Genomic DNA, 72,089 nt, shown 5'->3' with positions numbered 1-72,089 from the left:
AAAAAGTCAATAATCAATACCTAAAACTTGAATTGTACTAATTCTTACTGGGTATTACATCAACTTAGAAGCTTCATCTGTGTTCTACTATGGTGCTTTTAGTGTCTCAGCATACCGCAGCACGTGACATAGCTTTGCAGACGATAAGTACAACCGTTTCAGAGAGAAGAGCGGCCAATGTGACGATCTGGCTTTAAGTTGATTCGATAACAAATGACGAAAACGGACGGATTTCTCAGGTTTTTACTACATATGAACACTTTTCACATTCTCCCGTGAAACTCGGCTGCTAGTCCTCCTTTCATGTAGAATCTTAAGGTCCTAGCTCATGTCCAAGGCACCAAAGCCAGCTAATATGTCAATAATCGATACCTAAAACTTGAATTGTACTACTTCTTACTGGATATTACATCAACTTAGAAGCTTCATCTGTGTTCTACTATGGTGCTTTTCCTGTTTCCGCCTACGGCAACACGCGACATAGCTTTGCAGACGATAAGTACAACCGTTTCAGAGAGAAGATCGGCCAATGTGACGATCTGGCTTTAAGTCGATTCGGTAACAAATGACGAAAACGGACGGATTTCTCAGGTTTTTACTACATATGAACACTTTTCACATTCTCCCGTGCAACTCGGCTGCTAGTCCTCCTTTCATGCAGAATCTTAAGGTCCTAGCTCATGTCCAAGGCACCAAAGCCAGCTAAAAAGTCAATAACCGATACCTAAAACTTGAATTGTACTACTTCTTACTGGCTAATACATCAACTTAGAAGCTTCATCTGTGTTCTACTACGGTGCTTTTAGTTTCTCCGTATACCGCAGCACGCGACATAGTTTTGTAGACGATAAGTACAACCGTTTCAGAGAGAAGAGCGGCCAATGTGACGATGTGGCTTTAAGTCGATTCGATAACAAATGACGAAAACGGACGGATGTCTCAGGTTTTTACTACATATGAACACTTTTCACATTCTCCCGTGCTACTCGGCTGCTAGTCCTCCTTTCATGCAGAATCTTAAGGTCCTAGCTCATGTCCAAGGCACCAAAGCCAGCTAAAAAGTCAATAATCAATACCTAAAACTTGAATTGTACTACTTCTTACTGGCTATTACATCAACTTAGAAGCTTCATGTGTGTTCTCCTACGATGGTTTTAGTTTCTCCGCATACCGCAGCACGCGACATAGTTTTGCAGACGATAAGTACAAGCGTTTCAGAGAGAAGAGCGGCCAATGTGACGATCTGGCTTTAAGTCGATTCCATAACAAATGACGAAAACGGACGGATTTCTCAGGTTTTTACTACATGTGAACACTTTTCACATTCTGACGTGCAACTCGGCTGCTAGTCCTCCTTTCATGCAGAATCTTAAGGTCCTAGCTCATGGTCAAGGCACCAAAGCCAGCTAAAAAGTCAATAACCGATACCTAAAACTTGAATTGGACTACTTCTTACTGGCTATTACATCAACTTAGAAGCTTCATCTGTGTTCTACTATGGTGCTTTTCCTGTTTCCGCCTACGGCAACACGCGACATAGCTTTGCAGACGATAAGTACAACCGTTTCAGAGAGAAGAGCGGCCAATGTGACGATCTGGCTTTAAGTTGATTCGATAACAAATGACGAAAACGGACGGATTTCTCAGGTTTTTACTACATATGAACACTTTTCACATTCTCCCGTGAAACTCGGCTGCTAGTCCTCCTTTCATGCAGAATCTTAAGGTCCTAGCTCATGTCCAAGGCACCAAAGCCAGCTAATATGTCAATAATCGATACCTAAAACTTGAATTGTACTACTTCTTACTGGATATTACATCAACTTAGAAGCTTCATCTGTGTTCTACTGTGGTGCTTTTAGTGTCTCCGAATACCGCAGTACGCGACATAGCTTTGCAGACGATAAGTACAACCATTTCAGAGAGCAGAGCGGCTAATGTGACGATCTGGCTTTACGTCGTTTCGATAACAAATGACGAAAACGGACGGATTTCTCAGGTTTTTACTACATGTGAACACTTTTCACATTCTGCCGTGCAACTCGGCTGCTAGTCCTCCTTTCATGCAGAATCTTAAGGTCCTAGCTCATGGTCAAGGCACCAAAGCCAGCTAAAAAGTCAATAACCGATACCTAAAACTTGAATTGGACTACTTCTTACTGGCTATTACATCAACTTAGAAGCTTCATCTGTGTTCTACTATGGTGCTTTTCCTGTTTCCGCCTACGGCAACACGCGACATAGCTTTGCAGACGATAAGTACAACCGTTTCAGAGAGAAGATCGGCCAATGTGACGATCTGGCTTTAAGTCGAATCGGTAACAAATGACGAAAACGGACGGATTTCTCAGGTTTTTACTACATGTGAACACTTTTCACATTCTCCCGTGCAACTCGGCTGCTAGTCCTCCTTTCATGCAGAATCTTAAGGTCCTAGCTCATGTCCAAGGCACCAAAGCCAGCTAAAAAGTCAATAACCGATACCTAAAACTTGAATTGTACTACTTCTTACTGGCTAATACATCAACTTAGAAGCTTCATCTGTGTTCTACTACGGTGCTTTTAGTTGCTCCGTATACCGCAGCACGCGACATAGTTTTGTAGACGATAAGTACAACCGTTTCAGAGAGAAGAGCGGCCAATGTGACGATGTGGCTTTAAGTCGATTCGATAACAAATGACGAAAACGGACGGATGTCTCAGGTTTTCACTGCATATGAACACTTTTCACATTCTCCCGTGCAACTCGGCTGCTAGTCCTCCTTTCATGCAGAATCTTAAGGTCCTAGCTCATGTCCAAGGCACCAAAGCCAGCTAAAAAGTCAATAACCGATACCTAAAACTTGAATTGTACTACTTCTTACTGGCTAATACATCAACTTAGAAGCTTCATCTGTGTTCTACTACGGTGCTTTTAGTTTCTCCGTATACCGCAGCACGCGACATAGTTTTGCAGACGATAAGTACAACCGTTTCAGAGAGAAGAGCGGCCAATGTGACGATCTGGCTTTAAGTCGATTCGATAACAAATGACGAAAACGGACGGATGTCTCAGGTTTTCACTGCATATGAACACTTTTCACATTCTCCCGTGCAACTCGGCTGCTAGTCCTCCTTTCATGCAGAATCTTAAGGTCCTAGCTCATGTCCAAGGCACCAAAGCCAGCTAAAAAGTCAATAATCAATACCTAAAACTTGAATTGTACTAATTCTTACTGGGTATTACATCAACTTAGAAGCTTCATCTGTGTTCTACTATGGTGCTTGTAGTGTCTCAGCATACCGCAGCACGCGACATAGCTTTGCAGACGATAAGTACAACCGTTTCAGAGAGAAGAGCGGCCAATGTGACGATCTGGCTTTAAGTTGATTCGATAACAAATGACGAAAACGGACGGATTTCTCAGGTTTTTACTACATATGAACACTTTTCACATTCTCCCGTGAAACTCGGCTGCTAGTCCTCCTTTCATGCAGAATCTTAAGGTCCTAGCTCATGTCCAAGGCACCAAAGCCAGCTAATATGTCAATAATCGATACGTAAAACTTGAATTGTACTACTTCTTACTGGATATTACATCAACTTAGAAGCTTCATCTGTGTTCTACTGTGGTGCTTTTAGTGTCTCCGAATACCGCAGTACGCGACATAGCTTTGCAGACGATAAGTACAACCATTTCAGAGAGCAGAGCGGCCAATGTGACGATCTGGCTTTACGTCGTTTCGATAACAAATGACGAAAACGGACGGATTTCTCAGGTTTTTACTACATGTGAACACTTTTCACATTCTGCCGTGCAACTCGGCTGCTAGTCCTCCTTTCATGCAGAATCTTAAGGTCCTAGCTCATGGTCAAGGCACCAAAGCCAGCTAAAAAGTCAATAACCGATACCTAAAACTTGAATTGGACTACTTCTTACTGTCTATTACATCAACTTAGAAGCTTCATCTGTGTTCTACTATGGTGCTTTTCCTGTTTGCGCCTACGGCAACACGCGACATAGCTTTGCAGACGATAAGTACAACCGTTTCAGAGAGAAGATCGGCCAATGTGACGATCTGGCTTTAAGTCGATTCGGTAACAAATGACGAAAACGGACGGATTTCTCAGGTTTTTACTACATATGAACACTTTTCACATTCTCCCGTGCAACTCGGCTGCTAGTCCTCCTTTCATGCAGAATCTTAAGGTCCTAGCTCATGTCCAAGGCACCAAAGCCAGCTAAAAAGTCAATAACCGATACCTAAAACTTAAATTGTACTACTTCTTACTGGCTAATACATCAACTTAGAAGCTTCATCTGTGTTCTACTACGGTGCTTTTAGTTTCTCCGTATACCGCAGCACGCGACATAGTTTTGTAGACGATAAGTACAACCGTTTCAGAGAGAAGAGCGGCCAATGTGACGATGTGGCTTTAAGTCGATTCGATAACAAATGACGAAAACGGACGGATGTCTCAGGTTTTAACTGCATATGAACACTTTTCACATTCTCCCGTGCAACTCGGCTGCTAGTCCTCCTTTCATGCAGAATCTTAAGGTCCTAGCTCATGTCCAAGGCACCAAAGCCAGCTAAAAAGTCAATAATCAATACCTAAAACTTGAATTGTACTAATTCTTACTGGGTATTACATCAACTTAGAAGCTTCATCTGTGTTCTACTATGGTGCTTTTAGTGTCTCAGCATACCGCAGCACGCGACATAGCTTTGCAGACGATAAGTACAACCGTTTCAGAGAGAAGAGCGGCCAATGTGACGATCTGGCTTTAAGTTGATTCGATAACAAATGACGAAAACGGACGGATTTCTCAGGTTTTTACTACATATGAACACTTTTCACATTCTCCCGTGAAACTCGGCTGCTAGTCCTCCTTTCATGCAGAATCTTAAGGTCCTAGCTCATGTCCAAGGCACCAAAGCCAGCTAATATGTCAATAATCGATACCTAAAACTTGAATTGTACTACTTCTTACTGGATATTACATCAACTTAGAAGCTTCATCTGTGTTCTACTGTGGTGCTTTTAGTGTCTCCGAATACCGCAGTACGCGACATAGCTTTGCAGACGATAAGTACAACCATTTCAGAGAGCAGAGCGGCCAATGTGACGATCTGGCTTTACGTCGTTTCGATAACAAATGACGAAAACGGACGGATGTCTCAGGTTTTTATTACATATGAACACTTTTCACATTCTCCCGTGCAACTCGGCTGCTAGTCCTCCTTTCATGCAGAATCTTAAGGTCCTATCTCATGTCCAAGGCAGCAAAGCCAGCTAAAAGGTCAATATTCAATACCTAAAACTTGAATTGTACTACCTCTTACTGGCTATTACCTCAACTTGGAAACTTCATCTGTGTTCTACTATAGTGCTTGTAGTGTCTCAGCATACCGCAGCACGCGACAAAGCTTTGCAGACGATAAGTACAACCGTTTCAGAGAGAAGAGCGGCCAATGTGTCGATCTGGCTTTAAGTCGATTCGATAACAAATGACGAAAACGGACGGATTTCTCAGGTTTTTACTACATATGAACACTTTTCACATTCTCCCGTGCAACTCGGCTGCTAGTCCTCCTTTCATGCAGAATCTTAAGGTCCTAGCTCATGTCCAAGGCACCAAAGCCAGCTAAAAAGTCAATAATCAATACCAAAAACTTGAATTGTACTACTTCTTACTGGCTATTACATCAACTTAGAAGCTTCATGTGTGTTCTCCTACGATGGTTTTAGTTTCTCCGCATACCGCAGCACGCGACATAGTTTTGCAGACGATAAGTACAAGCGTTTCAGAGAGAAGAGCGGCCAATGTGACGATCTGGCTTTAAGACGATTCCATAACAAATGACGAAAACGGACGGATTTCTCAGGTTTTTACTACATGTGAACACTTTTCACATTCTGCCGTGCAACTCGGCTGCTAGTCCACCTTTCATGCAGAATCTTAAGGTCCTAGCTCATGGTCAAGGCACCAAAGCCAGCTAAAAAGTCAATAACCGATACCTAAAACTTGAATTGGACTACTTCTTACTGGCTATTACATCAACTTAGAAGCTTCATCTGTGTTCTACTATGGTGCTTTTCCTGTTTCCGCCTACGGCAACACGCGACATAGCTTTGCAGACGATAAGTACAACCGTTTCAGAGAGAAGATCGGCCAATGTGACGATCTGGCTTTAAGTCGATTCGGTAACAAATGACGAAAACGGAGGGATTTCTCAGGATTTTACTACATATGAACACTTTTCACATTCTCCCGTGCAACTCGGCTGCTAGTCCTCCTTTCATGCAGAATCTTAAGGTCCTAGCTAATGTCCAAGGCACCAAAGCCAGCTAAAAAGTCAATAACCGATACCTAAAACTTGAATTGTACTACTTCTTACTGGCTAATACATCAACTTAGAAACTTCATCTGTGTTCTACTACGGTGCTTTTAGTTTCTCCGTATACCGCAGCACGCGACATAGTTTTGCAGACGATAAGTACAACCGTTTCAGAGAGAAGAGCGGCCAATGTGACGATCTGGCTTTAAGTCGATTCGATAACAAATGACGAAAACGGACGGATGTCTCAGGTTTTCACTGCATATGAACACTTTTCACATTCTCCCGTGCAACTCGGCTGCTAGTCCTCCTTTCATGCAGAATCTTAAGGTCCTAGCTCATGTCCAAGGCACCAAAGCCAGCTAAAAAGTCAATAATCAATACCTAAAACTTGAATTGTACTAATTCTTACTGGGTATTACATCAACTTAGAAGCTTCATCTGTGTTCTACTATGGTGCTTTTAGTGTCTCAGCATACCGCAGCACGCGACATAGCTTTGCAGACGATAAGTACAACCGTTTCAGAGAGAAGAGCGGCCAATGTGACGATCTGGCTTTAAGTTTATTCGATAACAAATGACGAAAACGGACGGATTTCTCAGGTTTTTACTACATATGAACACTTTTCACATTCTCCCGTGAAACTCGGCTGCTAGTCCTCCTTTCATGCAGAATCTTAAGGTCCTAGCTCATGTCCAAGGCACCAAAGCCAGCTAATATGTCAATAATCGATACCTAATACTTGAATTGTACTACTTCTTACTGGATATTACATCAACTTAGAAGCTTCATCTGTGTTCTACTATGGTGCTTTTAGTGTCTCCGAATACCGCAGTACGCGACATAGCTTTGCAGACGATAAGTACAACCATTTCAGAGAGCAGAGCGGCCAATGTGACGATCTGGCTTTACGTCGTTTCGATAACAAATGACGAAAACGGACGGATTTCTCAGGTTTTTACTACATATGAACACTTTTCACATTCTCCCGTGCAACTCGGCTGCTAGTCCTCCTTTCATGCAGAATCTTAAGGTCCTATCTCATGTCCAAGGCACCAAAGCCAGCTAAAAGGTCAATATTCAATACCTAAAACTTGAATTGTACTACCTCTTACTGGCTATTACCTCAACTTAGAAGCTTCATCTGTGTTCTACTATAGTGCTTGTAGTGTCTCAGCATACCGCAGCACGCGACAAAGCTTTGCAGACGATAAGTACAACCGTTTCAGAGAGAAGAGCGGCCAATGTGTCGATCTGGCTTTAAGTCGATTCGATAACAAATGACGAAAACGGACGGATTTCTCAGGTTTTTACTACATATGAACACTTTTCACATTCTCCCGTGCAACTCGGCTGCTAGTCCTCCTTTCATGCAGAATCTTAAGGTCCTAGCTCATGTCCAAGGCACCAAAGCCAGCTAAAAAGTCAATAATCAATACCTAAAACTTGAATTGTACTACTTCTTACTGGCTATTACATCAACTTAGAAGCTTCATGTGTGTTCTCCTACGATGGTTTTAGTTTCTCCGCATACCGCAGCACGCGACATAGTTTTGCAGACGATAAGTACAACCGTTTCAGAGAGAAGATCGGCCAATGTGACGATCTGGCTTTAAGTCGATTCGGTAACAAATGACGAAAACGGACGGATTTCTCAGGTTTTTACTACATATGAACACTTTTCACATTCTCCCGTGCAACTCGGCTGCTAGTCCTCCTTTCATGCAGAATCTTAAGGTCCTAGCTCATGTCCAAGGCACCAAAGCCAGCTAAAAAGTCAATAACCGATACCTAAAACTTGAATTGTACTACTTCTTACTGGCTAATACATCAACTTAGAAGCTTCATCTGTGTTCTACTACGGTGCTTTTAGTTTCTCCGTATACCGCAGCACGCGACATAGTTTTGTAGACGATAAGTACAACCGTTTCAGAGAGAAGAGCGGCCAATGTGACGATGTGGCTTTAAGTCGATTCGATAACAAATGACGAAAACGGACGGATGTCTCAGGTTTTTACTACATATGAACACTTTTCACATTCTCCCGTGCTACTCGGCTGCTAGTCCTCCTTTCATGCAGAATCTTAAGGTCCTAGCTCATGTCCAAGGCACCAAAGCCAGCTAAAAAGTCAATAATCAATACCTAAAACTTGAAATGTACTGCTTCTTACTGGCTATTACATCAACTTAGAAGCTTCATCTGTGTTCTACTACGTTGCTTTTAGTTTCTCCGCATACCGCAGCACGCGACATAGTTTTGCAGACGATAAGTACAACCGTTTCAGAGAGAAGAGCGGCCAATGTGACGATCTGGCTTTAAGTCGATTCGATAACGAATGACCAAAACGGACGGATGTCTCAGGTTTTTACTACATATGAACACTTTTCACATTCTCCCGTGCTACTCGGCTGCTAGTCCTCCTTTCATGCAGAATCTTAAGTTCCTAGCTCATGTCCAAGGCACCAAAGCCAGCTAAAAGGTCAATATTCAATACCTAAAACTTGAATTGTACTACTTCTTACTGGCTATTACATCAACTTAGAAGCTTGATCTGTGTTCTACTATGGTGCTTTTAGTGTCTCAGCATACCACAGCACGCGACATAGCTTTGCAGACGATAAGTACATCCGTTTCAGAGAGACGATCGGCCAATGTGACGATCTGGCTTTAAGTCGATTCGATAACAAATGACGAAAACGGACGGATTTCTCAGGTTTTTACTACATATGAACACTTTTCACATTCTCCCGTGCAACTCGGCTGCTAGTCCTCCTTTCATGCAGAATCTTAAGGTCCTAGCTCATGTCCAAGGCACCAAAACCAGCTAAAAAGTCAATAATCGATACCTAAAACTTGAATTCCACTATTTCTTACTGGCTATTACATCAACTTAGAAGCTTCATCTGTGTTCTACTATGGTGCTTTTAGTGTCTCCACATACCGCAGCACGCGACATAGCTTTGCAGACGATAAGTACAAGCGTTTCAGAGAGAAGAGCGGCCAATGTGACGATCTGGCTTTAAGTCGATTCGATAACAAATGACGAAAACGGACGGATTTCTCAGGTTTTTACTACATATGAACACTTTTCACATTCTCCCCTGCAACTCGGCTGCTAGTCCTCCTTTCATGCAGAATCTTAAGGTCCTAGCTCATGTCCAAGGCACCAATGCCAGCTAAAAGGTCAATATTCAATACCTAAAACTTGAATTGTACTACTTCTTACTGGCTATTACATCAACTTAGAAGCTTGATCTGTGTTCTACTATGGTGCTTTTAGTGTCTCCGCATACCGCAGCACGTGACATAGCTTTGCAGACGATAAGTACATCCGTTTCAGAGAGAAGATCGGCCAATGTGACGATCTGGCTTTAAGTCGATTCGATAACAAATGAAGAAAACGGACGGATTTCTCAGGTTTTTACTACATATGAACACTTTTCACATTCTCCCGTGCTACTCGGCTGCTAGTCCTCCTTTCATGCAGAATCTTAAGGTCCTAGCTCATGTCCAAGGCACCAAAGCCAGCTAAAAAGTCAATAATCGATACCCAAAACTTGAATTCCACTACTTCTTACTGGCTATTACATCAACTTAGAAGCTTGATCTGTGTTCTACTGTGGTGCTTTTAGTGTCTCCACATACAGCAGCACGCGACATAGCTTTGCAGACGATAAGTACAAGCGTTTCAGAGAGAAGAGCGGCCAATGTGACGATCTGGCTTTAAGTCGATTCGATAACAAATGACGAAAACGGACGGATTTCTCAGGTTTTTACTACATATGAACACTTTTCACATTCTCCCCTGCAACTCAGCTGCTAGTCCTCCCTTCATGCAGAATCTTAAGGTCCTAGCTCATGTCCAAAGCACCAAAGCCAGCTAAAAGGTCAATATTCAATACCTAAAACTTGAATTGTACTACTTCTTACTGGCTATTACATCAACTTAGAAGCTTGATCTGTGTTCTACTATGGTGCTTTTAGTGTCTCAGCATACCGCAGCACGCGACATAGCTTTGCAGACGATAAGTACATCCGTTTCAGAGAGAAGATCGGCCAATGTGACGATCTGGCTTTAAGTCGATTCGATAACAAATGACGAAAACGGACGGATTTCTCAGGTTTTTACTACATATGAACACTTTTCACATTCTCCCGTGCAACTCGGCTGCTAGTCCTCCTTTCATGCAGAATCTTAAGGTCCTAGCTCATGTCCAAGGCACCAAAGCCAGCTAAAAAGTCAATAACCGATACCTAAAACTTGAATTGTACTACTTCCTACTGGCTATTACATCATTTTAGAAGCTTCATCTGTGTTCTACTATGGTGCTTTTAGTGTCTCCGAATACCGCAGTACGCGACATAGCTTTGCAGACGATAAGTACAACCGTTTCAGAGAGCAGAGCGGTCAATGTGACGATCTGGCTTTAAGTCGATTCGATAACAAATGACGAAAACGGACGGATTTCTCAGGTTTTTACTACAGATGAACACTTTTCACATTCTCCCGTGCAACTCGGCTGCTAGTCCTCCTTTCATGCAGAATATTAAGGTCCTAGCTCATGTCCAAGGCACCAAAGCCAGCTAAAAATTCAATATTCAATACCTAAAACTTGAATTGTACTACTTCTTACTGGATATTACATCAACTTAGAAGCTTCATCTGTGTTCTACTATGGTGCTTGTAGTGTCTCAGCATACCGCAGCACGCGACATAGCTTTGCAGACGATAAGTACAACCGTTTCAGAGAGAAGAGCGGCCAATGTGACGATCTGGCTTTAAGTCGATTCGATAACAAATGACGAAAACGGACGGATGTCTCAGGTTTTTACTGCATATGAACACTTTTCACATTCTCCCGTGCAACTCGGCTGCTAGTCCTCCTTTCATGCAGAATCTTAAGGTCCTAGCTCATGTCCAAGGCACCAAAGCCAGCTAAAAAGTCAATAATCGATACCTAAAACTTGAATTGTACTACTTCTTACTGGCTATTACATCAACTTAGAAGCTTCATCTGTGTTCTACTATGGTGCTTTTAGTGTCTCCGCATAACGCAGCACGCGACATAGCTTTGTAGACGATAAGTACAACCGTTTCAGAGAGAAGAGCGGCCAATGTGTCGATCTGGCTCTAAGTCGATTCGATAACAAATGACGAAAACGGACGGATTTCTCAGGTTTTTACTACATATGAAAACTTTTTACATTCTCCCGTGCAACTCGGCTGCTAGTCCTCCTTTCATGCAGAATCTTAAGGTCCTAGCTCATGTCCAAGGCACCAAAGCCAGCTAAAAAGTCAATAATCAATACCTAAAACTTGAATTGTACTACTTCTTACTGGATATTACATCAACTTAGAAGCTTCATCTGTGTTCTACTATGGTGCTAGTAGTGTCTCAGCATACCGCAGCACGCGACATAGCTTTGCAGACGATAAGTACAACCGTTTCAGGGAGAAGAGCGGCCAATGTGACGATCTGGCTTTAAGTCGATTCGATAACAAATGACGAAAACGGACGGATTTCTCAGGTTTTTACTACATATGAACACTTTTCACATTCTCCCGTGCAACTCGGCTGCTAGTCCTCCTTTCATGCAGAATCTTAAGGTCCTAGCTCATGTCCAAGGCACCAAAGCCAGCTAAAAAGTCAATAATCAATACCTAAAACTTGAATTGTACTACTTCTTACTGGCTATTACATCAACTTAGAAGCTTCATGTGTGTTCTCCTACGATGGTTTTAGTTTCTCCGCATACCGCAGCACGCGACATAGTTTTGCAGACGATAAGTACAACCGTTTCAGAGAGAAGATCGGCCAATGTGACGATCTGGCTTTAAGTCGATTCGGTAACAAATGACGAAAACGGACGGATTTCTCAGGTTTTTACTACATATGAACACTTTTCACATTCTCCCGTGCAACTCGGCTGCTAGTCCTCCTTTCATGCAGAATCTTAAGGTCCTAGCTCATGTCCAAGGCACCAAAGCCAGCTAAAAAGTCAATAACCGATACCTAAAACTTGAATTGTACTACTTCTTACTGGCTAATACATCAACTTAGAAGCTTCATCTGTGTTCTACTACGGTGCTTTTAGTTTCTCCGTATACCGCAGCACGCGACATAGTTTTGTAGACGATAAGTACAACCGTTTCAGAGAGAAGAGCGGCCAATGTGACGATGTGGCTTTAAGTCGATTCGATAACAAATGACGAAAACGGACGGATGTCTCAGGTTTTTACTACATATGAACACTTTTCACATTCTCCCGTGCTACTCGGCTGCTAGTCCTCCTTTCATGCAGAATCTTAAGGTCCTAGCTCATGTCCAAGGCACCAAAGCCAGCTAAAAAGTCAATAATCAATACCTAAAACTTGAAATGTACTGCTTCTTACTGGCTATTACATCAACTTAGAAGCTTCATCTGTGTTCTACTACGTTGCTTTTAGTTTCTCCGCATACCGCAGCACGCGACATAGTTTTGCAGACGATAAGTACAACCGTTTCAGAGAGAAGAGCGGCCAATGTGACGATCTGGCTTTAAGTCGATTCGATAACGAATGACCAAAACGGACGGATGTCTCAGGTTTTTACTACATATGAACACTTTTCACATTCTCCCGTGCTACTCGGCTGCTAGTCCTCCTTTCATGCAGAATCTTAAGTTCCTAGCTCATGTCCAAGGCACCAAAGCCAGCTAAAAGGTCAATATTCAATACCTAAAACTTGAATTGTACTACTTCTTACTGGCTATTACATCAACTTAGAAGCTTGATCTGTGTTCTACTATGGTGCTTTTAGTGTCTCAGCATACCACAGCACGCGACATAGCTTTGCAGACGATAAGTACATCCGTTTCAGAGAGACGATCGGCCAATGTGACGATCTGGCTTTAAGTCGATTCGATAACAAATGACGAAAACGGACGGATTTCTCAGGTTTTTACTACATATGAACACTTTTCACATTCTCCCGTGCAACTCGGCTGCTAGTCCTCCTTTCATGCAGAATCTTAAGGTCCTAGCTCATGTCCAAGGCACCAAAGCCAGCTAAAAAGTCAATAATCGATACCTAAAACTTGAATTCCACTATTTCTTACTGGCTATTACATCAACTTAGAAGCTTCATCTGTGTTCTACTATGGTGCTTTTAGTGTCTCCACATACCGCAGCACGCGACATAGCTTTGCAGACGATAAGTACAAGCGTTTCAGAGAGAAGAGCGGCCAATGTGACGATCTGGCTTTAAGTCGATTCGATAACAAATGACGAAAACGGACGGATTTCTCAGGTTTTTACTACATATGAACACTTTTCACATTCTCCCCTGCAACTCGGCTGCTAGTCCTCCTTTCATGCAGAATCTTAAGGTCCTAGCTCATGTCCAAGGCACCAATGCCAGCTAAAAGGTCAATATTCAATACCTAAAACTTGAATTGTACTACTTCTTACTGGCTATTACATCAACTTAGAAGCTTGATCTGTGTTCTACTATGGTGCTTTTAGTGTCTCCGCATACCGCAGCACGTGACATAGCTTTGCAGACGATAAGTACATCCGTTTCAGAGAGAAGATCGGCCAATGTGACGATCTGGCTTTAAGTCGATTCGATAACAAATGAAGAAAACGGACGGATTTCTCAGGTTTTTACTACATATGAACACTTTTCACATTCTCCCGTGCTACTCGGCTGCTAGTCCTCCTTTCATGCAGAATCTTAAGGTCCTAGCTCATGTCCAAGGCACCAAAGCCAGCTAAAAAGTCAATAATCGATACCCAAAACTTGAATTCCACTACTTCTTACTGGCTATTACATCAACTTAGAAGCTTGATCTGTGTTCTACTGTGGTGCTTTTAGTGTCTCCACATACAGCAGCACGCGACATAGCTTTGCAGACGATAAGTACAAGCGTTTCAGAGAGAAGAGCGGCCAATGTGACGATCTGGCTTTAAGTCGATTCGATAACAAATGACGAAAACGGACGGATTTCTCAGGTTTTTACTACATATGAACACTTTTCACATTCTCCCCTGCAACTCAGCTGCTAGTCCTCCCTTCATGCAGAATCTTAAGGTCCTAGCTCATGTCCAAAGCACCAAAGCCAGCTAAAAGGTCAATATTCAATACCTAAAACTTGAATTGTACTACTTCTTACTGGCTATTACATCAACTTAGAAGCTTGATCTGTGTTCTACTATGGTGCTTTTAGTGTCTCAGCATACCGCAGCACGCGACATAGCTTTGCAGACGATAAGTACATCCGTTTCAGAGAGAAGATCGGCCAATGTGACGATCTGGCTTTAAGTCGATTCGATAACAAATGACGAAAACGGACGGATTTCTCAGGTTTTTACTACATATGAACACTTTTCACATTCTCCCGTGCAACTCGGCTGCTAGTCCTCCTTTCATGCAGAATCTTAAGGTCCTAGCTCATGTCCAAGGCACCAAAGCCAGCTAAAAAGTCAATAACCGATACCTAAAACTTGAATTGTACTACTTCCTACTGGCTATTACATCATTTTAGAAGCTTCATCTGTGTTCTACTATGGTGCTTTTAGTGTCTCCGAATACCGCAGTACGCGACATAGCTTTGCAGACGATAAGTACAACCGTTTCAGAGAGCAGAGCGGTCAATGTGACGATCTGGCTTTAAGTCGATTCGATAACAAATGACGAAAACGGACGGATTTCTCAGGTTTTTACTACAGATGAACACTTTTCACATTCTCCCGTGCAACTCGGCTGCTAGTCCTCCTTTCATGCAGAATATTAAGGTCCTAGCTCATGTCCAAGGCACCAAAGCCAGCTAAAAATTCAATATTCAATACCTAAAACTTGAATTGTACTACTTCTTACTGGATATTACATCAACTTAGAAGCTTCATCTGTGTTCTACTATGGTGCTTGTAGTGTCTCAGCATACCGCAGCACGCGACATAGCTTTGCAGACGATAAGTACAACCGTTTCAGAGAGAAGAGCGGCCAATGTGACGATCTGGCTTTAAGTCGATTCGATAACAAATGACGAAAACGGACGGATGTCTCAGGTTTTTACTGCATATGAACACTTTTCACATTCTCCCGTGCAACTCGGCTGCTAGTCCTCCTTTCATGCAGAATCTTAAGGTCCTAGCTCATGTCCAAGGCACCAAAGGCAGCTAAAAAGTCAATAATCGATACCTAAAACTTGAATTGTACTACTTCTTACTGGCTATTACATCAACTTAGAAGCTTCATCTGTGTTCTACTATGGTGCTTTTAGTGTCTCCGCATAACGCAGCACGCGACATAGCTTTGTAGACGATAAGTACAACCGTTTCAGAGAGAAGAGCGGCCAATGTGTCGATCTGGCTCTAAGTCGATTCGATAACAAATGACGAAAACGGACGGATTTCTCAGGTTTTTACTACATATGAAAACTTTTTACATTCTCCCGTGCAACTCGGCTGCTAGTCCTCCTTTCATGCAGAATCTTAAGGTCCTAGCTCATGTCCAAGGCACCAAAGCCAGCTAAAAAGTCAATAATCAATACCTAAAACTTGAATTGTACTACTTCTTACTGGATATTACATCAACTTAGAAGCTTCATCTGTGTTCTACTATGGTGCTAGTAGTGTCTCAGCATACCGCAGCACGCGACATAGCTTTGCAGACGATAAGTACAACCGTTTCAGGGAGAAGAGCGGCCAATGTGACGATCTGGCTTTAAGTCGATTCGATAACAAATGATGAAAACAGACGTATTTCTCAGGTTTTTACTACATTTGACCACTTTTCACATTCTCTCATGCAACTCGGCTGCTAGTCCTCCTTTCATGCAGAATATTAAGGTCCTAGCTCATGTCCAAGGCACCAAATCCAGCTAAAAATTCAATATTCAATACCTGAAACTTGAATTGTACTACTTCTTACTGGCTATTACATCAACTTAGAAGCTTCATCTGTGTTCTACTGTGGTGCTTGTAGTGTCTCAGCATACCGCAGCAGGCGACATAGCTTTGCAGACGATAAGTACAACCGTTTCAGAGAGAAGAGCGGCCAATGTGACGATCTGGCTTTAAGTCGATTCGATAACAAATGAGGAAAACGGACGGATTTCTCAGGTTTTTACTACATATGAACACTTTTCACATCCTCCCATGCAACTCGGCTGCTAGTCCTCCTTTCATGCAGAATCTTAAGGTCCTAGCTCATGTCCACGGCACCAAAGCCAGCTAAAAAGTCAATAATCGATACCTAAAACTTGAATTCTAGTACTTCTTACTGGCTATTACATAAACTTAGAAGCTTCATCTGTGTTCTACTACGGTGCTTTTAGTTTCTCCGCATACCGCAGCACGCGACATGGTTTTGCAGACGATAAGTACAACCGTTTCAGAGAGAAGAGCGGCCAATGTGACGATCTGGCTTTAAGTCGATTCGATAACAAATGACGAAAACGGACGGATTTCTCAGGTTTTTACTACATATGAACACTTTTCACATTCTCCCGTGCAACTTGGCTGCTAGTCCTCCTTTCATGCAGAATCTTAAGGTCCTAGCTCATGTCCAAGGCACCAAAGCCAGCTAAAAAGTCAATAATCAATACCTAAAACTTGAATTGTACACTTCTTACTGTCTAATACATCAACTTAGAAGCTTCATCTGTGTTCTACTACAGTGCTTTTAGTTTCTCCGCATACCGCAGCACGCGACATAGTTTTGCAGACGATAAGTACAATCGTTTCAGAGAGAAGAGCGGCCAATGTGACGATGTGGCTTTAAGTCGATTCGATAACAAATGACGAAAACGGACGGATGTCTCAGGTTTTTACTACATATGAACACTTTTCACATTCTCCCGTGCAACTCGGCTGCTAGTCCTCCTTTCATGCAGAATCTTAAGGTCCTAGCTCATGTCCAAGGCACCAAAGCCAGCTAAAAGGTCAATATTCAATACCTAAAACTTGAATTGTACTACTTCTTACTGGCTATTACATCAACTTAGAAGCTTGATCTGTGTTCTACTATGGTGCTTTTAGTGTCTCCGCATACCGCAGCACGCGACATAGTTTTGCAGACGATAAGTACAACCGTTTCAGAGAGAAGAGCGGCCAATGTGACGATCTGGCTTTAAGTCGATTCGATAACAAATGACAAAAACGGATGGATGTCTCAGGTTTTTACTACATATGAACACTTTTCACATTCTCCCGTGCAACTCGGCTGCTAGTCCTCCTTTCATGCAAAATCTTAAGGTCCTAGCTCATGTCCAAGGCACCAAAGCCAGCTAAAAGATCAATATTCAGTACCTAAAACTTGAATTGTACTACCTCTTACTGGCTAGTACATCAACTTAGAAGCTTCATCTGTGTTCTACTATGGTGCTTGTAGTGTCTCAGCATACCGCAGCACGCGACATAGCTTTGCAGAAGATAAGTACAACCGTTTCAGAGAGAAGAGCGGCCAATGTGTCGATCTGGCTTTAAGTCGATTCGATAACAAATGACGAAAACGGACGGATTTCTCAGGTTTTTACTACATATGAAAACTTTTCACATTCTCCCGTGCAACTGGGCTGCTAGTCCTCCTTTCATGCAGAATCTTAAGGTCCTAGCTCATGTCCAAGGCACCAAAGCCAGCTAAAATGTCAATAACCGATACCTAAAACTTGAATTGTACTACTTGTTACTGGCTAATACATCAACTTAGAAACTTCATCTGTGTTCTACTACGGTGCTTTTAGTTTCTCCGTATACCGCAGCTCGCGACATAGTTTTGCAGACGATAAGTACAACCGTTTCAGAGAGAAGAGCGGCCAATGTGACGATCTGGCTTTAAGTCGATTCGATAACAAATGACGAAAACGGACGGATGTCTCAGGTTTTCACTGCATATGAACACTTTTCACATTCTCCCGTGCAACTCGGCTGCTAGTCCTCCTTTCATGCAGAATCTTAAGGTCCTAGCTCATGTCCAAGGCACCAAAGCCAGCTAAAAAGTCAATAATCAATACCTAAAACTTGAATTGTACTAATTCTTACTGGGTATTACATCAACTTAGAAGCTTCATCTGTGTTCTACTATGGTGCTTTTAGTGTCTCAGCATACCGCAGCACGCGACATAGCTTTGCAGACGATAAGTACAACCGTTTCAGAGAGAAGAGCGGCCAATGTGACGATCTGGCTTTAAGTTTATTCGATAACAAATGACGAAAACGGACGGATTTCTCAGGTTTTTACTACATATGAACACTTTTCACATTCTCCCGTGAAACTCGGCTGCTAGTCCTCCTTTCATGCAGAATCTTAAGGTCCTAGCTCATGTCCAAGGCACCAAAGTCAGCTAATATGTCAATAATCGATACCTAAAACTTGAATTGTACTACTTCTTACTGGATATTACATCAACTTAGAAGCTTCATCTGTGTTCTACTATGGTGATTTAGTGTCTCCGAATACCGCAGTACGCGACATAGCTTTGCTGACGATAAGTACAACCATTTCAGAGAGCAGAGCGGCCAATGTGACGATCTGGCTTTACGTCGTTTCGATAACAAATGACGAAAACGGACGGATTTCTCAGGTTTTTACTACATATGAACACTTTTCACATTCTCCCGTGCAACTCGGCTGCTAGTCCTCCTTTCATGCAGAATCTTAAGGTCCTATCTCATGTCCAAGGCACCAAAGCCAGCTAAATGGTCAATATTCAATACCTAAAACTTGAATTGTACTACCTCTTACTGGCTATTACCTCAACTTAGAAGCTTCATCTGTGTTCTACTATAGTGCTTGTAGTGTCTCAGCATACCGCAGCACGCGACAAAGCTTTGCAGACGATAAGTACAACCGTTTCAGAGAGAAGAGCGGCCAATGTGTCGATCTGGCTTTAAGTCGATTCGATAACAAATGACGAAAACGGACGGATTTCTCAGGTTTTTACTACATATGAACACTTTTCACATTCTCCCGTGCAACTCGGCTGCTAGTCCTCCTTTCATGCAGAATCTTAAGGTCCTAGCTCATGTCCAAGGCACCAAAGCCAGCTAAAAAGTCAATAATCAATACCTAAAACTTGAATTGTACTACTTCTTACTGGCTATTACATCAACTTAGAAGCTTCATGTGTGTTCTCCTACGATGGTTTTAGTTTCTCCGCATACCGCAGCACGCGACATAGTTTTGCAGACGATAAGTACAACCGTTTCAGAGAGAAGATCGGCCAATGTGACGATCTGGCTTTAAGTCGATTCGGTAACAAATGACGAAAACGGACGGATTTCTCAGGTTTTTACTACATATGAACACTTTTCACATTCTCCCGTGCAACTCGGCTGCTAGTCCTCCTTTCATGCAGAATCTTAAGGTCCTAGCTCATGTCCAAGGCACCAAAGCCAGCTAAAAAGTCAATAACCGATACCTAAAACTTGAATTGTACTACTTCTTACTGGCTAATACATCAACTTAGAAGCTTCATCTGTGTTCTACTACGGTGCTTTTAGTTTCTCCGTATACCGCAGCACGCGACATAGTTTTGTAGACGATAAGTACAACCGTTTCAGAGAGAAGAGCGGCCAATGTGACGATGTGGCTTTAAGTCGATTCGATAACAAATGACGAAAACGGACGGATGTCTCAGGTTTTTACTACATATGAACACTTTTCACATTCTCCCGTGCTACTCGGCTGCTAGTCCTCCTTTCATGCAGAATCTTAAGGTCCTAGCTCATGTCCAAGGCACCAAAGCCAGCTAAAAAGTCAATAATCAATACCTAAAACTTGAAATGTACTGCTTCTTACTGGCTATTACATCAACTTAGAAGCTTCATCTGTGTTCTACTACGTTGCTTTTAGTTTCTCCGCATACCGCAGCACGCGACATAGTTTTTCAGACGATAAGTACAACCATTTCAGAGAGAAGAGCGGCCAATGTGACGATCTGGCTTTAAGTCGATTCGATAACGAATGACCAAAACGGACGGATGTCTCAGGTTTTTACTACATATGAACACTTTTCACATTCTCCCGTGCTACTCGGCTGCTAGTCCTCCTTTCATGCAGAATCTTAAGTTCCTAGCTCATGTCCAAGGCACCAAAGCCAGCTAAAAGGTCAATATTCAATACCTAAAACTTGAATTGTACTACTTCTTACTGGCTATTACATCAACTTAGAAGCTTGATCTGTGTTCTACTATGGTGCTTTTAGTGTCTCAGCATACCACAGCACGCGACATAGCTTTGCAGACGATAAGTACATCCGTTTCAGAGAGACGATCGGCCAATGTGACGATCTGGCATCAAGTCGATTCGATAACAAATGACGAAAACGGACGGATTTCTCAGGTTTTTACTACATATGAACACTTTTCACATTCTCCCGTGCAACTCGGCTGCTAGTCTTCCTTTCATGCAGAATCTTAAGGTCCTAGCTCATGTCCAAGGCACCAAAGCCAGCTAAAAAGTCAATAATCGATACCTAAAACTTGAATTCCACTATTTCTTACTGGCTATTACATCAACTTAGAAGCTTCATCTGTGTTCTACTATGGTGCTTTTAGTGTCTCCACATACCGCAGCACGCGACATAGCTTTGCAGACGATAAGTACAAGCGTTTCAGAGAGAAGAGCGGCCAATGTGACGATCTGGCTTTAAGTCGATTCGATAACAAATGACGAAAACGGACGGATTTCTCAGGTTTTTACTACATATGAACACTTTTCACATTCTCCCCTGCAACTCGGCTGCTAGTCCTCCTTTCATGCAGAATCTTAAGGTCCTAGCTCATGTCCAAGGCACCAATGCCAGCTAAAAGGTCAATATTCAATACCTAAAACTTGAATTGTACTACTTCTTACTGGCTATTACATCAACTTAGAAGCTTGATCTGTGTTCTACTATGGTGCTTTTAGTGTCTCCGCATACCGCAGCACGTGACATAGCTTTGCAGACGATAAGTACATCCGTTTCAGAGAGAAGATCGGCCAATGTGACGATCTGGCTTTAAGTCGATTCGATAACGAATGACCAAAACGGACGGATGTCTCAGGTTTTTACTACATATGAACACTTTTCACATTCTCCCGTGCTACTCGGCTGCTAGTCCTCCTTTCATGCAGAATCTTAAGTTCCTAGCTCATGTCCAAGGCACCAAAGCCAGCTAAAAGGTCAATATTCAATACCTAAAACTTGAATTGTACTACTTCTTACTGGCTATTACATCAACTTAGAAGCTTGATCTGTGTTCTACTATGGTGCTTTTAGTGTCTCAGCATACCACAGCACGCGACATAGCTTTGCAGACGATAAGTACATCCGTTTCAGAGAGACGATCGGCCAATGTGACGATCTGGCATCAAGTCGATTCGATAACAAATGACGAAAACGGACGGATTTCTCAGGTTTTTACTACATATGAACACTTTTCACATTCTCCCGTGCAACTCGGCTGCTAGTCTTCCTTTCATGCAGAATCTTAAGGTCCTAGCTCATGTCCAAGGCACCAAAGCCAGCTAAAAAGTCAATAATCGATACCTAAAACTTGAATTCCACTATTTCTTACTGGCTATTACATCAACTTAGAAGCTTCATCTGTGTTCTACTATGGTGCTTTTAGTGTCTCCACATACCGCAGCACGCGACATAGCTTTGCAGACGATAAGTACAAGCGTTTCAGAGAGAAGAGCGGCCAATGTGACGATCTGGCTTTAAGTCGATTCGATAACAAATGACGAAAACGGACGGATTTCTCAGGTTTTTACTACATATGAACACTTTTCACATTCTCCCCTGCAACTCGGCTGCTAGTCCTCCTTTCATGCAGAATCTTAAGGTCCTAGCTCATGTCCAAGGCACCAATGCCAGCTAAAAGGTCAATATTCAATACCTAAAACTTGAATTGTACTACTTCTTACTGGCTATTACATCAACTTAGAAGCTTGATCTGTGTTCTACTATGGTGCTTTTAGTGTCTCCGCATACCGCAGCACGTGACATAGCTTTGCAGACGATAAGTACATCCGTTTCAGAGAGAAGATCGGCCAATGTGACGATCTGGCTTTAAGTCGATTCGATAACAAATGACGAAAACGGACGGATTTCTCAGGTTTTTACTACATATGAACACTTTTCACATTCTCCCGTGCTACTCGGCTGCTAGTCCTCCTTTCATGCAGAATCTTAAGGTCCTAGCTCATGTCCAAGGCACCAAAGCCAGCTAAAAAGTCAATAATCGATACCCAAAACTTGAATTCCACTACTTCTTACTGGCTATTACATCAACTTAGAAGCTTGATCTGTGTTCTACTGTGGTGCTTTTAGTGTCTCCACATACAGCAGCACGCGACATAGCTTTGCAGACGATAAGTACAAGCGTTTCAGAGAGAAGAGCGGCCAATGTGACGATCTGGCTTTAAGTCGATTCGATAACAAATGACGAAAACGGACGGATTTCTCAGGTTTTTACTACTTATGAACACTTTTCACATTCTCCCCTGCAACTCAGCTGCTAGTCCTCCCTTCATGCAGAATCTTAAGGTCCTAGCTCATGTCCAAAGCACCAAAGCCAGCTAAAAGGTCAATATTCAATACCTAAAACTTGAATTGTACTACTTCTTACTGGCTATTACATCAACTTAGAAGCTTGATCTGTGTTCTACTATGGTGCTTTTAGTGTCTCAGCATACCGCAGCACGCGACATAGCTTTGCAGACGATAAGTACATCCGTTTCAGAGAGAAGATCGGCCAATGTGACGATCTGGCTTTAAGTCGATTCGATAACAAATGACGAAAACGGACGGATTTCTCAGGTTTTTACTACATATGAACACTTTTCACATTCTCCCGTGCAACTCGGCTGCTAGTCCTCCTTTCATGCAGAATCTTAAGGTCCTAGCTCATGTCCAAGGCACCAAAGCCAGCTAAAAAGTCAATAACCGATACCTAAAACTTGAATTGTACTACTTCCTACTGGCTATTACATCATTTTAGAAGCTTCATCTGTGTTCTACTATGGTGCTTTTAGTGTCTCCGAATACCGCAGTACGCGACATAGCTTTGCAGACGATAAGTACAACCGTTTCAGAGAGCAGAGCGGTCAATGTGACGATCTGGCTTTAAGTCGATTCGATAACAAATGACGAAAACGGACGGATTTCTCAGGTTTTTACTACAGATGAACACTTTTCACATTCTCCCGTGCAACTCGGCTGCTAGTCCTCCTTTCATGCAGAATATTAAGGTCCTAGCTCATGTCCAAGGCACCAAAGCCAGCTAAAAATTCAATATTCAATACCTAAAACTTGAATTGTACTACTTCTTACTGGATATTACATCAACTTAGAAGCTTCATCTGTGTTCTACTATGGTGCTTGTAGTGTCTCAGCATACCGCAGCACGCGACATAGCTTTGCAGACGATAAGTACAACCGTTTCAGAGAGAAGAGCGGCCAATGTGACGATCTGGCTTTAAGTCGATTCGATAACAAATGACGAAAACGGACGGATGTCTCAGGTTTTTACTGCATATGAACACTTTTCACATTCTCCCGTGCAACTCGGCTGCTAGTCCTCCTTTCATGCAGAATCTTAAGGTCCTAGCTCATGTCCAAGGCACCAAAGCCAGCTAAAAAGTCAATAATCGATACCTAAAACTTGAATTGTACTACTTCTTACTGGCTATTACATCAACTTAGAAGCTTCATCTGTGTTCTACTATGGTGCTTTTAGTGTCTCCGCATAACGCAGCACGCGACATAGCTTTGTAGACGATAAGTACAACCATTTCAGAGAGAAGAGCGGCCAATGTGACGATCTGGCTTTAAGTCGATTCGATAACGAATGACCAAAACGGACGGATGTCTCAGGTTTTTACTACATATGAACACTTTTCACATTCTCCCGTGCTACTCGGCTGCTAGTCCTCCTTTCATGCAGAATCTTAAGTTCCTAGCTCATGTCCAAGGCACCAAAGCCAGCTAAAAGGTCAATATTCAATACCTAAAACTTGAATTGTACTACTTCTTACTGGCTATTACATCAACTTAGAAGCTTGATCTGTGTTCTACTATGGTGCTTTTAGTGTCTCAGCATACCACAGCACGCGACATAGCTTTGCAGACGATAAGTACATCCGTTTCAGAGAGACGATCGGCCAATGTGACGATCTGGCATCAAGTCGATTCGATAACAAATGACGAAAACGGACGGATTTCTCAGGTTTTTACTACATATGAACACTTTTCACATTCTCCCGTGCAACTCGGCTGCTAGTCTTCCTTTCATGCAGAATCTTAAGGTCCTAGCTCATGTCCAAGGCACCAAAGCCAGCTAAAAAGTCAATAATCGATACCTAAAACTTGAATTCCACTATTTCTTACTGGCTATTACATCAACTTAGAAGCTTCATCTGTGTTCTACTATGGTGCTTTTAGTGTCTCCACATACCGCAGCACGCGACATAGCTTTGCAGACGATAAGTACAAGCGTTTCAGAGAGAAGAGCGGCCAATGTGACGATCTGGCTTTAAGTCGATTCGATAACAAATGACGAAAACGGACGGATTTCTCAGGTTTTTACTACATATGAACACTTTTCACATTCTCCCCTGCAACTCGGCTGCTAGTCCTCCTTTCATGCAGAATCTTAAGGTCCTAGCTCATGTCCAAGGCACCAATGCCAGCTAAAAGGTCAATATTCAATACCTAAAACTTGAATTGTACTACTTCTTACTGGCTATTACATCAACTTAGAAGCTTGATCTGTGTTCTACTATGGTGCTTTTAGTGTCTCCGCATACCGCAGCACGTGACATAGCTTTGCAGACGATAAGTACATCCGTTTCAGAGAGAAGATCGGCCAATGTGACGATCTGGCTTTAAGTCGATTCGATAACAAATGACGAAAACGGACGGATTTCTCAGGTTTTTACTACATATGAACACTTTTCACATTCTCCCGTGCTACTCGGCTGCTAGTCCTCCTTTCATGCAGAATCTTAAGGTCCTAGCTCATGTCCAAGGCACCAAAGCCAGCTAAAAAGTCAATAATCGATACCCAAAACTTGAATTCCACTACTTCTTACTGGCTATTACATCAACTTAGAAGCTTGATCTGTGTTCTACTGTGGTGCTTTTAGTGTCTCCACATACAGCAGCACGCGACATAGCTTTGCAGACGATAAGTACAAGCGTTTCAGAGAGAAGAGCGGCCAATGTGACGATCTGGCTTTAAGTCGATTCGATAACAAATGACGAAAACGGACGGATTTCTCAGGTTTTTACTACTTATGAACACTTTTCACATTCTCCCCTGCAACTCAGCTGCTAGTCCTCCCTTCATGCAGAATCTTAAGGTCCTAGCTCATGTCCAAAGCACCAAAGCCAGCTAAAAGGTCAATATTCAATACCTAAAACTTGAATTGTACTACTTCTTACTGGCTATTACATCAACTTAGAAGCTTGATCTGTGTTCTACTATGGTGCTTTTAGTGTCTCAGCATACCGCAGCACGCGACATAGCTTTGCAGACGATAAGTACATCCGTTTCAGAGAGAAGATCGGCCAATGTGACGATCTGGCTTTAAGTCGATTCGATAACAAATGACGAAAACGGACGGATTTCTCAGGTTTTTACTACATATGAACACTTTTCACATTCTCCCGTGCAACTCGGCTGCTAGTCCTCCTTTCATGCAGAATCTTAAGGTCCTAGCTCATGTCCAAGGCACCAAAGCCAGCTAAAAAGTCAATAACCGATACCTAAAACTTGAATTGTACTACTTCCTACTGGCTATTACATCATTTTAGAAGCTTCATCTGTGTTCTACTATGGTGCTTTTAGTGTCTCCGAATACCGCAGTACGCGACATAGCTTTGCAGACGATAAGTACAACCGTTTCAGAGAGCAGAGCGGTCAATGTGACGATCTGGCTTTAAGTCGATTCGATAACAAATGACGAAAACGGACGGATTTCTCAGGTTTTTACTACAGATGAACACTTTTCACATTCTCCCGTGCAACTCGGCTGCTAGTCCTCCTTTCATGCAGAATATTAAGGTCCTAGCTCATGTCCAAGGCACCAAAGCCAGCTAAAAATTCAATATTCAATACCTAAAACTTGAATTGTACTACTTCTTACTGGATATTACATCAACTTAGAAGCTTCATCTGTGTTCTACTATGGTGCTTGTAGTGTCTCAGCATACCGCAGCACGCGACATAGCTTTGCAGACGATAAGTACAACCGTTTCAGAGAGAAGAGCGGCCAATGTGACGATCTGGCTTTAAGTCGATTCGATAACAAATGACGAAAACGGACGGATGTCTCAGGTTTTTACTGCATATGAACACTTTTCACATTCTCCCGTGCAACTCGGCTGCTAGTCCTCCTTTCATGCAGAATCTTAAGGTCCTAGCTCATGTCCAAGGCACCAAAGCCAGCTAAAAAGTCAATAATCGATACCTAAAACTTGAATTGTACTACTTCTTACTGGCTATTACATCAACTTAGAAGCTTCATCTGTGTTCTACTATGGTGCTTTTAGTGTCTCCGCATAACGCAGCACGCGACATAGCTTTGTAGACGATAAGTACAACCGTTTCAGAGAGAAGAGCGGCCAATGTGTCGATCTGGCTCTAAGTCGATTCGATAACAAATGACGAAAACGGACGGATTTCTCAGGTTTTTACTACATATGAAAACTTTTTACATTCTCCCGTGCAACTCGGCTGCTAGTCCTCCTTTCATGCAGAATCTTAAGGTCCTAGCTCATGTCCAAGGCACCAAAGCCAGCTAAAAAGTCAATAATCAATACCTAAAACTTGAATTGTACTACTTCTTACTGGATATTACATCAACTTAGAAGCTTCATCTGTGTTCTACTATGGTGCTAGCAGTGTCTCAGCATACCGCAGCACGCGACATAGCTTTGCAGACGATAAGTACAACCGTTTCAGAGAGAAGAGCGGCCAATGTGTCGATCTGGCTCTAAGTCGATTCGATAACAAATGACGAAAACGGACGGATTTCTCAGGTTTTTACTACATATGAACACTTTTCACATTCTCCCGTGCAACTCGGCTGCTAGTCCTCCTTTCATGCAGAATCTTAAGGTCCTAGCTCATGTCCAAGGCACCAAAGCCAGCTAAAAAGTCAATAATCAATACCTAAAACTTGAATTGTACTACTTCTTACTGGATATTACATCAACTTAGAAGCTTCATCTGTGTTCTACTATGGTGCTTTTAGTGTCTCCGCATACCGCAGCACGCGACATAGCTTTGCAGACGATAAGTACAACCGTTTCAGGGAGAAGAGCGGCCAATGTGACGATCTGGCTTTAAGTCGATTCGATAACAAATGATGAAAACAGACGTATTTCTCAGGTTTTTACTACATTTGACCACTTTTCACATTCTCTCATGCAACTCGGCTGCTAGTCCTCCTTTCATGCAGAATATTAAGGTCCTAGCTCATGTCCAAGGCACCAAATCCAGCTAAAAATTCAATATTCAATACCTGAAACTTGAATTGTACTACTTCTTACTGGCTATTACATCAACTTAGAAGCTTCATCTGTGTTCTACTGTGGTGCTTGTAGTGTCTCAGCATACCGCAGCAGGCGACATAGCTTTGCAGACGATAAGTACAACCGTTTCAGAGAGAAGAGCGGCCAATGTGACGATCTGGCTTTAAGTCGATTCGATAACAAATGAGGAAAACGGACGGATTTCTCAGGTTTTTACTACATATGAACACTTTTCACATCCTCCCATGCAACTCGGCTGCTAGTCCTCCTTTCATGCAGAATCTTAAGGTCCTAGCTCATGTCCACGGCACCAAAGCCAGCTAAAAAGTCAATAATCGATACCTAAAACTTGAATTCTAGTACTTCTTACTGGCTATTACATAAACTTAGAAGCTTCATCTGTGTTCTACTACGGTGCTTTTAGTTTCTCCGCATACCGCAGCACGCGACATGGTTTTGCAGACGATAAGTACAACCGTTTCAGAGAGAAGAGCGGCCAATGTGACGATCTGGCTTTAAGTCGATTCGATAACAAATGACGAAAACGGACGGATTTCTCAGGTTTTTACTACATATGAAAACTTTTCACATTCTCCCGTGCAACTGGGCTGCTAGTCCTCCTTTCATGCAGAATCTTAAGGTCCTAGCTCATGTCCAAGGCACCAAAGACAGCTAAAAGGTCAATATTCAATACCTAAAACTTGAATTGTACTACTTCTTACTGGCTATTACATCAACTTAGAAGCTTGATCTGTGTTCTACTATGGTGCTTTTAGTGTCTCCGCATACCGCAGCACGCGACATAGTTTTGCAGACGATAAGTACAACCGTTTCAGAGAGAAGAGCGGCCAATGTGACGATCTGGCTTTAAGTCGATTCGATAACAAATGACGAAAACGGATGGATGTCTCAGGTTTTTACTACATATGAACACTTTTCACATTCTCCCGTGCAACTCGGCTGCTAGTCCTCCTTTCATGCAAAATCTTAAGGTCCTAGCTCATGTCCAAGGCACCAAAGCCAGCTAAAAGATCAATATTCAGTACCTAAAACTTGAATTGTACTACCTCTTACTGGCTAGTACATCAACTTAGAAGCTTCATCTGTGTTCTACTATGGTGCTTGTAGTGTCTCAGCATACCGCAGCACGCGACATAGCTTTGCAGAAGATAAGTACAACCGTTTCAGAGAGAAGAGCGGCCAATGTGTCGATCTGGCTTTAAGTCGATTCGATAACAAATGACGAAAACGGACGGATTTCTCAGGTTTTTACTACATATGAAAACTTTTCACATTCTCCCGTGCAACTGGGCTGCTAGTCCTCCTTTCATGCAGAATCTTAAGGTCCTAGCTCATGTCCAAGGCACCAAAGCCAGCTAAAAAGTCAATAATCGATACCCAAAACTTGAATTGGATTACTTCTTACTGGCTATTACATCAACTTAGATGCTTCATCTGTTTCCTACTATGGTGCTTTTAGTGTCTCCACATACCGCAGCACGCAACATAGCTTTGCAGACGATAAGTACAACCGTTTCAGGGAGAAGAGCGGCCAATGTGACGATCTGGCTTTAAGTCGATTCGATAACAAATGACGAAAACGGACGGATTTCTCAGGTTTTTACTACATTTGACCACTTTTCACATTCTCTCATGCAACTCGGCTGCTAGTCCTCCTTTCATGCAGAATATTAAGGTCCTAGCTCATGTCCAAGGCACCAAATCCAGCTAAAAATTCAATATTCAATACCTGAAACTTGAATTGTACTACTTCTTACTGGCTATTACATCAACTTAGAAGCTTCATCTGTGTTCTACTGTGGTGCTTGTAGTGTCTCAGCATACCGCAGCAGGCGACATAGCTTTGCAGACGATAAGTACAACCGTTTCAGAGAGAAGAGCGGCCAATGTGACGATCTGGCTTTAAGTCGATTCGATAACAAATGAGGAAAACGTACGGATTTCTCAGGTTTTTACTACATATGAACACTTTTCACATCCTCCCATGCAACTCGGCTGCTAGTCCTCCTTTCATGCAGAATCTTAAGGTCCTAGCTCATGTCCACGGCACCAAAGCCAGCTAAAAAGTCAATAATCGATACCTAAAACTTGAATTCTAGTACTTCTTACTGGCTATTACATAAACTTAGAAGCTTCATCTGTGTTCTACTACGGTGCTTTTAGTTTCTCCGCATACCGCAGCACGCGACATGGTTTTGCAGACGATAAGTACAACCGTTTCAGAGAGAAGAGCGGCCAATGTGACGATCTGGCTTTAAGTCGATTCGATAACAAATGACGAAAACGGACGGATTTCTCAGGTTTTTACTACATATGAACACTTTTCACATTCTCCCGTGCAACTTGGCTGCTAGTCCTCCTTTCATGCAGAATCTTAAGGTCCTAGCTCATGTCCAAGGCACCAAAGCCAGCTAAAAAGTCAATAATCAATACCTAAAACTTGAATTGTACACTTCTTACTGTCTAATACATCAACTTAGAAGCTTCATCTGTGTTCTACTACGGTGCTTTTAGTTTCTCCGCATACCGCAGCACGCGACATAGTTTTGACGACGATAAGTACAATCGTTTCAGAGAGAAGAGCGGCCAATGTGACTATGTGGCTTTAAGTCGATTCGATAACAAATGTCGAAAACGGACGGATGTCTCAGGTTTTTACTACATATGAACACATTTCACATTCTCCCGTGCAACTCGGCTGCTAGTCCTCCTTTCATGCAGAATCTTAAGGTCCTAGCTCATGTCCAAGGCACCAAAGCCAGCTAAAAGGTCAATATTCAATACCTAAAACTTGAATTGTACTACTTCTTACTGGCTATTACATCAACTTAGAAGCTTGATCTGTGTTCTACTATGGTGCTTTTAGTGTCTCCGCATACCGCAGCACGCGACATAGTTTTGCAGACGATAAGTACAACCGTTTCAGAGAGAAGAGCGGCCAATGTGACGATCTGGCTTTAAGTCGATTCGATAACAAATGACGAAAACGGATGGATGTCTCAGGTTTTTACTACATATGAACACTTTTCACATTCTCCCGTGCAACTCGGCTGCTAGTCCTCCTTTCATGCAAAATCTTAAGGTCCTAGCTCATGTCCAAGGCACCAAAGCCAGCTAAAAGATCAATATTCATTACCTAAAACTTGAATTGTACTACCTCTTACTGGCTAGTACATCAACTTAGAAGCTTCATCTGTGTTCTACCATGGTGCTTGTAGTGTCTCAGCATACCGCAGCACGCGACATAGCTTTGCAGACGATAAGTACAACCGTTTCAGAGAGAAGAGCGGCCAATGTGTCGATCTGGCTTTAAGTCGATTCGATAACAAATGACGAAAACGGACGGATTTCTCAGGTTTTTACTACATATGAAAACTTTTCACATTCTCCCGTGCAACTGGGCTGCTAGTCCTCCTTTCATGCAGAATCTTAAGGTCCTAGCTCATGTCCAAGGCACCAAAGCCAGCTAAAAAGTCAATAATCGATACCCAAAACTTGAATTGGATTACTTCTTACTGGCTATTACATCATCTTAGATGCTTCATCTGTTTCCTACTATGGTGCTTTTAGTGTCTCCACATACCGCAGCACGCAACATAGCTTTGCAGACGATAAGTACAACCGTTTCAGAGAGAAGAGCGGCCAATGTGACGATCTGGCTTTAAGTCGATTCGATAACAAATGACGAAAACGGACGGATTTCTAAGGTTTTTACTACATATGAACACTTTTCACATTCTCCCGTGCAACTCGGCTGCTACTCCTCCTTTCATGCAGAATGTTTAGGTAATAGCTCGTGTCCAAGGCACCAAAGCCAGCTAAAAAGTCAATAATCGATACCTAAAACTTGAATTGTACTACTTCTTACCTGCTATTACATGAACTTAGAAGCTTCATCTGTGTTCTACTATGGTGATTTTAGTGTCTCCGCATACAGCAGCACGCGACATAGCTTTGCAGACGATAAGTACAACCGTTTCAGAGAGAAGAGCGGCCAATGTGTCGATCTGGCTTTAAGTCGATTCGATAACAAATGACGAAAACGGACGGATTTCTCAGGTTTTTACTACATATGAAAACTTTTCACATTCTCCCGTGCAACTCGGCTGCTAGTCCTCCTTTCATGCAGAATCTTAAGGTCCTAGCTCATGTCCTAGGCACCAAAGCAAGCTAAAAAGTCAATACTCGATACCCAAAACTTGAATTGGATTACTTCTTACTGTCTATTACATCAACTTAGATGCTTCATCTGTTTCCTACTATGGTGCTTTTAGTGTCTCCACATACCGCAGCACGCAACATAGCTTTGCAGACGATAAGTACAACCGTTTCAGAGAGAAGATCGGCCAATGTGACGATCTGGCTTTAAGTCGATTCGATAACAAATGACGAAAACGGACAGATTTCTAAGGTTTTTACTACATATGAACACTTTTCACATTCTCCCGTGCAACTCGGCTGCTATTCCTCCTTTCATGCAAAATGTTAAGGTCATAGCTCATGTCCAAGGCACCAAAGCCAGCTAAAAAGTCAATAATCGATACCTAAAACTTGAATTGTACTACTTCTTACTGGCTATTACATCAACTTAGAAGCTTGATCTGTGTTCTACTATGGTGCTTTTAGTGTCTCCGCATACCGCAGCACGCGACATAGCTTTGCAGACGATAAGTACAACCGTTTCCGACAGCAGTGCGGGCAATGTGACGATCTGGCTTTAAGTCGATTCGATAACAAATGACGAAAACGGACGGATTTCTCAGGTTTTTACTACATATGAACACTTTTCACATCCTCCCCTGCAACTCGGCTGCCAGTCCTCCTTTCATGCAGAATCGTAAGGTCCTAGCTCATGTCATAGGAACCAAAGCCAGCTAAAAAGTCAATAATCGATACCTAAAACTTGAAATGGACTACTTCTTACTGGCTATTACATCAACTTAGAAGCTTCATCTGTGTTCTACTATGATGCTTTTCCTGTTTCCGCCTACGGCAACACGCGACATAGCTTTGCAGACGATAAGTACAAGCGTTTCCGAGAGCAGAACGGCCAATGTGACGATCTGGCTTTAAGTCGATTCGATAACAAATGATGAAAACGGACGGATTTCTCAGGTTTTTACTCTATTTGAACACTTTTCACATTCTCCCCTGCAACTCGGCTGCTAGTTCTCCTTTCATGCAGAATCTTAAGGTCCTAGCTCATGTCCAAGGCACCAAAGCCAGCTAAAAGGTCAATATTCAGTACCTAAAACTTGAATTGTACTACCTCTTACTGGCTAGTTCATCAACTTAGAAGATTCATCTGTGTTCTACTATGGTGCTTGTAGTGTCTCAGCATACCGCAGCACACGACATAGCTTTGCAGACGATAAGTACAACCGTTTCAGAGAGAAGAGCGGCCAATGTGACGATCTGGCTTTAAGTCGATTCGATAACAAATGACGAAAACGGACGGATTTCTCAGATTTTTACTACATATGAACACTTTTCACATTCTCCCGTGCAACTCGGCTGCTAGTCCTCCTTTCATGCAGAATCTTAAGGTCCTAGCTCATGTCCAAGGCACCAAAGCCAGCTAAAAAGTCAATAATCGATACCCAAAACTTGAATTGGATTACTTCTTACTGGCTATTACATCAACTTAGAAGCTTCATGTGTGTTCTACTACGGTGGTTTTAGTTTCTCCGCATACCGCACCACGCGACATAGTTTTGCAGACGATAAGTACAACCGTTTCAGAGAGAAGAGCGGCCAATGTGACGATCTGGCTTTAAATCGATTCGATAACAAATGACGAAAACGGATGGATGTCTCAGGTTTTTACTTTATATGAACACTTTTCACATTTTCCCGTGCAACTCGGCTGCTAGTCCTCCTTTCATGCAAAATCTTAAGGTCCTAGCTCATGTCCAAGGCACCAAAGCCAGCTAAAAGGTCAATATTCAGTAATTAAAACTTGAATTGTACTACCTCTTACTGGCTAGTACATCAACTTAGAAGCTTCATCTGTGTTCTACTATGGTGCTTGTAGTGTCTCAGCATACCGCAGCACGCGACATAGCTTTGCTGAAGATAAGTACAACCGTTTCAGAGAGAAGAGCGGCCAATGTGTCGATCTGGCTTTAAGTCGATTCGATAACAAATGACGAAAACGGACGGATTTCTCAGGTTTTTACTACATATGAAAACTTTTCACATTCTCCCGTGCAACTGGGCTGCTAGTCCTCCTTTCATGCAGAATCTTAAGGTCCTAGCTCATGTCCAAGGCACCAAAGCCAGCTAAAAAGTCAATAATCGATACCCAAAACTTGAATTGGATTACTTCTCACTGGCTATTACATCAACTTAGATGCTTCATCTGTTTCCTACTATGGTGCTTTTAGTGTCTCCACATACCGCAGCACGCAACATAGCTTTGCAGACGATAAGTACAACCGTTTCAGGGAGAAGAGCGGCCAATGTGACGATCTGGCTTTAAGTCGATTCGATAACAAATGACGAAAACAGACGTATTTCTCAGGTTTTTACTACATTTGACCACTTTTCACATTCTCTCATGCAACTCGGCTGCTAGTCCTCCTTTCATGCAGAATATTAAGGTCCTAGCTCATGTCCAAGGCACCAAATCCAGCTAAAAATTCAATATTCAATACCTAAAACTTGAATTGTACTACTTCTTACTGGCTATTACATCAACTTAGAAGCTTGATCTGTGTTCTACTATGGTGCTTTTAGTGTCTCCGCATACCGCAGCACGCGACATAGTTTTGCAGACGATAAGTACAACCGTTTCAGAGAGAAGAGCGGCCAATGTGACGATCTGGCTTTAAGTCGATTCGATAACAAATGACGAAAACGGATGGATGTCTCAGGTTTTTACTACATATGAACACTTTTCACATTCTCCCGTGCAACTCGGCTGCTAGTCCTCCTTTCATGCAAAATCTTAAGGTCCTAGCTCATGTCCAAGGCACCAAAGCCAGCTAAAAGATCAATATTCATTACCTAAAACTTGAATTGTACTACCTCTTACTGGCTAGTACATCAACTTAGAAGCTTCATCTGTGTTCTACTATGGTGCTTGTAGTGTCTCAGCATACCGCAGCACGCGACATAGCTTTGCAGACGATAAGTACAACCGTTTCAGAGAGAAGAGCGGCCAATGTGTCGATCTGGCTTTAAGTCGATTCGATAACAAATGACGAAAACGGACGGATTTCTCAGGTTTTTACTACATATGAAAACTTTTTACATTCTCCCGTGCAACTGGGCTGCTAGTCCTCCTTTCATGCAGAATCTTAAGGTCCTAGCTCATGTCCAAGGCACCAAAGCCAGCTAAAAAGTCAATAATCGATACCCAAAACTTGAATTGGATTACTTCTTACTGGCTATTACATCATCTTAGATGCTTCATCTGTTTCCTACTATGGTGCTTTTAGTGTCTCCACATACCGCAGCACGCAACATAGCTTTGCAGACGATAAGTACAACCGTTTCAGAGAGAAGAGCGGCCAATGTGACGATCTGGCTTTAAGTCGATTCGATAACAAATGACGAAAACGGACGGATTTCTAAGGTTTTTACTACATATGAACACTTTTCACATTCTCCCGTGCAACTCGGCTGCTACTCCTCCTTTCATGCAGAATGTTTAGGTAATAGCTCATGTCCAAGGCACCAAAGCCAGCTAAAAAGTCAATAATCGATACCTAAAACTTGAATTGTACTACTTCTTACCTGCTATTACATGAACTTAGAAGCTTCATCTGTGTTCTACTATGGTGATTTTAGTGTCTCCGCATACAGCAGCACGCGACATAGCTTTGCAGACGATAAGTACAACCGTTTCAGAGAGAAGAGCGGCCAATGTGTCGATCTGGCTTTAAGTCGATTCGATAACAAATGACGAAAACGGACGGATTTCTCAGGTTTTTACTACATATGAAAACTTTTCACATTCTCCCGTGCAACTCGGCTGCTAGTCCTCCTTTCATGCAGAATCTTAAGGTCCTAGCTCATGTCCTAGGCACCAAAGCAAGCTAAAAAGTCAATAATCGATACCCAAAACTTGAATTGGATTACTTCTTACTGTCTATTACATCAACTTAGATGCTTCATCTGTTTCCTACTATGGTGCTTTTAGTGTCTCCACATACCGCAGCACGCAACATAGCTTTGCAGACGATAAGTACAACCGTTTCAGAGAGAAGAGCGGCCAATGTGACGATCTGGCTTTAAGTCGATTCGATAACAAATGACGAAAACGGACAGATTTCTAAGGTTTTTACTACATATGAACACTTTTCACATTCTCCCGTGCAACTCGGCTGCTATTCCTCCTTTCATGCAAAATGTTAAGGTCATAGCTCATGTCCAAGGCACCAAAGCCAGCTAAAAAGTCAATAATCGATACCTAAAACTTGAATTGTACTACTTCTTACTGGCTATTACATCAACTTAGAAGCTTGATCTGTGTTCTACTATGGTGCTTTTAGTGTCTCCGCATACCGCAGCACGCGACATAGCTTTGCAGACGATAAGTACAACCGTTTCCGACAGCAGTGCGGGCAATGTGACGATCTGGCTTTAAGTCGATTCGATAACAAATGACGAAAACGGACGGATTTCTCAGGTTTTTACTACATATGAACACTTTTCACATCCTCCCCTGCAACTCGGCTGCCAGTCCTCCTTTCATGCAGAATCGTAAGGTCCTAGCTCATGTCATAGGAACCAAAGCCAGCTAAAAAGTCAATAATCGATACCTAAAACTTGAAATGGACTACTTCTTACTGGCTATTACATCAACTTAGAAGCTTCATCTGTGTTCTACTATGATGCTTTTCCTGTTTCCGCCTACGGCAACACGCGACATAGCTTTGCAGACGATAAGTACAAGCGTTTCCGAGAGCAGAACGGCCAATGTGACGATCTGGCTTTAAGTCGATTCGATAACAAATGACGAAAACGGACGGATTTCTCAGGTTTTTACTCTATTTGAACACTTTTCACATTCTCCCCTGCAACTCGGCTGCTAGTTCTCCTTTCATGCAGAATCTTAAGGTCCTAGCTCATGTCCAAGGCACCAAAGCCAGCTAAAAGGTCAATATTCAGTACCTAAAACTTGAATTGTACTACCTCTTACTGGCTAGTTCATCAACTTAGAAGATTCATCTGTGTTCTACTATGGTGCTTGTAGTGTCTCAGCATACCGCAGCACACGACATAGCTTTGCAGACCATAAGTACAACCGTTTCAGAGAGAAGAGCGGCCAATGTGACGATCTGGCTTTAAGTCGATTCGATAACCAATGACGAAAACGGACGGATTTCTCAGATTTTTACTACATATGAACACTTTTCACATTCTCCCGTGAAACTCGGCTGCTAGTCCTCCTTTCATGCAGAATCTTAAGGTCCTAGCTCATGTCCAAGGCACCAAAGCCAGCTAAAAAGTCAATAATCGATACCCAAAACTTGAATTGGATTACTTCTTACTGGCTATTACATCAACTTAGAAGCTTCATGTGTGTTCTACTACGGTGGTTTTAGTTTCTCCGCATACCGCACCACGCGACATAGTTTTGCAGACGATAAGTACAACCGTTTCAGAGAGAAGAGCGGCCAATGTGACGATCTGGCTTTAAATCGATTCGATAACAAATGACGAAAACGGATGGATGTCTCAGGTTTTTACTTTATATGAACACTTTTCACATTTTCCCGTGCAACTCGGCTGCTAGTCCTCCTTTCATGCAAAATCTTAAGGTCCTAGCTCATGTCCAAGGCACCAAAGCCAGCTAAAAGGTCAATATTCAGTAATTAAAACTTGAATTGTATTACCTCTTACTGGCTAGTACATCAACTTAGAAGCTTCATCTGTGTTCTACTATGGTGCTTGTAGTGTCTCAGGATACCGCAGCACGCGACATAGCTTTGCAGACGATAAGTACAACCGTTTCAGAGAAGAGCGGCCAATGTGTCGATCTGGCTTTAAGTCGATTCGATAACAAATGACGAAAACGGACGGATTTCTCAGGTTTTTACTACATATGAAAACTTTTCACATTGTCCCGTGCAACTCGGCTGCTAGTCCTCCTTTCATGCAGCATCTTAAGGTCCTAGCTCATGTCCAAGGCACCAAAGCCAGCTAAAAAGTCAATAATCGATACCCAAAACTTGAATTGGATTACTTCTTACTGGCTATTACATCAACTTAGATGCTTCATCTGTTTCCTACTATGGTGCTTTTAGTGTCTCCACATACCGCAGCACGCAACATAGCTTTGCAGACGATAAGTACAACCGTTTCAGAGAGAAGAACGGCCAATGTGACGATCTGGCTTTAAGTCGATTCGATAACAAATGACGAAAACGGATGGATGTCTCAGGTTTTTACTACATATGAACACTTTTCACTTTCCCCCGTGCAACTCGGCTGCTAGTCCTCCTTTCATGCAAAATCTTAAGGTCCTAGCTCATGTCCAAGGCACCAAAGCCAGCTAAAAGGTCAATATTCAGTAATTAAAACTTGAATTGTACTACCTCTTACTGGCTGTTACATCAACTTAGAAGCTTGATCTGTGTTCTACTATGGTGCTTTTAGTGTCTCCGCATACCGCAGCACGCGACATAGCTTTGCAGACGATAAGTACAACCGTTTCCGAGAGCAGAGCGGGCAATGTGACGATATGGCTTTAAGTCGATTCGATAACAAATGACGAAAACGGACGGATTTCTCAGGTTTTTACTACATATGAACACTTTTCACATTCTCCCCTGCAACTCGGCTGCCAGTCCTCCTTTCATGCAGAATCGTAAGGTCCTAGCTCATGTCCAAGGCACCAAAGCCAGCTAAAAAGTCAATAATCGATACCTAAAACTTGAAATGGACTACTTCTTACTGGCTACTACATCAACTTAGAAGCTTCATCTGTGTTCTACTATGATGCTTTTCCTGTTTCCGCCTACGGCAACACGCGACATAGCTTTGCAGACGATAAGTACAAGCGTTTCCGAGAGCAGAACGGCCGATGTGACGATCTGGCTTTAAGTCGATTCGATAACAAATGACGAAAACGGACGGATTTCTCTGGTTTTTACTACATATGAACACTTTTCACATTCTCCCCTGCAACTCGGCTGCTAGTCCTCCTTTCATGCAGAATCTTAAGGTCCTAGCTCATGTCCAAGGCACCAAAGCCAGCTAAAAAGTCAATAATCGATACCTAAAACTAGAATTGTACTACTTCTTACTGGCTATTACATCAACTTAGAAGCTTCATGTGTGTTCTCCTACGGTGGTTTTAGTTTCTCCGCATACCGCAGCACGCGACATAGTTTTGCAGACGATAAGTACAATCGTTTCAGAGAGAAGAGCGGCCTATGTGACAATCTGGCTTTAAGTCGATTCGATAACTAATGACGAAAACGGACGGATGTCTCAGGTTTTTACTACATATGAACACTTTTCACATTCTCCCGTGCAACTCGGCTGCTAGTCCTCCTTTCATGCAGAATCTTAAGGTCCTAGCTCATGTCCAAGGCACCAAAGCCAGCTAAAAGGTCAATATTCAGTACCTAAAACTTGAATTGTACTACCTCTTACTGGCTAGTACATCAACTTAGAAGCTTCATCTGTGTTCTACTATAGTGCTTGTAGTGTCTCAGCATACCGCAGCACGCGACATAGCTTTGCAGACGATAAGTACAACCGTTTCAGAGAGAAGAGCGGCCAATGTGTCGATCTGGCTTTAAGTCGATTCCATAACAAATGACGAAAACGGACGGATTTCTCAGGTTTTTACTACATATGAAAACTTTTCACATTCTCCCGTGCAACTCGGCTGCTAGTCCTCCTTTCATGCAGAATCTTGAGGTCCTAGCTCATGTCCAAGGCACCAAAGCCAGCTAAAAAGTCAATAATCGATACTCAAAACTTGAATTGGATTACTTCTTACTGGCTATTACATCAACTTAGATGCTTCATCTGTTTCCTACTATGGTGCTTTTAGTGTCTCCACATAACGCAGCACGCAACAAAGCTTTGCAGACGATAAGTACAACCGTTTCAGAGAGAAGAGCGGCCAATGTGACGATCTGGCTTTAAGTCGATTCGATAACAAATGACGAAAACGGACAGATTTCTCAGGTTTTTACTACATATGAACACTTTTCACATTCTCCCATGCAACTCGGCTGCTAGTCCTCCTTTCATGCCGCAATTTAAGGTCCTAGCTCATGTCCAAGGCACCAAAGACAGCGAAAAAGTCAATAATCGATACCTAAAACTTGAATTGTACTACTTCTTACTGGCTATTACATCAACTTAGAAGCTTCATCTGTGTTCTACTATGGTGCTTTTAGTGTCTCCGCATACCGCAGCACGCGACATAGCTTTGCAGACGATAAGTACAACCGTTTCAGAGAGAAGAGCGGCCAATGTGACGATCTGGCTTTAAGTCGATTCGATAACAAATGACGAAAACAGACGGATGTCTCAGGTTTTTACTACATATGAACACTTTTCACATTCTCCCGTGCAACTCGATTGCTAGTCCTCCTTTCATGCAGAATATTAAGGTCCCAGCTCATGTCCAAGGCACCAAAGCCAGCTAAAAAGTCAATAATCGATACCTAAAACTTGAATTGGATTACTTCTTACTGGCTATTACATCAACTTAGATGCTTCATATGTGTTCTACTATGGTGATTTTAGTGTCTCCGCTTACCGCAGCACGCGACATAGCATTGCAGACGATAAGTACAACCGTTTCAGAGAGAAGAGCGGCCAATGTGACGATCTGGCTCTAAGTCGATTCGATAACAAATGACGAAAATGGACGGATTTCTAAGGTTTTTACTACATATGAACACTTTTCACATTCTCCCGTGCAACGCGGCAGCTAGTCCTCCTTTCATGCAGAATGTTAAGGTCCTAGCTCATGTACGAAGCACCAAAGCCAGCTAAAAAGTCAATAATCGATACCTAAAACTTGAATTGGACTACTTCTTACTGGCTATTACATCAACTTAGAAGCTTCATCTGTGTTCTACTACGGTGCTTTTCCTGTTTCCGCCTACGGCAACACGCGACATAGCTTTGCAAACGATAAGTACAAGCGTTTCCGGGAGCAGAACGGCCAATGTGACGATCTGGCTTTAAGTCGATTCGATAACAAATGACGAAAGCGGACGGATTTCTAAGGTTTTTACTACATATGAACACTTTTCACATTCTCCCGTGCAACGCGGCAGCTAGTCCTCCTTTCATGCAGAATCTTAAGGTCCTAGCTCATGTCCAAGGCACCAAAGCCAGCTAAAAAGTCAATAATCGATACCTAAAACTTGAATTGGACTACTTCTTACTGGCTATTACATCAACTTAGAAGCTTCATCTGTGTTCTACTACGGTGCTTTTCCTGTTTCCGCCTACGGCAACACGCGACATAGCTTTGCAGACGATAAGTACAAGCGTTTCCGAGAGCAGAACGGCCAATGTGACGATCTGGCTTTAAGTCGATTCGATAACAAATGACGAAAACGGACGGATTTCTCTGGTTTTTAATACATATGAACATTTTTCACATTCTCCCCTGCAACTCGGCTGCTAGTCCTCCTTCCATGCAGAATCTTAAGGTCCTAGCTCATGTCCAAGGCACCAAAGCCAGCTAAAAAGTCAATAATCGATACCTAAAACTAGAATTGTACTACTTCTTACTGGCTATTACATCAACTTAGAAGCTTGATCTGTGTTCTACTATGGTGATTTTAGTGTCTCCGCATACCGCAGAACGCGACATAGCTTTGCAGACGATAAGTACAACCGTTTCAGAGAGATGGGCGGCCAATGTGACGATCTGGCTTTAAGTCGATTCGATAACAAATGACCAAAACGGACGGATTTCTAAGGTTTTTACTACATATGAACACTTTTCACATTCTCCCCTGCAACTCGGCTGCTAGTCCTCCTTTCATGCAGAATCATAAGGTCCTAGCTCATGTCCAAGGCACCAAAGCCAGGTAAAAAGTCAATAATCGATACCTAAAACTTGAATTGGATTACTTCTTACTGGCTATTACATCAACTTAGTTATTTCATCTGTTTCCTACTATGGTGCTTTTAGTGTCTCCACATAACGCAGCACGCAACAAAGCTTTGCAGACGATAAGTACAACCATTTCAGAGAGAAGAGCGGCCAATGTGACGATCTGGCTTTAAGTCGATTCGATAACAAATGACGAAAACGGACAGATTTCTCAGGTTTTTACTACATATGAACACTTTTCACATTCTCCCATGCAACTCGGCTGCTAGTCCTCCTTTCATGCCGAAATTTAAGGTCCTAGCTCATGTCCAAGGCACCAAAGACAGCGAAAAAGTCAATAATCGCTACCTAAAACTTGAATTGTACTACTTCTTACTGGCTATTACATCAACTTAGAAGCTTCATCTGTGTTCTACTATGGTGATTTTAGTGTCTCCGCATACCGCAGCACGCGACATAGCTTTGCAGACGATAAGTACAACCGTTTCAGAGAGAAGAGCGGCCAATGTGACGATCTGGCTTTAAGTCGATTCGATAACAAATGACGAAAACGGACTGATTTCTCAGGATTTTACTACATATGAACACTTTTCACATTCTCCTGTGCAACTCGGCTGCTAGTCCTCCTTTCATGCAGAATCTTAAGGTCCTAGCTCATGTCCAAGGCACCAAAGCCAGTTAAAAAGTCAATAATCGATACGTAAAACTTGAATTGGATTACTTCTTTCTGGCTATTACATCAACTTAGATGCTTCATCTGTGTTCTACTATGGTGATTTTAGTGTCTCCGCTTACCGCAGCACGCGACATAGCATTGCAGACGATAAGTACAACCGTTTCAGAGAGAAGAGCGGCCAATGTGACGATCTGGCTTTAAGTCGATTCGATAACAAATGACGAAAATGGACGGATTTCTAAGGTTTTTACTACATATGAACACTTTTCACATTCTCCCGTGCAACGCGGCAGCTAGTCCTCCTTTCATGCAGAATGTTAAGGTCCTAGCTCATGTCCAAGGCACCAAAGCCAGCTAAAAGGTCAATAATCGATACCTAAAACTTGAATTGTACTACTTCTTACTGGCTATTACATCAACTTAGAAGCTTCATCTGTGTTCTACTACGGTGCTTTTCCTGTTTCCGCCTACGGCAACACGCGACATAGCTTTGCAGACGATAAGTACAAGCGTTTCCGAGAGCACAGCGGGCAATGTGACGATCTGACTTTAAGTCGATTCGATAACAAATGACGAAAACGGACGGATTTCTCAGGTTGTTACTACATATGAACACTTTTCACATTCTCCCCTGCAACTCGGCTGCCAGTCCTCCTTTCATGCAGAATCGTAAGGTCCTAGCTCATGTCCAAGGCACCAAAGCTACTAAAAAGTCAATAATCGATACCTAAAACTTGAAATGGACTACTTCTTACTAGCTATTACATCAACTTAGAAGCTTCATCTGTGTTCTACTATGATGCTTTTCCTGTTTCCGCCTACGGCAACACGCGACATAGCTTTGCAGACGATAAGTACAACCGTTTCCGAGAGCAGAGCGGCCAATGTGACGATCTGGCTTTAAGTCGATTCGATAACAAATGACGAAAACGGACGGATTTCTCAGGTTTTTACTACATATGAACACTTTTCACATTCTCCCCTGCAACTCGGCTGCTAGTTCTCCTTTCATGCAGAATCTTAAGGTCCTAGCTCATGTCCAAGGCACCAAAGCCAGCTAAAAAGTCAATAATCGATACCTAAAACTTGAATTGTACTACTTCTTACTGGCTATTACATCAACTTAGAACCTTGAACTGTGTTCTACTATGGTGAGTGCAGTGTCTCCGGATACCGCAGCACGCGACATAGCTTTGCAGACGATAAGTACAAGCGTTTCAGAGAGAAGAGCGGCCAATGTGACGATCTGGCATTAAGTCGATTCGATAACAAATGACGAAAACGGACGGATTTCTAAGGTTTTTACTACATATGAACACTTTTAACATTCTACCGTGCAACTCGGCTGCTAGTCCTCCTTTCATGCAGAACGTTAAGGTCCTAGCTCATGTCCAAGGCACCAAAGCCAGCTAAAAAGTCAATAATCGATACCTAAAACATGAATTGTACTACTTCTTACTGGCTATTACATGAACTTAAAAGCTTCATCTGTGTTCTACTATGGTGATTTTAGTGTCTCCGCATACCGCAGCACGCGACATAGCATTGCAGACGATAAGTACAACCGTTTCAGAGAGAAGAGCGGCCAATGTGGCGATCTGGCTTTAAGTCGATTCGATAACAAATGACGAAAACGGACTGATTTCTCAGGATTTTACTACATATGAACACTTTTCACATTCTCCCGTGCAACTCGGCTGCTAGTCCTCCTTTCATGCAGAATCTTAAGGTCCTAGCTCATGTCCAAGGCACCAAAGCCAGCTAAAAAGTCAATAATCGATACGTAAAACTTGAATTGGATTACTTCTTACTGGCTATTACATCAACTTAGATGCTTCATCTGTGTTCTACTATGGTGATTTTAGTGTCTCCGCTTACCGCAGCACGCGACATAGCATTGCAGACGATAAGTACAACCGTTTCAGAGAGAAGAGCGGCCAATGTGACGATCTGGCTATAAGTCGATTCGATAACAAATGACGAAAATGGACGGATTTCTAAGGTTTTTACTACATATGAACACTTTTCACATTCTCCCGTGCAACGCGGCAGCTAGTCCTCCTTTCATGCAGAATGTTAAGGTCCTAGCTCATGTCCAAGGCACCAAAGCCAGCTAAAAAGTCAATAATCGATACCTAAAACTTGAATTGGACTACTTCTTACTGGCTATTACATCAACTTAGAAGCTTCATCTGTGTTCTACTACGGTGCTTTTCCTGTTTCCGCCTACGGCAACACGCGACATAGCTTTGCAGACGATAAGTACAAGCGTTTCCGAGAGCACAGCGGGCAATGTGACGATCTGACTTTAAGTCGATTCGATAACAAATGACGAAAACGGACGGATTTCTCAGGTTTTTACTACATATGAACACTTTTCACATTCTCCCCTGCAACTCGGCTGCCAGTCCTCCTTTCATGCAGAATCGTAAGGTCCTAGCTCATGTCCAAGGCACCAAAGCCAGCTAAAAAGTCAATAATCGATACCTAAAACTTGAAATGGACTACTTCTTACTATCTATTACATCAACTTAGAAGCTTCATCTGTGTTCTACTATGATGCTTTTCCTGTTTCCGCCTACGGCAACACGCGACATAGCTTTGCAGACGATAAGTACAAGCGTTTCCGAGAGCAGAACGGCCAATGTGACGATCTGGCTTTAAGTCGATTCGATAACAAATGATGAAAATGAACAGATTTCTCTGGTTTTTACTACATATGAACATTTTTCACATTCTTCCCTGCAACTCGGCTGCTAGTCCTCCTTTCATGCAGAATCTTAAGGTCCTAGCTCATGTCCAAGGCACCAAAGCCAGCTAAAAAGTCAATAATCGATACCTAAAACTTGAATTGTACTACTTCTTACTGTCTATTACATCAACTTAGAAGCTTGAACTGTGTTCTACTATGGTGAGTGCAGTGTCTCCGGGTACCGCAGCACGCGACATAGCTTTGCAGACGATAAGTACAAGCGTTTCGGAGAGAAGAGCGGCCAATGTGACGATCTGGCTTTAAGTCGATTCGATAACAAATGACGAAAATGGACGGATTTCTAAGGTTTTTACTACATATGAAGACTTTTCACATTCTCCCGTGCAACTCGATTGCTAGTCCTCCTTTCATGCAGAATATTAAGGTCCTAGCTCATGTCCAAGGCACCAAAGCCAGCTAAAAAGTCAATAATCGATACTCAAAACTTGAATTGGATTACTTCTTACTGGCTATTACATCAACTTAGATGCTTCATCTGTTTCCTACTATGGTGCTTTTAGTGTCTCCACATAACGCAGCACGCAGCAAAGCTTTGCAGATGATAAGTACAACCGTTTCAGAGAGAAGAGCGGCCAATGTGACGATCTGGCTTTAAGTCGATTCGATAACAAATGACGAAAACGGACAGATTTCTCAGGTTTTTACTACATATGAACACTTTTCACATTCTCCCATGCAACTCGGCTGCTAGTCCTCCTTTCATGCCGAAATTTAAGGTCCTAGCTCATGTCCAAGGCACCAAAGACAGCGAAAAAGTCAATAATCGATACCTAAAACTTGAATTGTACTACTTCTTACTGGCTATTACATCAACTTAGAAGCTTCATCTGTGTTCTACTATGGTGCTTTTAGTGTCTCCGCATACCGCAGCACGCGACATAGCTTTGCAGACGATAAGTACAACCGTTTCAGAGAGAAGAGCGGCCAATGTGACGATCTGGCTTTAAGTCGATTCGATAACAAATGACGAAAACGGACTGATTTCTCAGGATTTTACTACATATGAACACTTTTCACATTCTCCCGTGCAACTCGATTGTTAGTCCTCCTTTCATGCAGAATATTAAGGTCCTAGCTCATGTCCAAGGCACCAAAGCCAGCTAAAAAGTCAATAATCGATACCTAAAACTTGAATTGGATTACTTCTTACTGGCTATTACATCAACTTAGATGCTTCATATGTGTTCTACTATGGTGATTTTAGTGTCTCCGCTTACCGCAGCACGCGACATAGCATTGCAGACGATAAGTACAACCGTTTCAGAGAGAAGAGCGGCCAATGTGACGATCTGGCTCTAAGTCGATTCGATAACAAATGACGAAAATGGACGGATTTCTAAGGTTTTTACTACATATGAACACTTTTCACATTCTCCCGTGCAACGCGGCAGCTAGTCCTCCTTTCATGCAGAATGTTAAGGTCCTAGCTCATGTACGAAGCACCAAAGCCAGCTAAAAAGTCAATAATCGATACCTAAAACTTGAATTGGGCTACTTCTTACTGGCTATTACATCAACTTAGAAGCTTCATCTGTGTTCTACTACGGTGCTTTTCCTGTTTCCGCCTACGGCAACACGCGACATAGCTTTGCAGACGATAAGTACAACCGTTTCCGAGAGCACGGCGGGCAATGTGACGATCTTACTTTAAGTCGATTCGATAACAAATGACGAAAATCGACGGATTTCTCAGGTTTTTACTACATATGAACACTTTTCACATTCTCCCCTGCAACTCGGCTGCCAGTCCTCCTTTCATGCAGAATCGTAAGGTCCTAGCTCATGTCAAAGGCATCAAAGCCAGCTAAAAAGTCAATAATCGATACCTAAAACTTGAAATGGACTACTTCTTACTGGCTATTACATCAACTTAGAAGCTTCATCTGTGTTCTACTATGATGCTTTTCCTGTTTCCGCCTACGGCAACACGCGACATAGCTTTGCAAACGATAAGTACAAGCGTTTCCGGGAGCAGAACGGCCAATGTGACGATCTGGCTTTAAGTCGATTCGATAACAAATGACGAAAACGGACGGATTTCTAAGGTTTTTACTACATATGAACACTTTTCACATTCTCCCGTGCAACGCGGCAGCTAGTCCTCCTTTCATGCAGAATCTTAAGGTCCTAGCTCATGTCCAAGGCACCAAAGCCAGCTAAAAAGTCAATAATCGATACCTAAAACTTGAATTGGACTACTTCTTACTGGCTATTACATCAACTTAGAAGCTTCATCTGTGTTCTACTACGGTGCTTTTCCTGTTTCCGCCTACGGCAACACGCGACATAGCTTTGCAGACGATAAGTACAAGCGTTTCCGAGAGCAGAACGGCCAATGTGACGATCTGGCTTTAAGTCGATTCGATAACAAATGACGAAAACGGACGGATTTCTCTGGTTTTTAATACATATGAACATTTTTCACATTCTCCCCTGCAACTCGGCTGCTAGTCCTCCTTCCATGCAGAATCTTAAGGTCCTAGCTCATGTCCAAGGCACCAAAGCCAGCTAAAAAGTCAATAATCGATACCTAAAACTAGAATTGTACTACTTCTTACTGGCAATTACATCAACTTAGAAGCTTGATCTGTGTTCTACTATGGTGATTTTAGTGTCTCCGCATACCGCAGAACGCGACATAGCTTTGCAGACGATAAGTACAACCGTTTCAGAGAGATGGGCGGCCAATGTGACGATCTGGCTTTAAGTCGATTCGATAACAAATGTCCAAAACGGACGGATTTCTCAGGTTTTTACTACATATGAACACTTTTCACATTCTCCCCTGCAACTCGGCTGCTAGTCCTCCTTTCATGCAGAATCATAAGGTCCTAGCTCATGTCCAAGGCACCAAAGCCAGCTAAAAAGTCAATAATCGATACCTAAAACTTGAATTGGACTACTTCTTACTGGCTATTACATCAACTTAGATGCTTCATCTGTGTTCTACTATGGTGCTTTTCCTGTTTCCGCCTACGGCAACACGCGACATAGCTTTGCAGACGATAAGTACAACCGTTTCCGAGAGCAGAGCGGCCAATGTGACGATCTGGCTTTAAGTCGATTCGATAACAAATGACGAAAACAGACGGATGTCTCAGGTTTTTACTACATATGAACACTTTTCACATTCTCCCGTGCAACTCGATTGCTAGTCCTCCTTTCATGCAGAATATTAAGGTCCTAGCTCATGTCCAAGGCACCAAAGCCAGGTAAAAAGTCAATAATCGATACCTAAAACTTGAATTGGATTACTTCTTACTGGCTATTACATCAACTTAGTTATTTCATCTGTTTCCTACTATGGTGCTTTTAGTGTCTCCACATAACGCAGCACGCAACAAAGCTTTGCAGACGATAAGTGCAACCGTTTCAGAGAGAAGAGCGGCCAATGTGACGATCTGGCTTTAAGTCGATTCGATAACAAATGACGAAAACGGACAGATTTCTCAGGTTTTTACTACATATGAACACTTTTCACATTCTCCCATGCAACTCGGCTGCTAGTCCTCCTTTCATGCCGAAATTTAAGGTCCTAGCTCATGTCCAAGGCACCAAAGACAGCGAAAAAGTCAATAATCGCTACCTAAAACTTGAATTGTACTACTTCTTACTGGCTATTACATCAACTTAGAAGCTTCATCTGTGTTCTACTATGGTGCCTTTAGTGTCTCCGCATACCGCAGCACGCGACATAGCTTTGCAGACGATAAGTACAACCGTTTCAGAGAGAAGAGCGGCCAATGTGACGATCTGGCTTTAAGTCGATTCGATAACAAATGACGAAAACAGACGGATGTCTCATGTTTTTACTACATATGAACACTTTTCACATTCTCCCGTGCAACTCGATTGCTAGTCCTCCTTTCATGCAGAATATTAAGGTCCTAGCTCATGTCCAAGGCACCAAAGCCAGCTAAAAAGTCAATAATCGATACCTAAAACATGAATTGTACTACTTCTTACTGGCTATTACATGAACTTAAAAGCTTCATCTGTGTTCTACTATGGTGATTTTAGTGTCTCCGCATACCGCAGCACGCGACATAGCTTTGCAGACGATAAGTACAACCGTTTCAGAGAGAAGAGCGGCCAATGTGACGATCTGGCTTTAAGTCGATTCGATAACAAATGACGAAAACGGACTGATTTCTCAGGATTTTACTACATATGAACACTTTTCACATTCTCCCGTGCAACTCGGCTGCTAGTCCTCCTTTCATGCAGAATCTTAAGGTCCTAGCTCATGTCCAAGGCACCAAAGCCAGTTAAAAAGTCAATAATCGATACGTAAAACTTGAATTGGATTACTTCTTACTGGCTATTACATCAACTTAGATGCTTCATCTGTGTTCTACTATGGTGATTTTAGTGTCTCCGCTTACCGCAGCACGCGACATAGCATTGCAGACGATAAGTACAACCGTTTCAGAGAGAAGAGCGGCCAATGTGACGATCTGGCTTTAAGTCGATTCGATAACAAATGACGAAAATGGACGGATTTCTAAGGTTTTTACTACATATGAACACTTTTCACATTCTCCCGTGCAACGCGGCAGCTAGTCCTCCTTTCATGCAGAATGTTAAGGTCCTAGCTCATGTCCAAGGCACCAAAGCCAGCTAAAAGGTCAATAATCGATACCTAAAACTTGAATTGTACTACTTCTTACTGGCTATTACATCAACTTAGAAGCTTCATCTGTGTTCTACTACGGTGCTTTTCCTGTTTCCGCCTACGGCAACACGCGACATAGCTTTGCAGACGATAAGTACAAGCGTTTCCGAGAGCACAGCGGGCAATGTGACGATCTGACTTTAAGTCGATTCGATAACAAATGACGAAAACGGACGGATTTCTCAGGTTGTTACTACATATGAACACTTTTCACATTCTCCCCTGCAACTCGGCTGCCAGTCCTCCTTTCATGCAGAATCGTAAGGTCCTAGCTCATGTCCAAGGCACCAAAGCCAGCTAAAAAGTCGATAATCGATACCTAAAACTTGAAATGGACTACTTCTTACTAGCTATTACATCAACTTAGAAGCTTCATCTGTGTTCTACTATGATGCTTTTCCTGTTTCCGCCTACGGCAACACGCGACATAGCTTTGCAGACGATAAGTACAACCGTTTCCGAGAGCAGAGCGGCCAATGTGACGATCTGGCTTTAAGTCGATTCGATAACAAATGACGAAAACGGACGGATTTCTCAGGTTTTTACTACATATGAACACTTTTCACATTCTCCCCTGCAACTCGGCTGCTAGTCCTCCTTTCATGCAGAATCTTAAGGTCCTAGCTCATGTCCAAGGCACCAAAGCCAGCTAAAAAGTCAATAATCGATACCTAAAACTTGAATTGTACTACTTCTTACTGGCTATTACATCAACTTAGAACCTTGAACTGTGTTCTACTATGGTGAGTGCAGTGTCTCCGGATACCGCAGCACGCGACATAGCTTTGCAGACGATAAGTACAAGCGTTTCAGAGAGAAGAGCGGCCAATGTGACGATCTGGCATTAAGTCGATTCGATAACAAATGACGAAAACGGACGGATTTCTAAGGTTTTTACTACATATGAACACTTTTAACATTCTCCCGTGCAACTCGGCTGCTAGTCCTCCTTTCATGCAGAACGTTAAGGTCCTAGCTCATGTCCAAGGCACCAAAGCCAGCTAAAAAGTCAATAATCGATACCTAAAACATGAATTGTACTACTTCTTACTGGCTATTACATGAACTTAAAAGCTTCATCTGTGTTCTACTATGGTGATTTTAGTGTCTCCGCATAGCGCAGCACGCGACATAGCATTGCAGACGATAAGTACAACCGTTTCAGAGAGAAGAGCGGCCAATGTGACGATCTGGCTTTAAGTCGATTCGATAACAAATGACGAAAACGGACTGATTTCTCAGGATTTTACTACATATGAACACTTTTCACATTCTCCCTTGCAACTCGGCTGCTAGTCCTCCTTTCATGCAGAATCTTAAGGTCCTAGCTCATGTCCAAGGCACCAAAGCCAGCTAAAAAGTCAATAATCGATACGTAAAACTTGAATTGGATTACTTCTTACTGGCTATTACATCAACTTAGATGCTTCATCTGTGTTCTACTATGGTGATTTTAGTGTCTCCGCTTACCGCAGCACGCGACATAGCATTGCAGACGATAAGTACAACCGTTTCAGAGAGAAGAGCGGCCAATGTGACGATCTGGCTATAAGTCGATTCGATAACAAATGACGAAAATGGACGGATTTCTAAGGTTTTTACTACATATGAACACTTTTCACATTCTCCCGTGCAACGCGGCAGCTAGTCCTCCTTTCATGCAGAATGTTAAGGTCCTAGCTCATGTCCAAGGCACCAAAGCCAGCTAAAAAGTCAATAATCGATACCTAAAACTTGAATTGGACTACTTCTTACTGGCTATTACATCAACTTAGAAGCTTCATCTGTGTTCTACTACGGTGCTTTTCCTGTTTCCGCCTACGGCAACACGCGACATAGCTTTGCAGACGATAAGTACAAGCGTTTCCGAGAGCACAGCGGGCAATGTGACGATCTGACTTTAAGTCGATTCGATAACAAATGACGAAAACGGACGGATTTCTCAGGTTTTTACTACATATGAACACTTTTCACATTCTCCCGTGCAACTCGATTGCTAGTCCTCCTTTCATGCAGAATATTAAGGTCCTAGCTCATGTCCAAGGCACCAAAGCCAGCTAAAAAGTCAATAATCGATACCTAAAACTTGAAATGGAATACTTCTTACTGGCTATTACATCAACTTAGAAGCTTGATCTGTGTTCTACTATGGTGATTTTAGTGTCTCCGCATACCGCAGAACGCGACATAGCTTTGCAGACGATATGTACAACCGTTTGAGAGAGATGGGCGGCCAATGTGACGATCTGGCTTTAAGTCGATTCGATAACAAATGACCAAAACGGACGGATTTCTCAGGTTTTTACTACATATGAACACTTTTCACATTCTCCCCTGCAACTCGGCTGCTAGTCCTCCTCTTATGCAGAATCTTAAGGTCCTAGCTCATGTCCAAGGCACCAAAGCCAGCTAAAAAGTCATTAATCGATACCTAAAACTTGAATTGGACTACTTCTTACTGGCTATTACATCAACTTAGAAGCTTCATCTGTGTTCTACTATGGTGCTTTTCCTGTTTCCGCCTACGGCAACACGCGACATAGCTTTGCAGACGATAAGTACAACCGTTTCCGAGAGCAGAGCGGCCAATGTGACGATCTGGCTTTAAGTCGATTCGATAACAAATGACGAAAACGGACGGATTTCTCAGGTTTTTACTACATATGAACACTTTTCACATTCTCCCCTGCAACTCGGCTGCTAGTCCTCCTTTCATGCAGAATCTTAAGGTCCTAGCTCATGTCCAAGGCACCAAAGCCAGCTAAAATTCAATAATCGATACCTAAAACTTGAATTGTACTACTTCTTACTGGCTATTACATCAACTTAGAAGCTTGAACTGTGTTATACTATGATGAGTGCAGTGTCTCCGGATACCGCAGCACGCGACATAGCTTTGCAGACGATAAGTACAAGCGTTTCGGAGAGAAGAGCGGCCAATGTGACGATCTGGCTTTAAGTCGATTCGATAACAAATGACGAAAATGGACGGATTTCTAAGGTTTTTACTACATATGAACACTTTTCACAATCTCCCGTGCAACGCGGCAGCTAGTCCTCCTTTCATGCAGAATGTTATGGTCCTAGCTCATGTCCAAGGCACCAAAGCCAGCTAAAAAGTCAATAATCGATACCTAAAACTTGAATTGGACTACTTCTTACTGGCTATTACATCAACTTAGAAGCTTCATCTGTGTTCTACTACGGTGCTTTTCCTGTTTCCGCCTACGGCAACACGCGACATAGCTTTGCAGACGATAAGTACAAGCTTTTCCGAGAGCAGAACGGCCAATGTGACGATCTGGCTTTAAGTCGATTCGATAACAAATGACGAAAACGGACGGATTTCTCTGGTTTTTACTACATATGAACTTTTTTCACATTCTCCCCTGCAACTCGGCTGCTAGTCCTCCTTCCATGCAGAATCTTAAGGTCCTAGCTCAGGTCCAAGGCACTAAAGCCAGCTAAAAAGTCAATAATCGATACCTAAAACTAGAATTCTACTACTTCTTACTGGCTATTACATCAACTTAGAAGCTTGATCTGTGTTCTACTATGGTGATTTTAGTGTCTCCGCATACCGCAGCACGCGACATTGCTTTGCAGACGATAAGTACAAGCGTTTCAGAGAGAAGAGCGGCCAATGTGACGATCTGGCTTTAAGTCGATTCGATAACAAATGACGAAAACGGAAGGATTTCTAAGGTTTTTACTACATATGAACACTTTTCACATTCTCCCGTGCAACGCGGCTGCTAGTCCTCCTTTCATGCAGAAATTTAAGGTCCTAGCTTATGTCCAAGGCACCAAAGCCAGCGAAAAAGTCAATAATCGATACCTAAAACTTGAATTGTACTACTTCTTACTGGCAATTACATCAACTTAGAAGCTTCATCTGTGTTCTACTATGGTGCTTTTAGTGTCTCCACATACCGCAGCACGCGACATAGCTTTGCAGACGATAAGTACAACCGTTTCAGAGAGAAGAGCAGCCAATGTGACGATCTGGCTTTAAGTCGATTCGATAACAAATGACGAAAACGGACTGATTTCTCAGGATTTTACTACATATGTACACTTTTCACATTCTCCCGTGCAACTCGGCTGCTAGTCCTCCTTTCATGCAGAATCTTAAGGTCCTAGCTCATGTCCAAGGCACCAAAGCCAGCTAAAAAGTCAATAATCGATACCTAAAACTTGAATTGGATTACTTCTTACTGGCTATTACATCAACTTAGATGCTTCATCTGTGTTCTACTATGGTGATTTTAGTGTCTCCGCTTACCGCAGCACGCGACATAGCATTGCAGACGATAAGTACAACCGTTTCAGAGAGAAGAGCGGCCAATGTGACGATCTGGCTTTAAGTCGATTCGATAACAAATGACGAAAATGGACGGATTTCTCAGGTTTTTACTACATATGAACACTTTTCACATTCTCCCGTGCAACGCGGCAGCTAGTACTCCTTTCATGCAGAATGATAAGGTCCTAGCTCATGTCCAAGGCACCAAAGCCAGCTAAAAAGTCAATAATCGATACCTAAAACATGAATTGTACTACTTCTTACTGGCTATTACATCAACTTAGAAGCTTCATCTGTGTTCTACTACGGTGCTTTTCCTGTATCCGCCTACGGCAACACGCGACATAGCTTTGCAGACGATAAGTACAACCGTTTCCGAGAGCACAGCGGGCAATGTGACGATCTGACTTTAAGTCGATTCGATAACAAATGACGAAAACGGACGGATTTCTCAGGTTTTTACTACATATGAACACTTTTCACATTCTCCCCTGCAACTCGGCAGCCAGTCCTCCTTTCATGCAGAATCGTAAGGTCCTAGCTCATGTCCAAGGCACCAAAGCCAGCTAAAAGGTCAATAATCGATACCTAAAACTTGAAATGGACTACTTCTTACTGGCTATTACATCAACTTAGAAGCTTCATCTGTGTTCTACTATGGTGCCTTTAGTGTCTCCGCATACCGCAGCACGCGACATAGCTTTGCAGACGATAAGTACAACCGTTTCAGAGAGAAGAGCGGCCAATGTGACGATCTGGCTTTAAGTCGATTCGATAACAAATGACGAAAACAGACGGATGTCTCATGTTTTTACTACATATGAACACTTTTCACATTCTCCCGTGCAACTCGATTGCTAGTCCTCCTTTCATGCAGAATATTAAGGTCCTAGCTCATGTCCAAGGCACCAAAGCCAGCTAAAAAGTCAATAATCGATACCTAAAACATGAATTGTACTACTTCTTACTGGCTATTACATGAACTTAAAAGCTTCATCTGTGTTCTACTATGGTGATTTTAGTGTCTCCGCATACCGCAGCACGCGACATAGCTTTGCAGACGATAAGTACAACCGTTTCAGAGAGAAGAGCGGCCAATGTGACGATCTGGCTTTAAGTCGATTCGATAACAAATGACGAAAACGGACTGATTTCTCAGGATTTTACTACATATGAACACTTTTCACATTCTCCCGTGCAACTCGGCTGCTAGTCCTCCTTTCATGCAGAATCTTAAGGTCCTAGCTCATGTCCAAGGCACCAAAGCCAGTTAAAAAGTCAATAATCGATACGTAAAACTTGAATTGGATTACTTCTTACTGGCTATTACATCAACTTAGATGCTTCATCTGTGTTCTACTATGGTGATTTTAGTGTCTCCGCTTACCGCAGCACGCGACATAGCATTGCAGACGATAAGTACAACCGTTTCAGAGAGAAGAGCGGCCAATGTGACGATCTGGCTTTAAGTCGATTCGATAACAAATGACGAAAATGGACGGATTTCTAAGGTTTTTACTACATATGAACACTTTTCACATTCTCCCGTGCAACGCGGCAGCTAGTCCTCCTTTCATGCAGAATGTTAAGGTCCTAGCTCATGTCCAAGGCACCAAAGCCAGCTAAAAGGTCAATAATCGATACCTAAAACTTGAATTGTACTACTTCTTACTGGCTATTACATCAACTTAGAAGCTTCATCTGTGTTCTACTACGGTGCTTTTCCTGTTTCCGCCTACGGCAACACGCGACATAGCTTTGCAGACGATAAGTACAAGCGTTTCCGAGAGCACAGCGGGCAATGTGACGATCTGACTTTAAGTCGATTCGATAACAAATGACGAAAACGGACGGATTTCTCAGGTTGTTACTACATATGAACACTTTTCACATTCTCCCCTGCAACTCGGCTGCCAGTCCTCCTTTCATGCAGAATCGTAAGGTCCTAGCTCATGTCCAAGGCACCAAAGCCAGCTAAAAAGTCGATAATCGATACCTAAAACTTGAAATGGACTACTTCTTACTAGCTATTACATCAACTTAGAAGCTTCATCTGTGTTCTACTATGATGCTTTTCCTGTTTCCGCCTACGGCAACACGCGACATAGCTTTGCAGACGATAAGTACAACCGTTTCCGAGAGCAGAGCGGCCAATGTGACGATCTGGCTTTAAGTCGATTCGATAACAAATGACGAAAACGGACGGATTTCTCAGGTTTTTACTACATATGAACACTTTTCACATTCTCCCCTGCAACTCGGCTGCTAGTCCTCCTTTCATGCAGAATCTTAAGGTCCTAGCTCATGTCCAAGGCACCAAAGCCAGCTAAAAAGTCAATAATCGATACCTAAAACTTGAATTGTACTACTTCTTACTGGCTATTACATCAACTTAGAACCTTGAACTGTGTTCTACTATGGTGAGTGCAGTGTCTCCGGATACCGCAGCACGCGACATAGCTTTGCAGACGATAAGTACAAGCGTTTCAGAGAGAAGAGCGGCCAATGTGACGATCTGGCATTAAGTCGATTCGATAACAAATGACGAAAACGGACGGATTTCTAAGGTTTTTACTACATATGAACACTTTTAACATTCTCCCGTGCAACTCGGCTGCTAGTCCTCCTTTCATGCAGAACGTTAAGGTCCTAGCTCATGTCCAAGGCACCAAAGCCAGCTAAAAAGTCAATAATCGATACCTAAAACATGAATTGTACTACTTCTTACTGGCTATTACATGAACTTAAAAGCTTCATCTGTGTTCTACTATGGTGATTTTAGTGTCTCCGCATAGCGCAGCACGCGACATAGCATTGCAGACGATAAGTACAACCGTTTCAGAGAGAAGAGCGGCCAATGTGACGATCTGGCTTTAAGTCGATTCGATAACAAATGACGAAAACGGACTGATTTCTCAGGATTTTACTACATATGAACACTTTTCACATTCTCCCGTGCAACTCGGCTGCTAGTCCTCCTTTCATGCAGAATCTTAAGGTCCTAGCTCATGTCCAAGGCACCAAAGCCAGCTAAAAAGTCAATAATCGATACGTAAAACTTGAATTGGATTACTTCTTACTGGCTATTACATCAACTTAGATGCTTCATCTGTGTTCTACTATGGTGATTTTAGTGTCTCCGCTTACCGCAGCACGCGACATAGCATTGCAGACGATAAGTACAACCGTTTCAGAGAGAAGAGCGGCCAATGTGACGATCTGGCTATAAGTCGATTCGATAACAAATGACGAAAATGGACGGATTTCTAAGGTTTTTACTACATATGAACACTTTTCACATTCTCCCGTGCAACGCGGCAGCTAGTCCTCCTTTCATGCAGAATGTTAAGGTCCTAGCTCATGTCCAAGGCACCAAAGCCAGCTAAAAAGTCAATAATCGATACCTAAAACTTGAATTGGACTACTTCTTACTGGCTATTACATCAACTTAGAAGCTTCATCTGTGTTCTACTACGGTGCTTTTCCTGTTTCCGCCTACGGCAACACGCGACATAGCTTTGCAGACGATAAGTACAAGCGTTTCCGAGAGCACAGCGGGCAATGTGACGATCTGACTTTAAGTCGATTCGATAACAAATGACGAAAACGGACGGATTTCTCAGGTTTTTACTACATATGAACACTTTTCACATTCTCCCGTGCAACTCGATTGCTAGTCCTCCTTTCATGCAGAATATTAAGGTCCTAGCTCATGTCCAAGGCACCAAAGCCAGCTAAAAAGTCAATAATCGATACCTAAAACTTGAAATGGAATACTTCTTACTGGCTATTACATCAACTTAGAAGCTTGATCTGTGTTCTACTATGGTGATTTTAGTGTCTCCGCATACCGCAGAACGCGACATAGCTTTGCAGACGATATGTACAACCGTTTGAGAGAGATGGGCGGCCAATGTGACGATCTGGCTTTAAGTCGATTCGATAACAAATGACCAAAACGGACGGATTTCTCAGGTTTTTACTACATATGAACACTTTTCACATTCTCCCCTGCAACTCGGCTGCTAGTCCTCCTCTTATGCAGAATCTTAAGGTCCTAGCTCATGTCCAAGGCACCAAAGCCAGCTAAAAAGTCATTAATCGATACCTAAAACTTGAATTGGACTACTTCTTACTGGCTATTACATCAACTTAGAAGCTTCATCTGTGTTCTACTATGGTGCTTTTCCTGTTTCCGCCTACGGCAACACGCGACATAGCTTTGCAGACGATAAGTACAACCGTTTCCGAGAGCAGAGCGGCCAATGTGACGATCTGGCTTTAAGTCGATTCGATAACAAATGACGAAAACGGACGGATTTCTCAGGTTTTTACTACATATGAACACTTTTCACATTCTCCCCTGCAACTCGGCTGCTAGTCCTCCTTTCATGCAGAATCTTAAGGTCCTAGCTCATGTCCAAGGCACCAAAGCCAGCTAAAATTCAATAATCGATACCTAAAACTTGAATTGTACTACTTCTTACTGGCTATTACATCAACTTAGAAGCTTGAACTGTGTTATACTATGATGAGTGCAGTGTCTCCGGATACCGCAGCACGCGACATAGCTTTGCAGACGATAAGTACAAGCGTTTCGGAGAGAAGAGCGGCCAATGTGACGATCTGGCTTTAAGTCGATTCGATAACAAATGACGAAAATGGACGGATTTCTAAGGTTTTTACTACATATGAACACTTTTCACAATCTCCCGTGCAACGCGGCAGCTAGTCCTCCTTTCATGCAGAATGTTATGGTCCTAGCTCATGTCCAAGGCACCAAAGCCAGCTAAAAAGTCAATAATCGATACCTAAAACTTGAATTGGACTACTTCTTACTGGCTATTACATCAACTTAGAAGCTTCATCTGTGTTCTACTACGGTGCTTTTCCTGTTTCCGCCTACGGCAACACGCGACATAGCTTTGCAGACGATAAGTACAAGCTTTTCCGAGAGCAGAACGGCCAATGTGACGATCTGGCTTTAAGTCGATTCGATAACAAATGACGAAAACGGACGGATTTCTCTGGTTTTTACTACATATGAACTTTTTTCACATTCTCCCCTGCAACTCGGCTGCTAGTCCTCCTTCCATGCAGAATCTTAAGGTCCTAGCTCAGGTCCAAGGCACTAAAGCCAGCTAAAAAGTCAATAATCGATACCTAAAACTAGAATTCTACTACTTCTTACTGGCTATTACATCAACTTAGAAGCTTGATCTGTGTTCTACTATGGTGATTTTAGTGTCTCCGCATACCGCAGCACGCGACATTGCTTTGCAGACGATAAGTACAAGCGTTTCAGAGAGAAGAGCGGCCAATGTGACGATCTGGCTTTAAGTCGATTCGATAACAAATGACGAAAACGGAAGGATTTCTAAGGTTTTTACTACATATGAACACTTTTCACATTCTCCCGTGCAACGCGGCTGCTAGTCCTCCTTTCATGCAGAAATTTAAGGTCCTAGCTTATGTCCAAGGCACCAAAGCCAGCGAAAAAGTCAATAATCGATACCTAAAACTTGAATTGTACTACTTCTTACTGGCAATTACATCAACTTAGAAGCTTCATCTGTGTTCTACTATGGTGCTTTTAGTGTCTCCACATACCGCAGCACGCGACATAGCTTTGCAGACGATAAGTACAACCGTTTCAGAGAGAAGAGCAGCCAATGTGACGATCTGGCTTTAAGTCGATTCGATAACAAATGACGAAAACGGACTGATTTCTCAGGATTTTACTACATATGTACACTTTTCACATTCTCCCGTGCAACTCGGCTGCTAGTCCTCCTTTCATGCAGAATCTTAAGGTCCTAGCTCATGTCCAAGGCACCAAAGCCAGCTAAAAAGTCAATAATCGATACCTAAAACTTGAATTGGATTACTTCTTACTGGCTATTACATCAACTTAGATGCTTCATCTGTGTTCTACTATGGTGATTTTAGTGTCTCCGCTTACCGCAGCACGCGACATAGCATTGCAGACGATAAGTACAACCGTTTCAGAGAGAAGAGCGGCCAATGTGACGATCTGGCTTTAAGTCGATTCGATAACAAATGACGAAAATGGACGGATTTCTCAGGTTTTTACTACATATGAACACTTTTCACATTCTCCCGTGCAACGCGGCAGCTAGTACTCCTTTCATGCAGAATGTTAAGGTCCTAGCTCATGTCCAAGGCACCAAAGCCAGCTAAAAAGTCAATAATCGATACCTAAAACATGAATTGTACTACTTCTTACTGGCTATTACATCAACTTAGAAGCTTCATCTGTGTTCTACTACGGTGCTTTTCCTGTATCCGCCTACGGCAACACGCGACATAGCTTTGCAGACGATAAGTACAACCGTTTCCGAGAGCACAGCGGGCAATGTGACGATCTGACTTTAAGTCGATTCGATAACAAATGACGAAAACGGACGGATTTCTCAGGTTTTTACTACATATGAACACTTTTCACATTCTCCCCTGCAACTCGGCAGCCAGTCCTCCTTTCATGCAGAATCGTAAGGTCCTAGCTCATGTCCAAGGCACCAAAGCCAGCTAAAAGGTCAATAATCGATACCTAAAACTTGAAATGGACTACTTCTTACTGGCTATTACATCAACTTAGAAGCTTCATCTGTGTTCTACTATGATGCTTTTCCTGTTTCCGCCTACGGCAACACGCGACATAGCTTTGCAGACAATAAGTACAAGCGTTTCCGAGAGCAGAACGGCCAATGTGACGATCTGGCTTTAAGTCTATTCGATAACAAATGACGAAAATGGACGGATTTCTGTGGTTTGTACTACATATGAACTTTTTTCACATTCTTCCCTGCAACTCGGCTGCTAGTCCTCCTTTCATGCAGAATCATAAGGTCCTAGCTCATGTCCAAGGCACCAAAGCCAGCTAAAAAGTCAATAATCGATACCTAAAACTTGAATTGTACTACTTCTTACTGTCTATTACATCAACTTAGAAGCTTGAACTGTGTTCTACTATGGTGAGTGCAGTGTCTCCGGATACCGCAGCACGCGACATAGCTTTGCAGACGATAAGTACAAGCGTTTCGGAGAGAAGAGCGGCCAATGTGACGATCTGGCTTTAAGTCGATTCGATAACAAATGACGAAAATGGACGGATTTCTAAGGTTTTTACTACATATGAACACTTTTCACATTCTCCCGTGCAACTCGGCTGCTAGTCCTCCTTTCATGCAGAATGTTAAGGTCCTAGCTCATGTCCAAGGCCACAAAGCCAGCTAAAAAGTCAATAATCGATACCTAAAACTTGAATTGTACTACTTCTTACTGGCTATTACATCAACTTAGAAGCTTCATCTGTGTTCTACTATGGTGCTTTTCGTGTCTCCACATACCGCAGCACGCGACATAGCTTTGCAGACGATAAGTACAAGCGTTTCAGAGAGAAGAGCAGCCAATGTGACGATCTGGCTTTAAGTCGATTCGATAACAAATGACGATAACGGACGGATTTCTAAGGTTTTTACTGCATATGAACAGTTTTAACATTCTCCCGTGCAACGCGGCTGCTAGTCCTCCTTTCATGCAGAAATTTAAGGTCCTAGCTCATGTCCAAGGCAACAAAGCCAGCTAAAAAGTCAATAATCGATACCTAAAACTTGAATTGTACTACTTCTTACTGGCTATTACATCAACATAGAAGCTTCATCTGTGTTCTACTATGGTGATTTTAGTGTCTCCACATACCGCAGCACGCGACATAGCTTTGCAGACGATAAGTACAACCGTTTCCGAGAGCAGAGCGGCCAATGTGACGATCTGGCTTTAAGTCGATTCGATAACAAATGACGAAAACGGACGGATTTCTCAGGTTTTTACTACATATGAACACTTTTCACATTCTCCCCTGCAACTCGGCTGCTAGTCCTCCTTTCATGCAGAATCTTAAGGTCCTAGCTCATGTCCAAGGCACCAAAGCCAGCTAAAAAGTCAATAATCGATACCTAAAACTTGAATTGTACTACTTCTTACTGGCTATTACATCAACTTAGAAGCTTGAACTGTGTTATACTATGATGAGTGCAGTGTCTCCGGATACCGCAGCACGCGACATAGCTTTGCAGACGATAAGTACAAGCGTTTCGGAGAGAAGAGCGGCCAATGTGACGATCTGGCTTTAAGTCGATTCGATAACAAATGACGAAAATGGACGGATTTCTAAGGTTTTTACTACATATGAACACTTTTCACAATCTCCCGTGCAACGCGGCAGCTAGTCCTCCTTTCATGCAGAATGTTATGGTCCTAGCTCATGTCCAAGGCACCAAAGCCAGCTAAAAAGTCAATAATCGATACCTAAAACTTGAATTGGACTACTTCTTACTGGCTATTACAACAACTTAGAAGCTTCATCTGTGTTCTACTACGGTGCTTTTCCTGTTTCCGCCTACGGCAACACGCGACATAGCTTTGCAGACGATAAGTACAAGCTTTTCCGAGAGCAGAACGGCCAATGTGACGATCTGGCTTTAAGTCGATTCGATAACAAATGACGAAAACGGACGGATTTCTCTGGTTTTTACTACATATGAACTTTTTTCACATTCTCCCCAGCAACTCGGCTGCTAGTCCTCCTTCCATGCAGAATCTTAAGGTCCTAGCTCAGGTCCAAGGCACTAAAGCCAGCTAAAAAGTCAATAATCGATACCTAAAACTAGAATTCTACTACTTCTTACTGGCTATTACATCAACTTAGAAGCTTGATCTGTGTTCTACTATGGTGATTTTAGTGTCTCCGCATACCGCAGCACGCGACATTGCTTTGCAGACGATAAGTACAAGCGTTTCAAAGAGAAGAGCGGCCAATGTGACGATCTGGCTTTAAGTCGATTCGATAACAAATGACGAAAACGGAAGGATTTCTAAGGTTTTTACTACATATGAACACTTTTCACATTCTCCCGTGCAACGCGGCTGCTAGTCCTCCTTTCATGCAGAAATTTAAGGTCCTAGCTTATGTCCAAGGCACCAAAGCCAGCGAAAAAGTCAATAATCGATACCTAAAACTTGAATTGTACTACTTCTTACTGGCAATTACATCAACTTAGAAGCTTCATCTGTGTTCTACTATGGTGCTTTTAGTGTCTCCACATACCGCAGCACGCGACATAGCTTTGCAGACGATAAGTACAACCGTTTCAGAGAGAAGAGCGGCCAATGTGACGATCTGGCTTTAAGTCGATTCGATAACAAATGACGAAAACGGACTGATTTCTCAGGATTTTACTACATATGTACACTTTTCACATTCTCCCGTGCAACTCGGCTGCTAGTCCTCCTTTCATGCAGAATCTTAAGGTCCTAGCTCATGTCCAAGGCACCAAAGCCAGCTAAAAAGTCAATAATCGATACCTAAAACTTGAATTGGATTACTTCTTACTGGCTATTACATCAACTTAGATGCTTCATCTGTGTTCTACTATGGTGATTTTAGTGTCTCCGCTTACCGCAGCACGCGACATAGCATTGCAGACGATAAGTACAACCGTTTCAGAGAGAAGAGCGGCCAATGTGACGATCTGGCTTTAAGTCGATTCGATAACAAATGACGAAAATGGATGGATTTCTCAGGTTTTTACTACATATGAACACTTTTCACATTCTCCCGTGCAACGCGGCAGCTAGTACTCCTTTCATGCAGAATGTTAAGGTCCTAGCTCATGTCCAAGGCACCAAAGCCAGCTAAAAAGTCAATAATCGATACCTAAAACATGAATTGTACTACTTCTTACTGGCTATTACATCAACTTAGAAGCTTCATCTGTGTTCTACTACGGTGCTTTTCCTGTATCCGCCTACGGCAACACGCGACATAGCTTTGCAGACGATAAGTACAACCGTTTCCGAGAGCACAGCGGGCAATGTGACGATCTGACTTTAAGTCGATTCGATAACAAATGACGAAAACGGACGGATTTCTCAGGTTTTTACTACATATGAACACTTTTCACATTCTCCCCTGCAACTCGGCTGCCAGTCCTCCTTTCATGCAGAATCGTAAGGTCCTAGCTCATGTCCAAGGCACCAAAGCCAGCTAAAAGGTCAATAATCGATACCTAAAACTTGAAATGGACTACTTCTTACTGGCTATTACATCAACTTAGAAGCTTCATCTGTGTTCTACTATGATGCTTTTCCTGTTTCCGCCTACGGCAACACGCGACATAGCTTTGCAGACGATAAGTACAAGCGTTTCCGAGAGCAGAACGGCCAATGTGACGATCTGGCTTTAAGTCGATTCGATAACAAATGACGAAAATGGACGGATTTCTGTGGTTTGTACTACATATGAACTTTTTTCACATTCTTCCCTGCAACTCGGCTGCTAGTCCTCCTTTCATGCAGAATCATAAGGTCCTAGCTCATGTCCAAGGCACCAAAGCCAGCTAAAAAGTCAATAATCGATACCTAAAACTTGAATTGTACTACTTCTTACTGTCTATTACATCAACTTAGAAGCTTGAACTGTGTTCTACTATGGTGAGTGCAGTGTCTCCGGATACCGCAGCACGCGACATAGCTTTGCAGACGATAAGTACAAGCGTTTCGGAGAGAAGAGCGGCCAATGTGACGATCTGGCTTTAAGTCGATTCGATAACAAATGACGAAAATGGACGGATTTCTAAGGTTTTTACTACATATGAACACTTTTCACATTCTCCCGTGCAACTCGGCTGCTAGTCCTCCTTTCATGCAGAATGTTAAGGTCCTAGCTCATGTCCAAGGCCACAAAGCCAGCTAAAAAGTCAATAATCGATACCTAAAACTTGAATTGTACTACTTCTTACTGGCTATTACATCAACTTAGAAGCTTCATCTGTGTTCTACTATGGTGCTTTTCGTGTCTCCACATACCGCAGCACGCGACATAGCTTTGCAGACGATAAGTACAAGCGTTTCAGAGAGAAGAGCAGCCAATGTGACGATCTGGCTTTAAGTCGATTCGATAACAAATGACGATAACGGACGGATTTCTAAGGTTTTTACTGCATATGAACAGTTTTAACATTCTCCCGTGCAACGCGGCTGCTAGTCCTCCTTTCATGCAGAAATTTAAGGTCCTAGCTCATGTCCAAGGCAACAAAGCCAGCTAAAAAGTCAATAATCGATACCTAAAACTTGAATTGTACTACTTCTTACTGGCTATTACATCAACATAGAAGCTTCATCTGTGTTCTACTATGGTGATTTTAGTGTCTCCACATACCGCAGCACGCGACATAGCTTTGCAGACGATAAGTACAACCGTTTCAGAGAGAAGAGCGGCCAATGTGACGATCTGGCTTTAAGTCGATTCGATAGCAAATGACGAAAACGGACGGATTTCTCAGGTTTTTACTACATATGAACACTTTCCACATTCTCCCGTGCAACTCGGCTGCTAGTCCTCCTTTCATGCAGAATCTTAAGGTGCTAGCTCATGTCCAAGGCACCAAAGCCAGCTAAAAAGTCAATAATCGATTCCTAAAACTTGAATTCCACTACTTCTTACTGGCTATTACATCAACTTAGAAGCTTCATCTGTGTTCTACTATGGTGCTTTTAGTGTCTCCAAATACCGCAGCACGCGACATAGCTTTGCAGACGATAAGTACAAGCGTTTCAGAGAGAAGAGCGGCCAATGTGACGATCTTGCTTTAAGTCGATTCGATAACAAATGACAAAAACGGACGGATTTCTCGGGTTTTTACTACATATGAACACTTTTCACATTCTCCCGTGCAACTCGGCTGCTAGTCCTCCTTTCATGCAGAATCTTAAGGTCCTTGCTCATGTCCAAGGCACCAAAGCCAGCTAAAAAGTCAATAATCGATACCTAAAACTTGAATTGGACTACTTCTTACTGGCTATTACATCAACTTAGAAGCTTCGTCTGTGTTCTACAATGGTGCTTTTCCTGTTTCCGCCTACGGCAACACGCGACATAGCTTTGCAGACGATAAGTACAACCGTTTCCGAGAGCAGAGCGGCCAATGTGACGATCTGGCTTTAAGTCGATTCGATAACAAATGACGAAAACGGACGGTTTTCTCAGGTTTTTACTACATATGAACACTTTTCACATTCTCCCCTGCAACTCGGCTGCTAGTCCTCCTTTCATGCAGAATCTTAAGGTCCTAGCTCATGTCCAAGGCACCAAAGACAGCTAAAAAGTCAATAATCGATACCTAAAACTTGAATTGTACTACTTCTTACTGGCTATTACATCAACTTAGAAGCTTCATCTGTGTTCTACTATGGTGAGTGCAGTGTCTCCGGATACCGCAGCACGCGACATAGCTTTGCAGACGATAAGTACAAGCGTTTCAGAGAGAAGAGCGGCCAATGTGACGATCTGGCTTTAAGTCGATTCGATAACAAATGACGAAAACGGACGGATTTCTAAGGTTTTTACTACAGATGAACACTTTTAACATTCTCCCGTGCAACTCGGCTGCTAGTCCTCCTTTCATGCAGAATGTTAAGGTCCTAGCTCATGTCCAAGGCACCAAAGCCAGCTAAAAAGACAATAATCGATACCTAAAAAATGAATTGTACTACTTCTTACTGGCTATTACATCAACTTAAAAGCTTCATCTGTGTTCTACTATGGTGATTTTAGTGTCTCCGCATACCGCAGCACGCGACATAGCTTTGCAGACGATAAGTACAACCGTTTCAGAGAGATGGGCGGCCAATGTGACGATCTGGCTTTAAGTCGATTCGATAACAAATGACCAAAACGGACGGATTTCTCAGGTTTTTACTACATATGAACACTTTTCACATTCTCCCGTGCAACTCGGCTGCTAGTCCTCCTTTCATGCAGAATCTTAAGGTCCTAGCTCATGTCCAAGGCACCAAAGCCAGCTAAAAATCAATAATCGATACCTAAAACTTGAATTGGACTACTTCTTACTGGCTATTACATCAACTTAGAAGCTTCATCTGTGTTCTACTATGGTGCTTTTCCTGTTTCCGCCTACGGCAACACGCGACATAGCTTTGCAGACGATAAGTACAACCGTTTCCGAGAGCAGAGCGGCCAATGTGACGATCTGGCTTTAAGTCGATTCGATAACAAATGACGAAAACGGGCGGATTTCTAAGGTTTTTACTACATATGAACACTTTTAACAATCTCCCGTGCAACTCGGCTGCTAGTCCTCCTTTCATGCAGAATGTTAAGGTCCTAGCTCATGTCCAAGGCACCAAAGCCAGCTAAAAAGTCAATAATCGATACCTAAAACATGAATTGTACTACTTCTTACTGGCTATTACATGAACTAAAAAAGCTGCATCTGTGTTCTACTATGGTGATTTTAGTGTCTCCGCATACCGCAGCACGCGACATTGCTTTGCAGACGATAAGTACAAGCGTTTCAGAGAGAAGAGCGGCCAATGTGACGATCTGGCTTTAAGTCGATTCGATAACAAATGACGAAAACGGAAGGATTTCTAAGGTTTTTACTACATATGAACACTTTTCACATTCTCCCGTGCAACGCGGCTGCTAGTCCTCCTTTCATGCAGAAATTTAAGGTCCTAGCTTATGTCCAAGGCACCAAAGCCAGCGAAAAAGTCAATAATCGATACCTAAAACTTAATTGTACTACTTCTTACTGGCAATTACATCAACTTAGAAGCTTCATCTGTGTTCTACTATGGTGCTTTTAGTGTCTCCACATACCGCAGCACGCGACATAGCTTTGCAGACGATAAGTACAACCGTTTCAGAGAGAAGAGCGGCCAATGTGACGATCTGGCTTTAAGTCGATTCGATAACAAATGACGAAAACGGACTGATTTCTCAGGATTTTACTACATATGTACACTTTTCACATTCTCCCGTGCAACTCGGCTGCTAGTCCTCCTTTCATGCAGAATCTTAAGGTGCTAGCTCATGTCCAAGGCACCAAAGACAGCTAAAAAGTCAATAATCGATACCTAAAACTTGAATTGTACTACTTCTTACTGGCTATTACATCAACTTAGAAGCTTCATCTGTGTTCTACTATGGTGAGTGCAGTGTCTCCGGATACCGCAGCACGCGACATAGTTTGCAGACGATAAGTACAAGCGTTTCAGAGAGAAGAGCGGCCAATGTGACGATCTGGCTTTAAGTCGATTCGATAACAAATGACGAAAATGGACGGATTTCTAAGGTTTTTACTACATATGAACACTTTTCACATTCTCCCGTGCAACGCGGCAGCTAGTCCTCCTTTCATGCAGAATGTTAAGGTCCTAGCTCATGTCCAAGGCACCAAAGCCAGCTAAAAAGTCAATAATCGATACCTAAAACTTGAATTGGACTACTTCTTACTGGCTATTACATCAACTTGGAAGCTTCATCTGTGTCCTACTACGGTGCTTTTCCTGTTTCCGCCTACGGCAACACGCGACATAGCTTTGCAGACGATAAGTACAACCGTTTCCGAGAGCACAGCGGGCAATGTGACGATCTGGCTTTAAGTCGATTCGATAACAAATGATGAAAACGGACGGATTTCTCAGGTTTTTACTACATATGAACACTTTTCACATTCTCCCCTGCAACTCGGCTGCCAGTCCTCCTTTCATGCAGAATCGTAAGGTCCTAGCTCATGTCCAAGGCACCAAAGCCAGCTAAAAAGTCAATAATCGATACCTAAAACTTGAAATGGACTACTTCTTACTGGCTATTACATCAACTTAGAAGCTTCATCTGTGTTCTACTATGATGCTTTTCCTGTTTCCGCCTACGGCAACACGCGACATAGCTTTGCAGACGATAAGTACAAGTGTTTCCGAGAGCAGAACGGCCAATGTGACGATCTGGCTTTAAGTCGATTCGATAACAAATGACGAAAATGGACGGATTTCTCTGGTTTTTACTACATATGAACATTTTTCACATTCTTCCCTGCAACTCGGCTGCTAGTCCTCCTTTCATGCAGAATCTTAAAGTCCTAGCTCATGTCCATGGCACCAAAGCCAGCTAAAAAGTCAATAATCGATACCTAAAACTTGAATTGTACTACTTCTTACTGGCTATTACATCAACTTAGAAGCTTCATCTGTGTTCTACTATGATGCTTTTAGTGTCTCCACATACCGCAGCACGCGACATAGCTTTGCAGACGATAAGTACAAGCGTTTCGGAGAGAATAGCGGCCAATGTGACGATCTGGCTTTAAGTCGATTCGATAACAAATTACGAAAATGGACGGATTTCTAAGGTTTTTACTACATATGAACACTTTTCACATTCTCCCGTGCAACTCGGCTGCTAGTCCTCCTTTCATGCAGAATGTTAAGGTCCTAGCTCATGTCCAAGGCAACAAAGCCAGCTAAAAAGTCAATAATCGATACCTAAAACATGAATTGTACTACTTCTTACTGGCTATTACATCAACTTAAAAGCTTCAACTGTGTTCTACTATGGTGATTTTAGTGTCTCCGCATATCGCAGCACGCGACATAGCTTTGCAGACGATAAGTACAAGCGTTTCAGAGAGAAGAGCGGCCAATGTGACGATCTGGCTTTAAGTCGATTCGATAACAAATGACCAAAACGGAAGGATTTCTAAGGTTTTTACTACATATGAACACTTTTCACATCCTCCCGTGCAACGCGGCTGCTAGTCCTCCTTTCATGCAGAAATTTAAGGTACTAGCTCATGTCCAAGGCAACAAAGCCAGCTAAAAAGTCAATAATCGATACCTAAAACTTGAATTGTACTACTTCTTACTGGCTATTACATCAACTTAGAAGCTTCATCTGTGTTCTACTATGGTGATTTTAGTGTCTCCACATACCGCAGCACGCGACATAGCTTTGCAGACGATAAGTACAACCGTTTCAGAGAGAAGAGCGGCCAATGTGACGATCTGGCTTTAAGTCGATTCGATAACAAATGACGAAAACGGACGGATTTCTCAGGTTTTTACTGCATATGAACACTTTTCACATTCTCCCGTGCAACTCGGCTGCTAGTCCTCCTTTCATGCAGAATCTTAAGGTGCTAGCTCATGTCCAAGGCACCAAAGCCAGCTAAAAAGTCAATAATCGATACCTAAAACTTGAATTGGACTACTTCTTACTGGCTATTACATCAACTTAGAAGCTTCATCTGTGTTCTACTATGGTGCTTTTAGTGTCTCCACATACCGCAGCACGCGACATAGCTTTGCAGACGATAAGTACAAGCGTTTCAGAGAGAAGAGCGGCCAATGTGACGATGTGGCTTTAAGTCGATTCGATAACAAATGACCAAAACGGACGGATTTCTCAGGTTTTTACTACATATGAACACTTTTCACATTCTCCCGTGCAACTCGGCTGCTAGTCCTCCTTTCATGCAGAATCTTAAGGTCCTAGCTCATGTCCAAGGCACCAAAGCCAGCTAAAAAGTCAATTATCGATACCTAAAACTTGAATTGGACTACTTCTTACTGGCTATTACATCAACTTAGAAGCTTCGTCTGTGTTCTACAATGGTGCTTTTCCTGTTTCCGCCTACGGCAACACGCGACATAGCTTTGCAGACGATAAGTACAACCGTTTCCGAGAGCAGAGCGGCCAATGTGACGATCTGGCTTTAAGTCGATTCGATAACAAATGACGAAAACGGACGGAGTTCTAAGGTTTTTACTACATATGAACACTTTTCACATTCTCCCCTGCAACTCGGCTGCTAGTCCTCCTTTCATGCAGAATCTTAAGGTCCTAGCTCATGTCCAAGGCACCAAAGACAGCTAAAAAGTCAATAAACGATACCTAAAACTTGAATTGTACTACTTCTTACTGGCTATTACATCAACTTAGAAGCTTGAACTGTGTTCTACTATGGTGAGTGCAGTGTCTCCGCATACCGCAGCACGCGACATAGCTTTGCAGACGATAAGTACAAGCGTTTCAGAGAGAAGAGCGGCCAATGTGACGATCTGGCTTTAAGTCGATTCGATAACAAATGACGAAAACGGACGGATTTCTAAGGTTTTTTCTACATATGAACACTTTTAACATTCTCCCGTGCAACTCGGCTGCTAGTCCTCCTTTCATGCAGAATGTTAAGGTCCTAGCTCATGTCCAAGGCACCAAAGCCAGCTATAAAGTCAATAATCGATACCTAAAACATGAATCGTACTACTTCTTACTGGCTATTACATCAACTTAAAAGCTTCATCTGTGTTCTACTATGTTGATTTTAGTGTCTCCGCATACCGCAGCACGCGACATAGCTTTGCAGACGATAAGTACAACCGTTTCAGAGAGAAGAGCGGCCAATGTGACGATCTGGCTTTAAGTCGATTCGATAACAAATGACGAAAACGGAAGTATTTCTAAGGTTTTTACTACATATTAACAATTTTCACATTCTCCCGTGCAACGCGGCTGCTAGTCCTCCTTTCATGCAGAAATTTAAGGTCCAAGCTCATGTCCAAGGCACCAAAGCCAGCTAAAGAGTCAATAATCGATTCCTAAAACTTGAATTGTACTACTTCTTACTGGCAATTACATCAACTTAGAAGCTTCATCTGTGTTCTACTATGGTGCTTTTAGTGTCTCCACATACCGCAGCACGCGACATAGCTTTGCAGACGATAAGTACAAGCGTTTCAGAGAGAAGAGCGGCCAATGTGACGATCTGGCTTTAAGTCGATTCGATAACAAATGACGAAAACGGACTGATTTCTCAGGATTTTACTACATATGAACACTTTTCACATTCTCCCGTGCAACTCGGCTGCT

This window comes from Schistocerca gregaria, unplaced genomic scaffold, assembly GCF_023897955.1.
Source record: "Schistocerca gregaria isolate iqSchGreg1 unplaced genomic scaffold, iqSchGreg1.2 ptg000198l, whole genome shotgun sequence".
Lineage (NCBI taxonomy): Eukaryota > Metazoa > Arthropoda > Insecta > Orthoptera > Acrididae > Schistocerca > Schistocerca gregaria.
The sequence above is the reverse complement of the archived record's forward strand: the minus strand, read 5'-3'. Positions refer to the sequence as shown.